A 72,089-nucleotide genomic window follows, 5' to 3' on the forward strand; every position below is an offset into this window, starting at 1 on the left:
GGTTACTACTTAATGTTGGGTTTTATGCCCTAAATAAAACTCATTTCAATATAATCAGATTTGTTTATTAATATAGATCAGAAATAACATTTAATGTTGCATGGTTCACATGATTTATTTCATGATTATATGTACATAATGTATAAATTCATCTGAAACCCTTTTCACATACTTGATCCTGTTTATTGTGCCGTCAACACATTGGAAAGTAAACATGACTATGTGAATAAAGTTTCCTAGATTTATCAGACACAAGGTTTTACTGATATGATAATCTACAACAAGAGTTTACTTGTATTTGGAGAAATACTATGTTCTTTCCAGAGCATTGGTTAAAGTAAAGCTCAGGTTGGATGCATGGAGTATGCATCGGAAGGGACCGATATTGAACTTTGACTTAGATTTATTAAACTTACCGTAATATCTATTCAAGTCAATATCGCCTAAGTTGATCCTAGATCAAATGATCTTAATCCTGATATGATTAGGCTCAATCTTGAAAGGCTATTCGTGTTCTTTGATTTGTTAGTTAAGCCTACTTTTAGGTCAGGGTGATACGTACATTTTGGGAACACGGTAGTGCAATTGAGTGGGAGCGCTAGCATAAACATGGAATCTATAGCTTCTATCTGGCAAATAGTAAGCAAAGGATGATCTCCTTCGAGCTTGACCAAACGAACATAAATGGTGGAGTACTCATTTCGCATTAGCTGAAATATCATTTATACGGGGTCAAGTGTTTTAAGGAATAAATACATTGTAGGGTGTAACGGTAATTTAATCCCTTTACAGTGTAGATCATTCATATAGAGGATCATTGATCACATTAGGATTATAACAATGGATAACTAATGATGTGTCTATATGGTGGAACATATAGAGCATTCTATATACTGAGAGTGCAATTCTAAGTTCTATGCGTGGATTCAACGAAGAATTAATAAGTTAGTGAATTTTAGTGCTAAATTCTTGATCTACTTATTGGAAGCTCGGTTATATAGACCCATGGTCCCCCCACTAGTTGAGATAATATTGCTTGTAAGACTCATGTAATTGGTTTTGATTAATCAATTATAATTCACAAGTTAGACTATGTCTATTTGTGAAATTTTCACTAAGTAAGGGCGAAATTGTAAAGAAAGAGTTTATAGGGGCATATTTGTTAATTATGATACTTTGTATGGTTCAATTAATAAATATGATAAATGACAATATTATTTAATAATTATTTATAGTTATTAAATAGTTAGAATTGGCATTTAAATGATTGAATTAGGAAATTGGCATTTTTGAGAAAATCAGATACAAAAGGTGTTAAAATTGCAAAATTGCAAAGCCCAAGGCCCAATCCATTAAGTGTATGGTCGGCCACCTTTGTAGCTTTTTTAAATGATTTTTTTTCATTATTTTAATGCCATATAATTCAAATCAAACCCTAGAGGAATGCTATAAATAGATAGTGAAGGCTTCAGGAACAACACACTTTCTGAATCAGAAAAACCTGAGCCTCCACTCTCTTCTCTAGCCGCCACTCTCTCTCTCTTTTCTTCCTCAATATTTCGAACCTCTCTTAGTGATTAGAGTAGTGCCCACACACATCAAGTGATACCTCAATCATAGTGAGGAAGATCGTGAAGAAAGATCATCAACAAAGGAGATTCAAGATCAAAGATTCAGAGAAAGAGATCCAGGTTCAGATATTGATAATGCTCTGCTACAGAAAGGAATCAAGGGCTAGATATCTGAACGGAAGGAGTCATATTATTCCGCTGCACCCAATGTAAGGTTTCCTAAACTTTATATGTGTTTATTTCATCGTTTTAGAAAGTTCATATTTAGGATGTTAATAAACATACTTGTGAGTAGATCTAAGATCCTGGTAAAATAAATTCCAACAACTGGCCTCAGAGCCATGGTAATTGATTTACTTACATGTAATTTGGACTTTAAAACGATTGTTTGTATGTTCTTTGGATGGTATCATGTTGTATTGAGTGTTATTTGATGATTGATTGATGTTTGTGAAATTTTCGTGAAAAATAATTGTGATTTCGTTTCTGGAATTATTTTTATTGGATAGTATGGAAAAAATTAAGCAAGTTAGCCTTTTACAGAACTCAATTTGGATTTTATTTGAATTAGTTATGATTTTTTGAAGATTTGACAAAATCGGGTACATTTGATAGTTTCTATGATCGCAGAACTGTCCGTACAGTTTCGAATTTTTTCAATTTTCTTCAATTTTTCATACTTTTTCATGGAATTAACTTCCAATTTTTGTATGGTTTTGTATATATACTATTACTATTCCTAATTCAATTCTAATTATCATTTTGAATTAATTTAAATTTTTTTTTAATTTAATTCAAGATATTAGTGTAATTTGAATTTGAATAGAATTAGTATTTATCTTTTTGCTTAAAAATCTATCTTATTTTTAAATTTGATTATATTTTTTTTAAATTTAAGGTCAGATATTTTAAGATATTTATAATATCTTTTAAGATATTTATAATATCTTTTAAGATATTTAAAAATATCTTATCTTTTAAAGATATTTATAATATCTTTTAAGATATTTTAAAAAATATCTTATCTTTTAAGATTTTTTAATTAAATCTTTTTAGATATTTTGACCATATTTAAATTTAAAATAAGATATTTATAATCATGTAATTTTAAATAGATATAAGATATTTTGCTTTTTTTTTTTAAATTTTGTTATTTTATTTATTTAAATTATATTTAAAAATTTGAAAAAGATATTTATTTATCTTTTCTAATTTTTATTTAATTTTTATTTATAAAATAACATTTAAAATTTAAAAGTAGTTAGCAAATTTTTGAAATGATATTTAGGTTGGTTGAAACCTAATTTTTCAAAAATTGTAGGTTTAATTTTAATTTTTTTTAAATTTCGAATTTTTTTTTAAATTTTTTAAAAATTTTCGAAATTTTTTTTATTTTTTTTTATTTATTTAATTAATTAATTTCGAAATTAAATATTTATTTAAAATTAAATAAATCCTACATCCAACTATCCAGCTAACCCTGTTGCAGGAGTATGTGTTTTAGCTTGTTTGTAAGTTTTTTAAAACCTATTATTACTTGATTGCAAATAGCCATGGTTACTTTTTGCCAGATCTAATGATCTGATGGCTCCCTTGGTCAAGATAATAATTTGTAACAGGTATAATTTACAATCTTCTTTCATCTGTGTATGACCTAGCAACATGATAGGACCCATCCAAAGTGTGCCTGTGTGAGCCTATGTGTTTAATTTTATTATAGATGCATATAGGTTAATGTTGCTAAAATAAATTATCATAGTTCTTGATAGAATTTATTTAGGCCCATTTAGCTTTTGGGCCTATTCAATTAATAACAGTTGTTCTTATTAAGGTTAAATTCCTCTCTTTTGGGCCTTGTGTGAGAGTTGGGAGCCATAGAAGTGGGTACGACATACTGAACCCAGCACCCCCTCACACAAACCACCCCAATTGTGAAGGCCCATTTGCCTGATTTGAATGACTGTACTAGGTTAATTAAACTAGTTTAACCTAATAAAATTGATTAGCAACATAATTAATTTCATTTATTTTGAAATTAATTTAAGAAAAATATAGTTTAAGGAATTTTATATTCTAAGCTAAACTATATGTATTTTCTTGTATTTAATTAAATATAGAATTATAACCATCTAGATTCTTTCTGGAACTTAATTTAAATTTTTCATTAAATATTCCTATTTAAGTTGATATTTAGTTATCTTCAACTAACCAACTTAAATCTGAATATCTTTTGAATTCAAAATTTCAAAATTAAGTTGAGGAATTTTAGGCATTGGTTATTAATATTCTTTAGATATTTTTTTTTTTAAGTTAATATCTTTTCAAATATTAACTTAAAATGGAATATTTTCAAATTAAGTGGTTACAACTTAATTTTTGATATTTAATTAAATTTAAATTTGAAAATATTTAAGTTCTAGATTTTTCTAGTACAACTTAAGTTAGATATTTTTTCAAATTTTGTGGAAAAGATACTTAGTCAAATAAGATATTTTCTAGATAGTTATTTCTAGACTACTTATTATTTCTAATATTAAATAGGAAAATATTATAAATTGTGAAATTAATTATTTAAATAATTAATTTTGGTACAATTTATTTTAAGTATATTTTTCCTAGTATTAAACTAGAGATTAATAATTAAGTCTTCTCTACACTTAATTATTTATTTCTTGAATTTAATACATTTAATTAATTTGAAAATTAAATATCTAAGTTGATTTTATCATCATACTTAAATATTTCTTTTTCATGACATTTAATTAAATAGAAAATTATTTTTAGTTGAAATTTAATTTTTCAACTAAATTTAAATAATTTTCAAAATATATTTTTTCTTTATTTTATTAATCAATTTTCGAAATTGCATTTCTTAAATGCTAGAATTTCGAATTTTATCTTGAAAAATAGATTAAGTTGTAAATTAATTATTTTAATTAATTCTTGGATCAACTTAAATCAATGATTTTTTCATTTATTGATTAATTTAAAATAAATTGAATTAAAGTATATTATTAGAAATTGAATTAATTAGTCGAAGGAAAATCTAGATAGATGATATTTTTGCTTGAAGTATTTTTCTAGTGTATTTAATTAAATAGAAAATTAATATTTAAGTTGATTTTCATCATCTACTTAAATATTTGAAATTTTTCTTATATATTTAATTAAATAGGAAAATTATATTTTTTTGTTGTAAATTAATTTTATTAATTAATTTTGGGCCAACATTGAATTAGAATAATTTTTCCAGGATTTATTTTTTATTTTAATATGCATTTTTCGAAAATTGTATTCTTATATACTTTAATTTTTCGAAATGCAATATATATTTATAGAAAATTAAATTTGAGTTGTAAATTAATTAATTTTGTAACAACTTAAATATTTTTTCTAAATATTTATTGGAAATTATTACTAAGATGGAAATAATTCATATTATTTTCATATCCATCTAAGTAAAATTTATAAATATTAAATTAAAATTTATATTTAGAATTTTTCATTCTAAATTGGAAATTTTAATTAAATAAATATATATTTAAAATAAATAGAATAAATAAAGAGAATAAAAGAAAATACAACTCTTTTTAAATAATGAGCTTTATTATCAAGAGACATTCGATCTCCATTGTGGGTTTTACACCGCGTTTGTTTTAGTGAGTAATCCTCCCTAATGGAGGAACGTTCATTAGCAATTTCGCACCGTTTAACCTCGCATGATAAGTAGTTTGTAAGTGTTTTGTATGGTATGGATCACCCTAATGGTGGCGACCATACTTGACTTGCAAATTATGAAACAATGGTGGAAGCTCATAAGATAGAATTGCCTTGACTCTCGCCTAAACGGGACAACGCTGAATTCCAATCTTGATCGAATAAAAGGTTGCTAGAATGTTTAACATTTTAGACGAGCTGACAACTCTATTCAATGAATGGTAGCTTTGACTCTCGCCTAAACGGGACACTCGATATCGCCTTGTTGAAAACCTTGGAAATTATTTAGGATTGTAAGTTTTAGTATTTTCACTTGTCATTCCTACTTACTATATGTTTATAATTTACGAATTGTGTATGAATTTATATTGAACCATGTTATTTTCTGTTATTAAGTTGTAGTTTAATTTCGAATCTTCATTGTTGGTCTAACTTGGCTTGTTTATCTAATGAGATAAATCCCTAGTGGATTTTCACCATTAGACATACATAATAGTGTTAGATCTCGAAAGATAAATATTGTATATGCGACATCTAGCTGTTCATCAATTGATGACACCTTAGACTAGTATTTTTACGATATAAAACAAGAAGATTATATAAATAAGATTACTTTGACTTTCGCTAATCGAAGCATCGTTGGATTCTTATTTTAAACGAAATTATCCTAATTCCTCTTAGCTTATTCATTTCGAATTAGCTTTCAAATATATCATTGGATGAATGGTCTATGAATCATTTCATGTCATTATATTTTCTCTTAAGAAATTAAATGACGCATATGATTATAACCCCGAAATTCTATTCCCAATTGATATAAATCCTCAATCTTAGAAATCTCCTACTTGTATGGGCAAATCTGACTTAGAGTTTGTATTAGTAGTGGTGGTCCAAGAAAGAATTACTCATTAAATTTGGTTGAATTTAAGTCTTTGACTTTAATTTTAGATTCCAAATAGAAATTTTCTTAAATTTCTAATTCCGTAATCACAATACGATTACACTTTCTCAAGTGTTTAATATCCATCTTTTATTAATGGATTAAAACTGTATGGAATGTGAGTTAGGTATTTTGTGACCAGGATCCACTTGAAGTATTCTAAGAACTCTTTGATGTAACTAAACCTATGTCATCATAGACACTACCACATTTTCTTAATCTATGGCATTTGTATCTTGTTCATAGTGGATTTGACAAGATCAATCTCTGCAAAGAGTTAATATGCCTATATCCACTGAAAGTAGTTCATCTCATTCGCAGATGAATGTACATTCAGGGGTGGATATGAGTTTTTCGTTGTATTCTTAAAACGATAACTCTAGATTATACCTTATGCAAAGAAATTTGAAATGTTTGAAAAATTTCATTAATTTCTAGCAATGGTTAAACACCATTAAGGTATGTGGTTAAAGATCTTGCGAACTGATAGGGGTGGAGAAATAGTTAGTAGATATGCAGTTCAAAGATCATTACATTGATTTTTGAATTATATCCAAACTTACCTCCCCAGAAATTTCGAGTTGCATGTTGATGATTAGTTACTAGTCGTTGCCTAAATCCTTCTATGGTAATACAATTTCAGAATGATGTAATGGTTGTATACTTAATGTAAATCATTACTAGATTCATGGATGACCTAATCAAAATCTTAAGAAAAGCTAGAACTGTTAACCATGGTTTCTTAGCTATTCTAAGTGATTAGGGGTGGACCATCCCATAGTCAATAGATAAGAAAGTGTTTGTTCAAACAAATACTACTTTTCTAAGATAATGACTAAGTCTGAAAACAAGTAGCAAATAAAGGAGATATTTAATTCTTGATTCCAAAAGTGTTCTATCATCTTATATAATATATGATGATCCCACTGCCTCTGTTGTCTTGTCACAACCAAAGAGGTTAATACCATTTAGTTTTCTTCGACATAATTCACGGTACCTCGTCGTAGTGGGAGAGTTTCTAGGAACTCACCTTCTTATGACTTGGGAGACACTAGTGATTAAAAATCCATTGTGAGTTTAAACAAGTAATGGATTGTCAAGATAGGAAACTAAGAAGAAAGCCAATAGAACTATGGTTTAATCCATTCACATGGAGTAACCTAAAGTTTTCTATTACAAGGACATAAAAGGAAATTTTAGTTAATAAGTCCATTCAATGGACTTAACAAAACTTCTTGTTCCTAGTATTATAGGTTTGAGTTTATCTAAACCTATGGCTTGTGGTATACCTGGTAATTACTTACTCTAATGCAAGCAACTTACTTTAGTAAGATGCTGAAGCATTTTCTTTCTAATGGCAATCTATAGAAGCTTCACAACTTCTTAGGCATAGATTTTATCTAAGGAAAAGTCTTAACTATTCCGTAAAAGATAAAGCCATGAAAGAATTTCGTATATCAACAGTGAGAGGTCTTAGATATGCTTTTGTATGCCTTAGACCGGACACTGTTGTTGAGTGGGAGTAATGAGTAGGTATCGATTAATCCCGGAGAAGAACATTGGAAGACAATCAAGTAAATCTTAAGATAAAGAAGAGGAACTATATGTTAGTCTATAAGGGTGTGTTTAAAACTCTTAGACTACACCATATCAGATTTCGAAATTTGCCTATGTGCTAGTAAATATTTCTGATAAGATGGTGATTACTCTGGGGGTGGAATAGTGATTTTGGAGAAGTGTAAAAACCTATTCGAATTCTCTAAGTCTACCAGAGAGAGACCGAATGTTAAAGTCAGCAGGAAAGTTACTTATTCGGTCTAAGGAAAGTTCGATACATCTTTGGCACCAGTCCAAATTTCCTTAAACTACTAGTGTTAATTTCCTGATTAACCAAAAGTAGTTGCCAAAGGTATAGAATCCAGTATCCCAAGAGAGTAGACATATAGAGAGGAATTTCACATTATCAATGATTTTGTGATTAATGGAAGAGTAATGGTGGAGAAAAGGTTGTGGTTAATTCAACCTTTCGGTATCCTATTACGAGGAGTTTACTACTACTACACTTGATTTGCATATCAAGGTGTTGAGATTATTTGAAACGCACTTTTTGTTTTATATTAGTGCAAGTGGGAGTTTGTTGGGTTTTATGCCCTAAATAAAACTCATTTCAATATAATCGTATTTGTTTATTAATATAGATCGTAAATAACATTTAATGTTGCATGGTTCACATGATTTATTTCATGATTATATGTACATAATGTATAAATTCATACGAAACCCTTTTCACATACTTGATCCCGTTTATTGTGCCGTCAACACATTGGAAAGTAAACATGACTATGTGAATAAAGTTTCCTAGATTTATCGACACAAGGTTTTACCGATATGATAATCTACAACAAGAGTTTACTTGTATTTGGAGAAATACTATGTTCTTTCCGCAGCATTGGTTAAAGTAAAGCTCGAGTTGGATGCATGGAGTATGCATCGGAAGGGACCGATATTGAACTTTGACTTAGATTTATTAAACTTACCGTAATATCTATTCAAGTCAATATCGCCTAAGTTGATCCTAGATCAAATGATCTTAATCCTGATATGATTAGGCTCAATCTTGAAAGGCTATTCGTGTTCTTTGATTTGTTAGTTAAGCCTACTTTTAGGTCAGGGTGATACGTACATTTTGGGAACACGGTAGTGCAATTGAGTGGGAGCGCTAGCATAAACATGGAATCTATAGCTTCTATCTGGCAAATAGTAAGCAAAGGATGATCTCCTTCGAGCTTGACCAAACGAACATAAATGGTGGAGTACTCATTTCGCATTAGCTGAAATATCATTTATACGGGGTCAAGTGTTTTAAGGAATAAATACATTGTAGGGTGTAACGGTAATTTAATCCCTTTACAGTGTAGATCATTCATATAGAGGATCATTGATCACATTAGGATTATAACAATGGATAACTAATGATGTGTCTATATGGTGGAACATATAGAGCATTCTATATACTGAGAGTGCAATTCTAAGTTCTATGCGTGGATTCAACGAAGAATTAATAAGTTAGTGAATTTTAGTGCTAAATTCTTGATCTACTTATTGGAAGCTCGGTTATATAGACCCATGGTCCCCCCACTAGTTGAGATAATATTGCTTGTAAGACTCATGTAATTGGTTTTGATTAATCAATTATAATTCACAAGTTAGACTATGTCTATTTGTGAAATTTTCACTAAGTAAGGGCGAAATTGTAAAGAAAGAGTTTATAGGGGCATATTTGTTAATTATGATACTTTGTATGGTTCAATTAATAAATATGATAAATGACAATATTATTTAATAATTATTTATAGTTATTAAATAGTTAGAATTGGCATTTAAATGATTGAATTAGGAAATTGGCATTTTTGAGAAAATCAGATACAAAAGGTGTTAAAATTGCAAAATTGCAAAGCCCAAGGCCCAATCCATTAAGTGTATGGTCGGCCACCTTTGTAGCTTTTTTAAATGATTTTTTTCATTATTTTAATGCCATATAATTCAAATCAAACCCTAGAGGAATGCTATAAATAGATAGTGAAGGCTTCAGGAACAACACACTTTCTGAATCAGAAAAACCTGAGCCTCCACTCTCTTCTCTAGCCGCCACTCTCTCTCTCTTTTCTTCCTCAATATTTCGAACCTCTCTTAGTGATTAGAGTAGTGCCCACACACATCAAGTGATACCTCAATCATAGTGAGGAAGATCGTGAAGAAAGATCATCAGCAAAGGAGATTCAGCATCAAAGATTCAGAGAAAGAGATCCAGGTTCAGATATTGATAATGCTCGCTACGTAAAGGAATCAAGGGCTAGATATCTGAACGGAAGGAGTCATATTATTCCGCTGCACCCAATGTAAGGTTTCCTAAACTTTATATGTGTTTATTTCATCGTTTTAGAAAGTTCATATTTAGGATGTTAATAAACATACTTGTGAGTAGATCTAAGATCCTGGTAAAATAAATTCCAACACTTAATTGGTAATATTTAATTAAGTCATTGATTGAAGAATATTTAAGTTGGATATTTAGTTTTCTAAACAACTTAAATAAGATATTTTTCAAAATTATTCCATTTTTGAAATTTAATTGAAGTTTTTTACTTTAATTTGTAATATTTCATTTTTGAGATATGGAATATAAATGATTAAACAAAATACATATTCTTAGATAATGAGCTTTAATCAAGCGAAATTCGATCTCCATTGTTGGTTTTACATAGCTATTGTTTTAGTGAGTAATCCTCCCTAATGGAGGAACGTTCATTAGCAAGTTAGCACCGTTTAATCTCGAAAGATAAGTATTCTTATAAGTTTTTTATATGGTTTACGACCACCCTAATGGTGGCGACTGTATAAGACTTACAAGAGTATGAAACAATGGTGACTCTCGCCTAAACGGGACAACGCTGAATTCCAATCTTGATCAAATAAAAGGTTGCTAGAATGTTTGACATTTTAGATGAATTGACAACTCTATTCAATGGATGATGCTTTGACTCTCGCCTAAACGGGACACTGTATCAGTTCGTTGGAAACCTTGGAAAATAAACTATGTTAGATTTAGTATTTTTATAACATATGTGATTATTTGTTATTTTCTCAACTTGTGTTTGAATTTATAGAACCAAAATCTTACTTCTGTTTATTGATATGCTGTAGTGCCAATATGAATAACCCTCATCCCGATCCACTCCTAGTTAGTATCTTTGCAAAAGAACTCAATAGTGTGAAAATGCATCCTGGTAGTTGCATTAACTCGCACCTATTGTTGATGAATCTGAAATTCCAAAAGGCAAATCTACTCGGAATTGATTTATTAAAGGAACAATGGGTACGACTCATACTTAATAGTCTTCCTCAGGAGTATGATAGTTTTTTTCTATATTACTTATTGAACAATCCTCACTCCTCCGACATGGACAAACTCGAGACTGAGTTGAGGGCCCATGAGCGGAATCTGATTGCAATGGGACTTCCTGGTATTGCAAACTTTAATCAGAGGAAGAAGATTAAGCATGAGGGCTCTAACAAAGCTGCTTCTTCAAGTAAAATCATCAGACATCATGTTCTATGTGCGAATCGTAATGGAAAGGGACATAAAGAAGAACAATGTCCCAGGCTTCTAGACAATTCAAACGAAGGTGATGCTTTTGTCTTTGAATCATTTGTTTTAGAGAATGACAAATCCACCTGGATTGTTGATTCTGGATCTACTAACCATGTATGTTCTTCATTGCAGCTGCTTTAAACTTGGGAGAATCTTCACCCAGATGAGTTAAAGCTTAAAGTTGGAAATGGCGAGTTGGTATCAGTTAAAGCTAGAGGAACAGCCAGAATCAAGTTTAATACAAAGAAGTTTTTACTTTTAGAGAATGTTTTGTATATTCCCAATTTTAGTAGAAACTTGATTAGTGTTTCATGTTTACAAACATAATTTTATATATTGAATTTTTCGAGTTCAAATTGTTCAATTTCTCGTAATGGATTTCATATATGTGTTGCAAACATGGAACAAGGGCTTTATGTTTTAAGACGTGATACTCAAATCTCACTAAATACTGAACTTTTCAATGTAGCTAAACCTAGAACCCTTAAGAGAAAAGAGATTGATAATGATGATCAAACTTATCTATGGCATTTACGTTTAGGTCATATAGGCTTTGATAGACTCAATAGGCTAACCAAAGACGGTCCATTGAAAAATATCGTCTTAGGAGAACTGCCAGTATGCGAGTCTTGCCTAGAAGGAAAAATGACCAAACGTTCTTTCTCTGCAAAGGGAGAGCATGCCAAACAACCCCTAGGGTTAGTGCATTTAGATGTTTGCGGACCTCTTAATGTAAAAGCTAGAGGAGGTTATGAGTATTTCGTCACTTTCATTGACGACTTCTCTAGATTCAGTTTTCCTTACCTAATGCAAAAGAAATCTGAAACGTTTGAAAAGCTTCAGGAATTTCATGCTTTGGCTCAAAACCAATTAGGTAAAACATTAAAGATCTTGCGAACTGATAGGGGTGGAGAATATATGGATATGCAGTTCAAAGATCATTTAACTGAACTTGGAATTGAATCCCAATATACTGCCCCAAGCACTCCACAGCAAAATGGAGTTGCAGAAAAAAGAAATCGCACTCTCTTAGAAATGGTTAGGTCTATGCTGAGTTATTCAACTCTGTCTACGTCCTTCTGGGGATATGCTATTCAAATGGCAAACGACATTTTAAATGTTGTACCATCTAAAGCAGTCCCTAAGACACCCGTCGAACTATGGAATGGGCGTACACCTAGTTTACGCCATTATAGGATTTGGGGGTGCCCTGCTCACGTCTTGAGAAAGAAAGAAGGCAAACTGGAATCGCGAACTAAAGTTTGCATGTTTGTCGGAAATTCTAAAGAGACTAGGGGTGGACTATTTTATAGTCACAAGGATTACAAAGTATTTGTTTCTTCAAATGCTAATTTCCTTGAAGATAACTATATGAAAGACAACAAACCGAAAAGTGAAATTGTATTAGAGGAAATGCTTACAGATACTGTTCCTTCAAATGTTCCATCCTCTTCTACTCAAGAAGAGGAACATCCCACTCCCTCAGTTGTAGCAACTGAGAAAACTACTACCAAAGCTCCTGTTCAGAAGGTCACCGCTCCTCGTCGTAGTGGGAGGGTTTCTACAAAACCATCTCGTTATGGCTTCGATGGTGAAATCAATATGGTCGTTGGTGACGGTATTGATGACGACCCATTAACCTATAAACAGGCAATGGCAAGTCCGCAACGGAAGCGATGGTCAGCCGGCATGGATTCAGAAATGGATTCCATGAAAAAGAACAAAGTCTGGGAATATGTAGATCCACCTGAGGATTATCGTCCAATTGGATGTAAATGGGTCTACAAGAAGAAAAGAGGCACTGGAGGCGAAGTCGAAACTTTCAAAGCTAGACTGGTCGCAAAGGGTTATACCCAAAGAGAAGGTGTGGACTATGAGGAAACTTTTAGTCTGGTTGCCATGCTCAAATCCATCCGAATTCTTCTCTCCATTGCTGCCGCTTTCGATTATGAAATTTGGCAAATGGATGTCAAGACAGCTTTTCTTAATGGGCTTGTTGAAGAAACCATCTATATGGAGCAACCAGAAGGTTATGTTCTTCCTGGGCACGAGAATAAAGTTTGCAAATTAAATAGGTCCATTTATGGACTTAAGCAAGCTTCTCGCTCATGGAATAAAAGGTTTGATGAGATCATTAAAACCTACGGCTTTCATCAGAATGAAGATGAACCTTGTGTTTACCAACTCAAGGAAGACCAAGTAGTAGTATTCCTGGTCCTTTATGCTGATGACATTTTGATCATTGGGAACAATGTCAAGAAAATGACTCATATTAAGGAATGGCTTGACACTCAATTCGACATGAAAGACTTGGGTGAGGCAGCCTATGTTCTCAGTATTCAAATTATCAAAAACCGGAAGAACAGATCCCTTGCTCTCTCTCAAACAACTTATATTGACAAAGTTCTAGAGAGATTCTCCATGACTAATACCAATGGGGCAAATATGCCTTCTAGATATGGTATCTGTCTATCTAAGGAACAGTGTCCTACTGATCCTCAAGAGATAGAAGACATGGCAAAAGTTCCTTATGCTTCTGCAGTTGGAAGTCTAAGGTATGCTATGCTATGCACTAGACCTGACATCTGCTATGCAGTTGGAATCGTGAGCAGGTATCAGTCAAATCCAGGACAAGAACATTGGAATGCTGTTAAGTATATTCTAAAATACTTAAAGAGTACAAGAGATTATGTATTAGTCTACAAGGGTGGTGCTCTAAATCCTATAGGCTATACAGACTCAGATTTCCAGGCATGTCTTGAAGACAGGAAATCTACATCTGGGATGGTGTTTACTCTTGGGGGTGGAGCAGTGGTTTGGAGAAGTGCAAAACAAACTGCGATTTCGGATTCTACCATGGAGGCAGAATACATAGTTGCGGCTGAAGCAGCTAAAGAGGTTGTCTGGCTTAGGAAGTTCTTCACCAGTCTTGATGTAGTTCCTGGAATGGAAAAGCCTCTAGTCCTGCTTTGTGATAACAATGGAGCTATAACCGACAGTAAGGAACTTCGGAGCCACAAAAGAAGTAAGCATATATAAAGAAAATATCATATTATCAGAGAATATGTGGCAAGAGGGGATGTACTGGTGGAGAAAGTGGACACGCAGGACAACTTAGCTGATCCATTCACCAAAGTCTTGGCAGTGACTGCATTAGAAAAGCACCGTCAAAATTTAGGGTTAATTGAAATATACTGATTTGTTTTATATTAGTGCAAGTGGGAGTTTGTTGGGTTTTATGCCCTAAATAAAACTCTATTTCAATGTAATCCAAATTATTCAATATCAATAAAGTGACAGAAGTATTTTTCATTCATTTGTGTATGTTTTGGTTCACTTAATCAATCGTTTGTCTGTTTGATTTATAAATTCATCCAAACCCCTTTCACGTACTTGATCATGTTTGTTGTGTTGTCAACACAGTGGAAAGTAAACATGACTATGTGAATAAAGGATTCCTAGATTTATCAGAACACTGGGTTTTACTGATATGACAATCTACAACAGAGTTTACTTCTATTTGGACAAATGCTATGTTCTTTCCAGAACATTGGTTAAAGTAAATCTCAGGTTGGATGCATGGAGTATGCATTGGAATGGACCGATATTGAACTTTGAAATAGATTTATAAAATTTACCGTAATATCTATTCAATTCAATATCACTTAGTTGATCCTAGATCACATGATCGAAATCCTGATATGGTTAGGCTCAATCTCAAGAGTGTTATTCGTGTTCTTTGATTTGTTAGTTAAGTCTACTTTTGGGTCAGGGTGATACGTACATTTTGGGAACACGGTAGTGCGATTGAGTGGGAGCGCTAACATAAATATGGAATCTATAGCTTCTATCTGGCGAATAGTAAGCAAAGGGTGATTTCCATCGAGCTTAACCAAACGAGATAAATGATGGAGTACTCATTTCACTTAGTTGAAATATCATTTATACTGGGTTAAGTGTTTTAAGAATAAAATACATTGTAGGGTGTTACGGTAATTAAGTCCCTTTACAGTGTAAATCATCCATATAGAGGATCATTGATCACATTAGGATTATAACAATGGATAACTAATGATGTGTCTATATGGTGGAACATATAGAGCATTCTATATACTGAGAGTGCAATTCTAAGTTCTATGCGTGGATTCAACGAAGAATTAATAAGTCAATGAATTTAAGTAGTAAATTCTAGATCTGCTTATTGGAAGCTCGGATATATAGACCCATGGTCCCCCCACTAGTTGAGATAATATTACTTGTAAGACTCATTTAATTGATTTTAATTAATCAATTATAATTCTCAAGTTAGACTGTGTCTATTTGAGAATTTATCACTTATTAAGGGCAAAACAGTAAATAGAGATTTTGAAGGGCATATTTATTAATTAGGAAACTTTAATTAGTTTTATTATTAATAAATAAATGACAATATATTATTTGATAATTAATTTTAATTATTAAATAATTAGATTTGACATTTATGTGGTTGAACAAAGGAATTGGCAGTTTTTGACAAAACAGGAAACTATCAATGTAGGAAAAGGAAAGTTGGAAAAGTGGCAAGCTTTTTTTCCACAATGCCTAAGGCCGGCCACTAAGCTTCCCTTTTCTCATTGATTTTTTAATTTTTAAATGTCAATTAATACAACCATAGCCCTAGGTTGTCTTCTATAAATAGAAGACAAAGGCTTCAGTTTTTGAACACACATTATTGTGACAGAATTTTCTCACTCAAAAACTCTCTAAGCCGCCACCCTCTCTCTCTCTCTATTCCTTCACTGTTTTGAAATCTATAAGTGGTAGAGTAGTGCCCACACACATCAAGTAATACCTCAATCATAGTGAGGAAGACTGTGTAGAATTCAGGAACAACAAAGAAGGACTATCGGGCTCAGATCTTGATTATACTTTGCGACAGAAAGGAATCAAGGGTTAGAGATCTGAGTGGGAGGAGACATATATTTCGCTGCTTTCAATGTAAGATTTCTGATACTTTTATGTGTTTAATTTTCCATCATTTTAGAAGTTCATATTTAGGTTGTTAAATCAACATACTTGTGAGTAGATCTAAGTTCCTGGTAAAATAACTTCCAACAGAAGGCTGTTATGTCTGAGATAAAGTCGATGTCAGGTGATGATGGACTTCTGACTTTCTGGGCGGGCAGTCACTTTGCGCTTTACTTCTTTTTCAGCTTCTTGATTTTCATGCTTTGTATTTTCTGCTGGTTTTTGCTAACCACGCTGTTTTTGTTCTGTGCAGACATGTCTCGGCAGATGCTTGACGCTCTGAGGAAGAGGATGGGCGGAAGCTCTAGCGCCTCCCCTCCGGCCAAGAAGCTTAAGGGCGGAGAGGGTTCTTCGGAGAAGAGACCTTATGGAGAGGCTATTGACCTTTCTGAGGAGCTGTCTGCTGTGAATCCTTCTACTCCCAAATCTGCCAAGTCTAAAGAGTCTGGACCACCAACGACTAGGTCCGAACTGGTCAGGAGGATCCTTGAGCGGGTGCAGGCCCAAACTCCTCCCGTATGTCAACCTTCTATGGGATGGTGGCTCGAGTTCGACGGGCAGCATAGCTTCATAACCGTACGCCATTCAAAATGGTATCTGGCCGGTTGCTGTTTTTTCCGTTGTACGGTATGACCATAGAACTTCGGGGAGTTCTTCCGACCAATTTCATTTGGCATCTTCAAGTTTCTTCTTTAGTGTATCCTTCAAGGTCTTCTTGACTGCTTCAACTTGATCGTTTGCTTGGGGATGTGCCACTGCGGAGAAACTTTTCATGATACTATGGTTCGCACAGAAATCAGTGAAAGATTTACTGTCGAACTGTTTGTCGTTGTCCGAAACTATTTTTTATGGTAGTCCGAACCGACAAATGATGTTCTTCACTATAAAGTCTTGAACCTTCTTTGATGTGATAGTTGCGAGTGGTTCGGCTTCAGTCCACTTAGTAAAGTAGTCGACTGCTACCACTGCGTACTGCACTCTGCCTTTAGCTTTAGGTAACTGTCCGATTAGGTCAATTCCCCAAATGGCAAAGGGCTACAGACTTTGCATTTGTGTCAGCTCGTTGGGCAGAGCTCTTGGTATCTTTGAAAATCTCTGACATTTATCGCACTTCTTGACATAAGCTTTCGAATCTTCAATCATCGTCGGTCAGAAGTAGCCTTGCCTTAGAATTTTCTTTGATAAGCTCTATCCGGCTGCATGATTTCCACAGAATCTGTCGTGAACTTCATATAGAAGGCGTGCAGCTTCATTTGGTGTGACACATCTGAGTAATGGCATTGAGAATCCTCTTCTGTACATGATCCCGTCTACGATGATGTACCGTGCTGCCTTTCTTCTCATTTTCCAAGCTTTATTTCGGTTATCTGGGAGTTCCCCAGAGTTGAGATAGGCTGCTATTGGCGTCATCCAGTTCGGAGATGTGTCGATCATTTCGATTTCTTCCGTGCCGGTGACGCTAGGCTCTTCAAGAAACTGGATTGGGACCAGGTTCGCCTTGTCACTTATATTGCTGCTCGCCAATCGGGCTAACGCATCTGCTGTTGTATTTTCTTCTCTTGGAATTTGTCTGAGGCTGTAGCTTTTGAATTGTGCGAGCAGATCATGTATTTTGCTCAGATATGCTATCATTTTTTCTCCCCGAGCCTCGTATTCGCCAGATACATGATTTACCACTAGCTGTGAGTCACTGCAGATCTCGATGTGCTCGGCCTTCATCTCCTTTGCTTGTTTGAGTCCAGCGATTAGGGCTTCGTATTCGGCCTCGTTGTTGGAGGCTTTGAATCCAAATTTGACCGCTGCATGCAGGTGTTGTCCCCCAGGTGTGACAAGGGCAATTCCTCCGCCGGATAGCTGATCTGTGGCCGACCCATCCACATGCAGCTTCCAGGTCGGTTTGTTTTCAGTGTTGCTCGGCTATCGTGTTGAGTCGAGATCGCCTTCTGGGATGCTTTCAGTTTTTCCTGTGCATTCCACCACAAAGTCAGCCAAGGCTTAGCCTTTGATAGCTGGTCGGGGTTGGAAGTTGATTTCGTACTGCCCTAGCTCCACCGCCCACTTGAGTAACCGTCCAGAGGCATCTGGCTTTTGCAGTATTTGTCGTAGTGGTTGGTCGGTGTACACCCGAACAAGATGAGCTTGAAAGTAAGGTCTTAGCTTTCTGGTTGCTAGGATGAGGCAGTAGGTGAGCTTTTCTATCAACGGATATCGGCCTTCGGCCTCGATGAGTCTTTTACTGATGTAATAGACTGGATGCTGCACGCCGTCTTCTTCTCTGATTATTACGGCGCTTACGGCATGCTCCGTTACTGCTAGGTATATCCCCAATTCCTCATCGTCCAGAGGTTTAGAAAGGACGGGAGGTTTTGCGAGCTGTGCCTTTAGGTCTTGAAAAGCTCTTTCACATTCTTCTGACCATTCGAACTTTTTGTTTCCTCGCAGGATGTTGAAGAATGGGACACATTTATCCGTTAATTTTGACACGAATCTGCTAAGTGCGGCGATTCGACCAGTTAGGCTTTGTACCTCTTTGGTTTTTGTTGGCGAGTTCATATCCAGGAGGGCTTGGATTTTTTTTGGATTGGCTTCAATTCCTCGAGCATTGACGATGAAGCCCAGAAACTTTCCCGAGCTGACACCAAAGGAGCATTTTAGGGGATTTAGTTTCATGTTGTATTCTCTGAGGACTTTGAAACATTCATCCAGGTCGTCTATGTGCCCCCCAGCCTTTCTGGATTTGACGAGCATATCCTCCACGTACACCTCCATATTTTTGTCGATATGATCTTTAAACATCTTGTTTACCAATCTTTGGTATGTAGCTCCGGCGTTTTTAAGACCAAACGGCATGACTTTGTAGCAGTAGAGACCCATATCTATCCGGAAACTTGTATGTTCTTAGTCTGGTGGATGCATCTTGATTTGATTGTAGCCCGAATAAGCATCCATGAACCTTAATATTTCGTGCTCGACTGTTGCATCGACGAACTGGTCGATTCTTGGAAGTGGTAAACAGTCTTTAGGGCATGCTTTGTTGAGGTCTGTGAAGTCAATACAGACTCGCCATTTCATGTTCGGCTTAGGCACGAGTACGGGGTTCGTGACCCAAGCCGGGTAAAAGGCTTCAATGATAAAGTTGTTGTTGCCCAGCTTTTCAACTTCATCTTTAAGGGCCACTGCTCGTTCTTTGTCCAACAATCTTCGTTTTTGCCAAACTGGCCGGATGTTAGGATCGATATTCAAGACATGCGAAATAATAGAAGGATCGATTCCGACCATATCCGCATGTGACCAGGCAAAAATATCTAGGTTTGCTCTCAGAAATTTTATCAATTCTGATTTTACTTCGAGCAACAAACCCTTTCTAATTTTTAGCTTTCTGGCCGGGATAGCTAGATCGATCTCGATCTCTTCTAATTCTTCCACAGGTCCAACATTGCTGCTTGGGTCCCCAAGTCGAGGATCCACATCTTTATCCTCGCCTTGGGAAGTTTCCTACTCGGGAATATTTATTCCCTTGTCTGGGCTCTGGCTGGAGGATACTTCCTTCTTAGCCTTAGCCACTGCAAGGTTGTAACATTCCCGAGCAGATTGCTGATTCCCTCTAAGACACCCTACCCCGTTTTCGGTTGGAAACTTCAGGCACAAGTGGAATATTGATGTGACAGCTTTTAAGTCATACAGGGCTGGTCGGCCTAGCATTACGTTAAAGGCTGAAGGAACATCCAATATCAGGAATTGTGCCATGATAGTTATGCTCATTGGAGCTTGTCCAACCGTGAGGGGTAGCCGGATTTGTCCTAGAGGTGCAACTCCTTGGCCAGAGAAACCATAGACGGGCTGAAGATATGGAGTTAAATCCTTGAGCTGGAGCCCCATCTTCTCGTAAGCAGTCTTAAACAAAATGTTTGAAAAAGCCCCATTATCGATCATGGTTCTGGCCACCATTTTGTTTGCTATCATGACTTCCACGACTAGCGGGTCGTTGTGCGGAAATCTTATCTCGACAACATCTTCGTCGTTGAATGTTATGGCTGGCTCTCCTACGCGTGGAACTTTGGGTTTCCTCTCTTCCACGGCCAGGCTGACTTCTTCTTGCTCGCATTGAGTTGTTCGAGCATATCTTTCTCGAGCTTTGCCCGTGTCTCCAGCGATGTGCGGGCCTCCAATGATGACTTGTAAGTGTCCATCTATTGGCGGAGGCATCAGATCCTGGTTATTCTGACCTTGGTTGGCCTTGACGTACTTCTTTAAGTGCGGGTTGTTTTTCTTGATCAGAAGTTCTATTTCTCGCTTCAAGTTGTAGCATTCGTTGGTGTCGTGGCCGTAGTCTCCATGGAACCGACAAAATTTTGTCATGTCCCTTTTGCTGGTATCTTTTTTCATGGGCCCGGGCTTCTTGTACGAAATTAACGACTGAGTTGCTATGTACACACTTTCTATATCTTTAGTTAAGATAGTGAATGTAGTGTGTTTGGCGTGATCACGGGGAGTCTGTCCAAGCTTTTCGGTCAACTTTCCCTTCTTCCCGTTTCCTTGCTTGTGGTTGTTGCCTGAACGCTTGCCACTTGAATTGCTGGAATAATGGAGAAGTTGGGCGGACGTTCCAGTAGAAGGAACCTTCGTTTTGCTCGACTTTTCTCACCTTCTGCTCGTTGAATGGCTTCTTCGAGCTTGATGAAACCTTCGGCCCAGTCAAAGAAATCACTCATTAAGTCAACCGGTCCGTTTTTCCTTATATCCTTCCACAATTCGCAAAGGACTTCAATGCCCCCTAGTATCGCGGATAACTTTCCATCCTCGGTTACCCGTGATACCTTGGTCGCTTCCGTCATGAATCTGCCAATGTATGCCGGGAGTGGCTCGCCTGGTCGCTGTTTTACTTCGACCAAATCTCCCAAATGCAATGGGAGTTGGCGTGAGGAAGAGAATTGTGCATGGACTTCTGAAGAGAAGGTTTTCCATGAACTAAACTTTCCAAGAGCCAACTTGAAATACCATTGCTGTGCGGCTTCCGACAGAGTGGCAGGGAACATTCTGCAACATACGTCTCCTCGCACCCCTCGTAAATCCATTTGCATCTCAAAATACTTGAGATGGGAGAGAGGATCTTCTCTCCCAGTGTACATCTTCCACGTTGGCATCTTGAACTTGTGGGGTAGTGGCAGGAGATTGATCTCTGGTGAGAAGGGAGTTCCACGTGCACGGTCTAACTCAAGATCATTATTACGCTACCCGGCCATGCCATGAAACATATTCTTCAGTTCATCGAGCTGGGCCTGTACGGCTGGGCTGACTTGATTGGCATTCTGGTCGGGTTGGATTACGTCAGCGTCTTTCTGAGCGGGGATTTGAGTATGGGCTCCGGACTGCACGTTCGTTGTAGTATTCTACTCGTCTGTTCCCCTTCTTCTGTTTAGATCGTCCCTTAGGTCATGAGTTGTTCCCAACCTATCGAACACAGAAGAACCTGGCTGCCTTAGCGATTGGTTCGCTTGGTTGGCAGGTGGAATGGCTCCATTATTTTGCGTGGATCCGTCAAGCATGACCCCTCCTGATGAATTCCCGGACAAGGTCTGTCCGCCTACCTCTTGGCCCACGAGTGGAACTCGTGACTGGGGATTGGACGGCAGATTGTTGGTTGTCTGGGAAGCATTCACCGTCGGGTCATCCTCAGTTTCTCTCAAGGGAATGACGCTCGGCGTTTGCTGGCCTACAGTCTGATAGGCTCTTCGTATCAACACAGTGGCTTGCCGACTACGATCTTCGATTTCTGCATGGTGAGCCCTTAATGCCTCCATCTCTTTGTCCCTCCACTTGAAGAACATACGCCTCTATTCGTCAAACGCAAGGTTTACTGCAGCACGTAATTCCTCCTGATCGTGACGCAGGGTATTGCTGTGACCCTGCATGAGTCCGAGCACAGCGTGGAGGTTTTGCAATTCGGTTGCGTCTCCGATGGTCGTTTAGGTGTTGATGCCTGGTGAAATAGTCGTGTTATGAACACCTGTGCGAAACCGTTGTTTCCGGTCTCTCGCACACCAGGCGCAGTTTCAGTAACATGAGTTGTCCCACCATTCACCATGCTTCCCGTCTGTCCAGGATTGACAGCGGGTGGAACCCTTGAACTCCCTGGGTCCTGCAATGTCGGATCCAGCGTCTGTGAGTTTGCTGGGTCGGACAGGCCTCTACAAGTTTGTACCATCGTGTCGAAAGAGCGATCTGTGATTCTTCTCTCAATGAAAGCACCAAAATGTTGACTTCTCTTTTAGCCAACGACAATGAGTCTTTTTGATAAGCGATAAACGATATGTCGTAGTTAGAATATGTAATAAAGCAATAATAAGACACAGAAATTTTATAGAGGTTCAGCCCCGAGCAGTTCGGTAATAGCCTAATCCTCGTTAGTTGTATTGACTTAAGAATAATGAAGAAGTTTCCTTTTCTTATAGCTCTTACAATAATATCTCTAAATATATAATTCTTAGATAGCCTTAGCTTACAGCATTTTGGCTTACAATTTTTTGGTCCCTTGCCCAATGAACATTCCTCACTATTTATAGGGATGGAAACTTGAGGAGGAAGAGTTTCCTCTCTCGTTACAATGCGCATAAATAGAAAGATCGTGTGATCAATGCTGAATGCAAGGATCGTGGGTTTGAGGCAGAATAGACTGATAGTGGGATCGTGTGTATGCCACATCCACGTAAATTGATCCCTGAGTTGTAGGGATTGAGCTGGTGACTCATGATGCGTTAAGCTGAATTCGCTAAGTGTGGATCATTTTGCACAGCTCGTTAACTATTCCATTCTGAATATGCCCGTGAGGCATCCTGCTCGGCATATTGATCCGAACAGATGCTCTAAGTAGAGCCCACTTGTCACCATTCTCATGATGCCACGTCAGAGTGCCGAATTTGAGATAACAGTGTTCACGAAAGAGAATCTTCAAGTGACAAGACTTAACGCCTAGAACCCAAAGTCGAGGCGTTGATAAAATTACAGAGAAGATCTCTAGAAAGCAAAACGACAGTGTATCAGATTCTAAAGAAGAAGATACAGAGCCTTGCGCGAAAAGAATCATAGAGGCACCATTGCCCCAATGCTTTAGAATGCCACATATGAACTGTATGAAGGAAGGACGGACCCCAGGGACCACATATCCAAATACAATCGCATTATGCAAGTCGCCAAAGCCAGTAATGATGCAAAGTGCCTTTGCTTTTCACTAACATTAAGCAAGTTTGCAGAAGATTGGTGGAAGAGATTGTCTCCGGATCGATCCAAAATTGGAGAGATCTATAAGCCATGTTTTGAAAGCAGTTTGTAGCAGCAAAGGCCTTTGACTTAGAAGCCAGTTCCTTAACTAGCGTCAAACAACAACCAGGGGAAAGCGTGAAGAAATACATCCAATGCATGATGGATGTTGCTACTAAAACCAAGGTTGCCAATGACATGAAATTGGTGGCCTTAACATCAGGACTTGCAACTGGATCTTTACTATGGGGAGGCCTTCAACGCAAAAGTGTAGACACTCTAACTAATTTCTTGAGAAGAGCTCAGGGATTCATAAATTTAGTAAAAGCTTATACTCGAGCATATGGACTACTTTTAGCACCTTCTGCCGATATACCAAATGCCCAAACTTCACAGGTGATAATGTCGGGTTTTATGCCCTAAATAAAACTCATTTCATATAATCAGATTTACTTATCAATAAAGATCAGAAATAACATTTTATGTTGCATGGTTCACATGATTTATTTCATGATTATATGTGTATATAATGTATGAATTCTTTTTAAGTCCAGAACATATGAGTTGGTTAAAGATTATAGTGTTGTCAGCACAGTGGAATATAATCTTAATCATATGTTCAAAAGTTTATTCCCTGATTTGTCAGAACACTGGATTTAGACTAACATGGTATAATCAGCGATAGGTATTCTTACACCTTGGAAAAGTGTTATGTCCTTTCCAGGACATTGGTAAAGTTTACCAGTATCGGATGTATGGAGTATACATCGGAAGGGACCGATATTGAACTTTGATTAGATATGTTAAAATTTACAGTAATATCTATTCAATTCAATATCACCTGTTGATCCTAGATCAAATGATCTCAATCCTGATATGGTTAGGTTCAATCTCAAGAGTGTTATTCGTGTTCTTTGATTTGTTAAGTTAAGCCTACTTTTGGGTTAGGTGATACTTACATTTTGGGAACACGGTAGTGCAATTGAGTGGGAGCGCTAACATAAATATGGAATCTATAGCTTCTATTTGGCAAATAGAAGTAAAGGATGATTTCCTTCGAGCTTAACCAAACGAAGATAAATGGTGGAGATCTCATTTCACTTAGGTGAAATATCATTTATACAGGGTTAAGTGTTTTAAGGATAAAATACATTGTAGGGTGTTACGGTAATTTAATCCCTTTACAGTGTAAATCATCTATATAGAGGATCATTGATCACATTAGGGTTATAAGAATGGATAACTAATGACGTGTCTATATCGTGGAACATATAGAGCGTTCTATATGACTGAGAGTGCAATTCCAAGTTCTAAGTGTGGATTCAATGAGGAATTAATAAGTTAGGGAATTTACTTGGTAAATTCGGTTCGACTTATTGGAAGCTCGGTTATATAGACCCATGGTCCCCATACTAGTTGAGACCATACTGCTTGTAAGACTCAGTTAATTGATTTTAATTAATCAATTATAATTCTAAAAGTTAGACTATGTCTACTTTATGAATTCTCACAGTTTAAGGATGAAATCGTAAAGAAAAGGGTTTCTAGGTTTAATTATTAATTGATAGACTTTGCAAGTCTAATTAATAATTATTTTAAATGACAATATTATTTAATAATCTATTTTAGTTATTAAATAATTAGTTTTGGCATTTAAATGATTAGAATTGGAAAAATGGCATTTTTGGAGAAATAGAAATAAAATTGAGGAAATTGCAAAATTCCATGTGAGGCCCATATACCCTATGGTCGGCCACCTCTTTGTGATTTTCCCAATTATTAATTTTATTTTTAATTGCCATGTAATTTCTAATCAAAGCCTAGCAAAAAATAGGAAAGTGGTTGATCACACTAAATAAGGCAGTTAATCAATTACACAGTAAAAGAGGAAACTGTTTATTTGGAAAATTGTGCTCTCCCTTTTCCCTATATAAAGCAACCCTTGTTCTCTTCACTTGTATGCCTATAAGCCACGAAATTCAAGAGAGAAAAAGAGAGAAAATTTTGAAATCCTTGTGAGATGAGTAGTGCCCACACACATCAAGTGGTACCTCAATCATAGTATGGAAGACTATGGAAATTCTACATCAAAGAAGGAGAAAAGAAGATCCAGGTTCAGATCTTGGTGATGCTCTGCTACAGAAAGGAATCAAGGGCTAGAGATCTGAACGGAAGGAGTCATATTATTCCGCTGCACCCACTGTAAGGTTTTCTAACTTTATATGTGTTTATTTTCATTGTTTTAGAATTCATATTAGGTTGTTAATCCAACATACTTGTTAGTAAATCTAGATCCTGGTAAAATAATTTCCAACAGATAACTCTATCTATTTACTCTCCAGTAGCTACCTTCACAACTCTTATGGTTTACGAGCCAAGTACTTCTGTGCAGTGCTAGTTTTTCCAAGTTTAGAGCTACACAAACCAGATACAGTGCCACTCCCAAATAAATAAACCAAAAAATGGAAGCTCTAGATTCTAACATAACCTAATCACGGAGTAAAAGTAGTTCAAAGGGTCCAAATTGGAGTGATTCTACAAAGAAGGGAAAGACCCAAGAGTTAAGATACACTAAGTACACAAGTCTTGTAGATCCTCAGGAGAACATGTATAAGGCGACTTGTAACATGGTTCATTATAAGAAGCCTCTGTCAATGTACAAGGGTAGAAGACAAAAAAGAGATCCAAATAAGAAGTGTGAATATCATGACGATATTGGACACACAAAAAATGAATGTGACTATCTAAAGGATGAAATTGAAAGACTGATACGAAATGGACATCTATCCAATTGGGTGAGGATTCCAGTCATTTATCCTAGACAGGGGGTTACACATGGACAACTTTTCATTCCGGGAAAACATGGAGCCATAAATCCTCCTCAAGGAGTAGGCCATCCGCAAGCTCCTGAAATCCAAGCTCCTAATGCACAAAACCTTCAGGGGGTGCAAAATGCATCAGCAGCAGCATTAGCTGTAACCTTCAGTCCAAGATATCCATACCCTCAAGGAGCTACTCTGCCAGCTTTGGATGGGCATGTACCAACCTTTTCTGGTGGACCACACATTGCCAGAAGCACCCAAAATGCACAGACAAAGTACTTGAATGAATTGAACCAAAACGAAGTTTGCAACCTGGTACAATTGCCTGCCTAGCATCCAAGGATGATGAATTTGCCAATGAATTTCATAGAAGACGATACCAGGCATGTACATTTCCTCACAACGACCCTTTGGTGATAGAGGTTCATATAGCAAACAAAAGAGTTTCCACAATTCTTATAGATAATAGAAGCTCTCTCGATATCATTTTCAAAGGTGCATTGAAAGCCATCGATCTTGTGGAAGCAAACATGCTGCCTTGTCTAATTCAACTACAAGGCTTCAATGGAGATACCCTGATTCCAATGGAAAAAATACAACTTCCAATGAAAATAAATGGAGAATTCTCTAGAAGCAATGAATTATCCTCTTTCAAGTATAGTACCTTTATCGTAGTTGATTATCCAATGAATTATAACGCCATTTTGGGACAACCATTTTTGATGGATTTTGAAGTTGGAACATCCCTTCTCCACTTATCCCTTAAGTTACCAGGTGACACCAGAAGCATTGGGACAATCAGAGGTGATCAAAGAAGCGCACGAAGTTGCTATAGTGTTTAAACAAGGACTATTCTCATGGTCCAGGAAGGAAATGTAGTAGAACTAAGAACATCTTTCCAACCAGCACTGAGGGTGGTCCAAGAAGATGAGTTAGATCCACAAAGGCGTAGAAGAAGTATGCATCGATAACGGAGACCCTACCAAAGTCATCAAAGTGGGGAAGAACCTACTTTCGGCAATGAAAGAAAAGATTGTCTCCGCAGTCAAAGCAAATAGTGATGTATTAGCTTGGAGACACTCTGATACATGATTGGAATTAGTCCTCGTGTGATTTGTCATGCACTCAACATAGATCCCAAGGTAGATCTAGTCCGACAAAAGCACAGAATTCTAGATCCAGTGAGATCAGAAGCAGTACAAATAGAAGTAGACAAGCTGGAAAACATTTACTTCTTCAAGGAAGCTCTATATCCCATATGGCTAGCTAATCCGATCTTGGTCCCAAAGCCTAATGGGACATGGAGAATATGTATAGATTTCCCAAATCTTATAAAAGCTTGCCCAAAAGACTGTTTTCCACTTTCACGAATTGATCAGATGGTCAACACAACTTCACGGTATGAGCTTTTGACTTTCATGGATGCATATTCTAGCTACAACCAAATCAAAATGCACGTGGCTAACCAGGAGCGTACAAGCTTTCAAACTGACAAACGAATCTATTGCTACAAGGTTATGCCCTTTGGTTTGAAGAATGTTAGAGCCACCTACTAGCAAATGGTTAATAAAATGTTTAAGAATGTATTGGGGAAGAATATGGAGGTTGATGTCGATGACATTCTGGTAAAATCAAAGACTTCCATGAGTAATCACGAAGATTTAGAAGAAGCCTTTACCATCATCCGGGAGTACGGAATGAAATTGAACCCTAAGAAATGCACAATTAGAGTTTCTTCAAGGAAATTCCTGGGTTTCATAGTTAGTTTGCAAGGCATCGAGGAAAACCCAAAAAAGATCAAAGCTCTTCTAGACATGCCTTCACCCAGAATACACAAGGATGTTTAAAAGTTAACTGGAAGAATTACAGCACTTACCAGATTCATTTCCAAATCCACAGATAACTGCATACCTTTCTTCAATGTACTTCGAGGAAATAATAAGTTTGAATGGACGATTGAGTATGAAGAAGCCTTCCAGCAACTTAATGAAGATCTAACACAAGCTCCAATATTGTCCAAACTAGTTGATGGAGAGTCGTTGTTCCTATATCTGGCAGTGTCAGATCATGCTATAAGTTCCGCATTAGTGCGATAAGAAGGAAAGGTACAACTTCTTGTGTAACGCCCTAATGTTAAGGCACACTACAGTGCTTAAATCAATTAAAGTGCTATCTTTGCTAACCAAAGAATTTTTTCGAAAAATGTGTCAAATTAAAACTTTTATAATAAATATTAAACTTTATAATTTACATAGTCATCTACGAATTCCGGGATCCCGTTTCTAAACTTTTATACAAAACATGCCAAAATACAATATCCAGGTCGCACAACGACTACAAAATATAACCCCAAATGTCTCGAGACTGAACACTCCAGGTCACGCTGTCACGACATGTACAATCCCATCTCAGTCAGGCTCACTCCTGTTCAGCTTTCACCTTTCCTTTACCTACACATGGAAGCAGAACTGTGAGTTGATAGACTCAGTAAGAAAAGCATATAACATATCATATAATGCCGACTTGTATCTAGGCACCCATACACCTATTTACAAGGCTTAACAGATGAGTAAGAACTTTCTAACTAGGATACGACCATGTACCATGTACCACATGCACTTAGTATACCTTCGTATTAGTGTAGGTAGGGTATGGATCGCACCTTGAGTACTGTTAAGTGTTGTACCACAGACACCTTGTACCTTCCCGTACAAGTGCTGGTAACACCACGACGTACTTTCAGACATCATACCCTTTGCCAATGCACTCTGTTCCGCAACCGTACAAGTGTTGGTAGTGTATGAATCACAACATATAAGCATGCATATACACTTAACACATATATACACTCAGATATTCATATTACACATTATACACAGTTCTGACCTTCTTTCCAGATTCAAGTGTGCTGGCCGACCTGAACGGAAAGTCTCGTGCTAGATGGATGCCCTAATCACATAATGAAACTCGGTAAAATCACATGATCAAAACCCTAATCCGGGAAACTCGAACCCACAACCCTAGGTTCTGTTATATTCTCTAGGGATTACACTAACTCAAGAAATAGGGAAACACCCAACTACGACGCTGAAATGGATGAGAATTGAGAAAATGGAGCATTCGGGGACCCTGCCAAAACTGGCTAGCCGGTTTTACAGGTACTAGTAAAACCGGCTAGCCGATTTACACCAGTTCACCCCAAAATTTCCATTTCTTGCTCAAAACTCAACCAAATGCAACCAAACCTTCCAGAGTACCTAATTAGGGTATAAGCAACATACTCCAACCAGTAATTCACATTAAAAACACATTAAATCAATTTATGCCATTAAAGACCGAAGCTTTTAGTTCCAAGCTCAAACTTGAGAAAAACTAATTTTATACACTAAACCAGCTGCTAGAAGCTGAAACCAACTCAAATGAACCCTAGAATTCGAACTAACAAACAACCTAAACCTAACAGCCATTAATTTACAAAATCACTACTTGAAACTAATTAAAATCTTGAGAAAACATATCTAGAAAGTATCTAGGGTTTACCTTGGCTTGGTTCCCTCTGAATCCTTGCTGAAAACACCAAAAATCAGTAGCAACTTCCTTTGTTCTAGGCTGGTTCGAAGAGAAAGGAAGGGAAGAGAGAGCTTTTCCCAATTTTTGGTATTTTCTTTAATTTCCTCCAAAATGAAAATAAGTTTTTTCTAACTAAACTCTTGCTGAAATTACAAATGCTAGGTGTCACTAACCTAGGGATCCACCTAACCCATCATTGAACAAATTACTAAAATACCATTTAGGTTATAACTTAGGCATTTTCAAACTTAAGGGTAAAATAGTCAAATTTCATAACCCCGCCTAACCTCGGTATTTTATATTCTCCAATATATATCCCACTAAGAAATAAGGTTCTAAACTTACCCATGTGATCAAACTAGCCATCCATCGCATTTTTTCGTTGTCGCTGAGCAAAAATTACAAAAATTGCATAATTCACATATAAGCCAAATAATACCCCTAGAGTTTAATAAAATCTCCCCATTTCTAACAATGGGACCCACAGATAATTAAATTCATAACTAATTATAAAAATATCAGAAATTAGTGCTAATTGCCTTTACTAATACAAATTACTAAAGCGATCATTACATCTCTTCTATTAGTAAGTAAGAGATTGCTGGGCGCGGAGTCCAAATATCCTATGATTGAAAAAGCTTTCATTTTGCTTAATAATTGCTTCGTGGAAGTTAAGACCATACTTTTAAGCTCATGCCACCAGGTTATCTGACCAACCACCCTCTCCGTCAATTGCTACAGAAGCTGGAGTCATTAGGAAGACTCCTAAAATGGGCAATGGAGCTAAGCCAATTTAATATACAGTATTAGCCAAGGATTTCAATCAAAGGTCAAGCTTTAGGTAACTTCATTGTCGAATGCACAGGGATACATGACGATCCTAAAATGCCAATCTTGGAGGAAGAAGTCTAGTATATGAAGACGGAGCATCAAATGAAAAGGGTTCTTGAGCCAGAATAATTTTGATCTCTCTTCAACAAATTCAACTCCAATGTGTGCTTTGCTTTGAATTCGAAGCCTCCAATAATGAAGCAAAACATGAGGCTATGATTTCTGGCTTACAATTGGCAAAATAGGTTGGCACCAAGAATATTGAGTTGTACAGTGATTCGCAGCTGGTTGTCAACCAAGTGTTTGGAAAGTACCAGACTACATGAGAAAAGATGGCTAGCATAGCAAAAACCAGGGAGCTATTGCAACATTTAAGCACTAATCTGTGAAGCAAATCCTCAGGGATAAAAATTCCTTCACAGATATGTTAGCTTAATTGGCAACAAATCCGAAAGTGGAAAAATACGGACTAGTCCCCATTGCATATCTACTCACTCCAAGCACAAAGACACTGGGGGTATCAGCCATTGATCACTCAACTTCCTAGATGGCCCCAATGCTCAAATATCTTGAAACAAGCACACTCTCGGAAGACAGAATTGCTTCACAAAAGATCCAATATCAAGCCCCTTGATACGTGATGATGGATGGGAAGTTGTACAAAAGAGGATTATCAATGTCGTACTTAAGGTCCATAGCTAGAATTGAGATAAGCAATGTCATGCATGAGATACATGAAGGATTTTCTGGAGATCACACATCCGGACCCAGTCTTTCCAAGAAAATTATTCGTCAAAGATATTTTTGTCCAACCATGAAAAAGGATTGCACTAAATATGTCCACAAATATGAACAATGCCACCATTATTCCAAAGTTCCAAGAGCCCCACCAATGGAGATAACCTTCATGATCAATCCTTGGCCTTTTGCCGTTTGGGGAATAGACTTAGTGGGATCATATCCAACTGGAAAAGGAGGAGTCAAATTCACCATTGTGGATGTTGATTACTTCACTAAGTGGGTAGAAGCTAAACCTATGAACATAGCGACCTACAAAAAGGACCTGGACTTTGTGATCAAGAACATCATGTGTAGATATGGACTTTCACACAAGATAGTGTTTGATAACAAAATGCAGTTTGACAATGATAAATTCACTGACTTTTGTGTCAAGCACGAAATTGTCAAAAGCTTTTCAGCTATGGCCAGACCTCAAGAAAATGGAAAAGTGGAAGCTATTAACAATATTTTGAAGACAACCTTGAAAAAGAAGCTTCAAGCTTGCAAAGCACACTGGCTGGAAGAACTTCCAAGAGTTCTTTGGGCCTACAGAACAACTAAAAGAACTTCAACCGGCCATACTCCATACTCTATGACATATGGATCCAAAGCAGTAATCCTAGTTGAATCCATAGTGCCTTCACATAGGAGAGAATCCTATGACCCTACTCGAAACCACGCTCTACTTCAAGAATCTTTAGATTTGCATCGGTCGCTCGTCCTCAATCCAACAGACAAGTCAAAGCTATGAATAAAACTTTGAAAGACACCCTAAAAAGGAGACTCAAAGTGGCAAAAGGGAACTGGCCCGAAGAGCTCCCTCAAGTGCTTTGGTCATACCACACCTCACATTGGACCTCGACTAGGCACACCCTTTTCTCGCTTACTTTTGGAAGTGAAGCCATGAATCCTGTGGAGATCAATATTGCTTCTCATCGCACACAATATTACGAACAACACTGTAATCATTTGTTGCTAGAAGAGTCTCTTGACTTACTTGATGAGAGAAGGGAAGAATCACAAATAAGGAACACGACCTACTAACAAAGGGTCAAAACATATTTCAATACCCAAGTACGCAGCAGAGAGATCAAAATAGTAAATATGGTACTTAGAAGAGTTTTTTTCTCGCAACACGGGACCCATCTGTAGGAGTACTTGAACTAAATTGGGAAGGACCTTACCAAATATCCTCCATAATTCATCGAGGGGTGTACAAGATTGCCAGATTAAATAGGGACTTGGTGCCAAGAATATGGAACAAATAACATTTGCGGAAATTCTATCAGTAATGACAGTTGTCAAGTTATTTTTATGGTTTTTGAGCTTCAAAGGAACGTCATTTAAATTTCCTTTTTAGACAATTGGATATTTATCTTTTAATATATGTTTGCACCTTTTGCAAAAATATCTCTTTTGTAATGTTACGTCCTCACCCAAATATTTTACAAGTAACCCAATACTTTTACAACTTGGGGGGCATGTAGGGTATAGGCCATAAGTATACTCCAATACTCTACAAAATAAATCTCAAAGTCATTACCGACACGTCACTTTAACACAAGGAGGGCTAATTACTAGAATTGATTATATCAATAGACGTTGCAGTAAAACTCAGTAAATATAATTCTATAATTACTAAGAGTTCGATTCTATATTTCTAATAGAATAATCATAGAATTAATAAACAAGATTATTTGATTGATGAGATTCAATAAATAATCTAGTTTCTTGGAGCTTAGAATTATAGGTCCATGGTCCCTGAATTGCCACCTTGAAACACTATCAAGGGTAGAGATAAAAGTTGTATGTGGAAGTTCAAAAAAATCTATTTTAATTTGTCAAAATAGTAATTATTTATTTTGTATATTAAAGTTTTGAAATTTTTGATCAACGGTTTCTAGTACAGTTCACTAATGGTCGTTATTCAGTGCAAACAATCTTAATTCGAATTGCTGATGTAGTATGTCATCTAAGTGAAGGTGCGGTATATGATAGAGATGATATATGACAAGGAACTATATGTAATTAAGCTATGTTTACCAAACATGTCAATTACTATAAAGACTTGATTCTTATAATAAAGATGATCAATGGTAAATTAGCATGAATCATGAGTAATCATAAACTCATGTTCATGTTATTAGTTTCTTTGATTCATTCATTAAAGTTTCTCTCAAAGAAGATGATTCTTACAACTTCTGTTTTGAGAATCTAATAATATGGATGGATGGGGATAGGATCTACAATTATGGAATCCTGACTTTCATAATGTATCGAATGTTTGTTCCCTTTAAGTGTTAATTTTGGAAATAAAAAGTTGTGCACAAATTTAGATTGGATCTAATTAAATTACAGTGAATTAACAGTACTAAAGGATAAAGAAGTAATTATAACGGTAAAATAGTAATTTGACCAAAACTAATTACGAACCAAGACAAGGAAGGGTAATCACTAGAATTGATTATATCGATGGACACTGCAGTAAAATTTTAGTAAATATAATTATATAATTACTAAGAGTTTGATTCATATTTATAGTGGAGTAATCAGAGAATCAATAAATAGGATTATTTGATTGATGAGATTTAATAAATAATCTAGTTTATTGGAGCTTAGAATTATAGGTCCATGGTACCCGAATTACCACCTTAAAACACTGTCAAGGGTAGGGATAAAAGTTGTATATGGAAGTTCAAAAAAATCTATTTTGATTTGTCAAAATAGTAATTATTTATTTTGTAATAAATAATTTACTTATTTTCAAATTTATTAGTTAAATAAATTGCGGAAAAAGACAAAAACTTTCTGGACAAAAGACACTCTAATGTCTCGTTAAGACATTGGTGGCGCCACTATCGCTCTGTCCTAATACAGCGATAGGTGCCTATAAGATAGGGTTGTCTCACTGGATTTATTTTTGGGCTAATTAAATAATTAATTCAAAAGATAAATATTTATTTAAATTTGAATTTAAAAATTAGTTATAAATAATTCTGATGGCTGAGATATTCTCTCAAGGTAGTTGAGAGATTTCCTCAAGTGGTTGAGAGATTCCTTTAATCGGTTATAGGAAATAAATATCTATAACAAAACTCGGTTATATTATTTATTCAAATGATTAAATATAGTTTAATAAATGATTTGAATTTAAATAATTAATAAAATAAATCTTTATTGATTTTTATTAAATAAACTGTATAAACTAAAAATGGATACGTATTATTTTTTGGTAAGCCTAAAAAAAGATTAATTATCTGATTAATCTTTTCTCTGCATCACTAGAGAATAGTTCTTGCTCATGTGTTGAGAATTCGACAAGAACTTTGTATAGACTTTATCCTACTAGCCCACACAAGTCCTTGTGTGTGGTGGAAGATTCAGAAGACTACGGTGTGAGTATTTCAAGATCAACTAAGGATACAACATAAAAAAAGACTTGAGAATACCGTTGTTGGATATTTATTTTACCAGGACCTTAGATCTGCTCACAAGTATGTTGTTTAAACACCCTAAATATGAACTTTCTAAAACGATAAAATAAACACATATAAAGTTAAGAAAACCTTACATTGATGCAGCGGAATTAATGTCTCCTTCCACTCAGATTTCTAACCCTTGTATCCTTTCTGTAGCAGAGTATAATCAAGATCTGAGTCCGAATGTCCTTCTTCTTCAAGTTTGATCCTTCACAGTCTTCCAATCTATGATTGAGTTACTGCTTGCTGTGTGTGGGCACTTACTCTCTCACTAGGGTTCGAAATTGATGAAGGGAAAAGAGAATAGGGATTTCGGCCAGGTATAGAAAGTGGGGAAGGCTCAGTTTTTCTGAAGAGAGAAATTTCTGTCAGATTACTAATGAAAGCATATTATAAAAACTTCTTATTTGACTGAGTCATCACTTTTTATTTATAGGCAACTACTAGGTTTAGGTTAGGAATTATTTGGCATTAAAATAATGAAAATATTAATTTGAAAAACCCTTGATAAGTGGCCGGCCATGGTGTTATAGTGGGCCCCACTTGATTTTGCAGTTTTATCAAATTTTATCTCTATTTTCTCAAAAACGCCAATTTTCCAATTCTAACCTTTTAAAATGCCAAAACTAATTATTTAATAACTAAAATAGATTATTAAATAATATTGTCATTTAATTTAATTATTAATTAGACATATAAACTCCATTAATAAATAAATAAACCTAAAAACTCTTTTCTTTACAATTTCACCACTGCTTAGTGAAAATTCATAAATTAGACATAGTCTAACTTTAGAATTATAATTGATCAATCACGAATCAATTAATGAGTCTTACATGCAGAATGTTCTCAACTAGAATGGGGACCATGGATCTATATGCTGAGCTTCCAATAAGTGAACCAAATTTACCAAGTAAATTCCTACTTATTAATTCTTCGTTGAATCCACTCTTAGAACTTAGAATTGCACTCTCAGACTTATATAAAGCATATTGTATGTTCCACGATATCAATATGCTATCTCATTTAACCATTGTTATAATCTTATTGTGATTTAAAGATCCTCTATATAGATGATCTACATCGAGATGGGATTTCTTTACCGTTCTCACCCCTCAATGTATTTTGCCCCTTAAAACACTTAGCTACCTGTAAATGGTGTTTAGTGATCTAATGATTAGTCAGTTAAACAAGAGCTCATCCATTTACTTCTATTTGCTAAGCTCGAAGGGAATCATCACTTGACTTCTATACACCAGTAGAAGCTATAGATTCCATATTTATGTTCAGCACTCCCACTCAATCATACTATCATGTTCCCAAAATATACGTATCACCCTGACCTAAAAGTAGGCTTAACTAATAAATCAAAGAACATGAATAGCACTCCTGAGTTGAGCCTAAGCATATCAGGATTTAGATTCTTTTAATCTTAAGATCAACTACTGATATTGACTTGGAAAGATATGTATAACGGTAAGTTTGTAATATCTTAACTTAGTTGCAATATCGGTCCAGTCCAATGTATACTCCATACATTCGAAACTAGTATACTTTACTAATGTCCTGGAAAGAACATAACACTTACTCCAAGTGTAAGTACACATCATCGCTGATTATCACATTAGTGTAAATCCAATAACACTGATGAAACAGGGACCAAGTCTTTTGATTCATATGATCACAATCACATTCCACTGTGTTGACGATACTGTAATTGTGAATAAACATATGATCTGGATTTAACTGATTTTGTGTGTGTAATTGTAATAAACATATTAAACCATTAGCATGTAAAATTCATGCAAACATCAATCACTTCAAATTTCTTATATTGATAACTAATCAGATTGTAAAGAGTTTTATTTAGGGCATAAAACCCAACAACCCTGATAGGCTTCGAGAGATAAATTATCTTTTTATCTATTTTATTTCAAATATAATATATTTGCATGTGGTGATCCTGAGAATATGGTACGATAATAATCATAAACTTTTATTCTGCTGTGTACCCTATTTAGTACTATAAAACTAACATAACTCTAATAAGGGGTGATTTCCAGCGGCGACAAGAAGATCGACAGTGGCAGGGATGAATTTAAGCTTGGTATTCTTAATAAATGGAGGAAAAAAATTTCCCGAAAATGGAGATCACAAACCATTTTTCAGAAAAAATAAAAAAAATAATTATTAAATGAGTAGTTATGAGAAAATAAAGAGAAACAAAGAGAGATTCAGTGAAAGAGGTTGAGAGATTATATGTGAAGGAAAAAAATAAAAATGAGACATCTTTTTTGAGTTTTTCACAGTACGAAAAGAAGGAAGAAAAGATAAGGTCTTTGGTAGTGTTTTTCTTCATTAACACATCGTTGGTAGAAGTTTTAACTTAAAACTATAAGTGAAACACATCATTTCTCATAGATTTGTTAACTTTTGTGAGCAGAGTTAAGTGTGGCGACAAAAGTTTTCCCACCAACATTTTTTCTCCTATTGTCCACGTTTTTGTTATAGGGAAATTTTCCCATCAAAGCTTTTGTGGGTGCTTATAAAAGTCTCATTTTTTCCACCAAAAATATTGTACGAAGGAGGAAAACTATCTCAACTTTTACAGGCGAATGACTATTAAGACTTTGGTGTAGCAACCTTATACATGCTCGTGTACTTTAACACGATAAAGCACTGTTTCCTAGCGTGCTACATCACTGGAGAGGTAGCATAAAAACTATGCATAATATGCCAATAAAATTATCCTTTGATGTTGCAACAATATTAAAGAGTTGCCAAAACTTCTATTTTTATAGTGATATTAGTGAATATTGTCGCCCCTACAATGCTCTTCGTTGTAGTAGACTATTAACTTTTTCAATTTGTTTTGTCTCTCTTTGATTATTATTATTATTATTATTTGAATAATTAGCAATTTTTTTTCTTGAACTTTCAATAATACTAGTTTTATCCCCTAAAATATACGACTTGTTAAGAATCCTCCCTGAACTTTTACATTTATAAAATTTAGTCCTTCCATTAGGTTTCATCTAGGGGTGTGCAGAAAGTCATCCAATCCAATTACAATCGATCTATCCAATCCTAACCGATCCAATAGAATCGTATATACAATCATAATTGGATCGGATGAGATGTAAATTTTGAAAATCCAATCCAATCAGATCAGATTGGTTGTTGGATGAGACACCGATCCAATGGATAACTGACCAAACCGATCCAATTATCATCCAATGGTCATCCAATCATATTTATATATTTTTAAAATATATTTATAGTTTTATATATTAAATATATTATATTTAAAAATTTATATTAATTAATTTAATATACATTTAACACATAAGTTAATAAAAAAAAATTAAATCTAAAATATTAATTCTCATCTTCCTAAATGTTAATAAAATTGTCAATGCGTATTGAATAAATTTTATTTTTAGTAGTTTTATTATGAGATCATGAGAATTAGGTTGGACTAAACTAATGTTTATTATGTATGTTGGATTATTAAGTTTTAAATTATGTTTTTTTTTTTTATATATATATTTTTTAATGAAATCAACTAAATGGTAGCTAAAATGGATTGGATGGATCCAATCCAATCCAATAGAAAACCAGTCAATGCATCCAATGATTGGAATGGATTTAATCTGATACATCTATTGGATCAGATTAGATCGGATGACTCAATTCGATTGGATTGAATCGGATGATAAAATTCAATATCCGATAAATAATTAGATTGGATCGATTGGGTCAAAATCCATTGGATACGATCCAATGAACACTCCTAGTTCCGTCCCATTATTCTGTTTAAATGCTGACGTGTCTTTATAAATTAGCAACTTTACCCCTAAAGTTTGACAACTAACAAATCATACCCCTCAAAATAAAAATGAGAAAGATTCAATATTTTTTTTTAGTAAATCTTAAAAAATTAATTTAGATCTTAAAAAAAAAATCATTTTGAATGATTAAGAAATTTAAAAAAGAAATTAAAATTTTAAAATTAATTAAGCAATTTAAAAAATTATTTATTTATTATTAAAAAAATATTTAGATATTAAAATTTTAATTTTTGTAAAAACTACATTTTACGGGAATAAACTTGGATCTATTTTGTTTTTCTCAAAAAATGTATTTGTTTAAGTAAACGTAATATTTTTTTCAAAATAATTTTATATTTTTATTGAATTTTTAACAATTTTTTGTTGTTAATTATAATGTTTATAGATCAACTATAATGTATGCATATTGTTTCGTAACAATGATTATTTATATTTATATATTGTATGATTATTAGCTAATATATGATTAAAAATTAAAAATATCACTCACAAAATTTCTCACTTAGTAAAAGTATAATAGTTATCAAAATAATTTAATTTATATTAAATTATAAAAGATTTTAATGGAAAAACTATTAGTAAAAAAAATAAAAAAGTGTATTTGTATGCATAATATTTTATATAAAAAGTGGAGCTCTCGATTTTTTTTCTATTAAATGATGTGAGGATTTAATAGTAATTAACAAAAAAAAAAAAATTGTAATTTATTGTAGGAATCCCAAGGCTGGATAAGTATATATTTAATATTTAATATAATTTTTTTGATACTGTGAAGGATTCGAATTCGAGACTTCTATCTAATGTATGTAATGGTCAGACAATCCACGGGCCACATATTTAATATAACTTAGAACCAATAAAATATAATGACATATATCACAAATTTAAAGAGAAAATGGATGTAGGAGCAAGCCATTATAATTTGTAATTACTCTCAAGTTACATTTATGGGGAAGAAGAATTGAGAAACAGCTAAATAAAAGATGAAAAAGGAAGGAACAAGTTCCATTTATATTCAGATTACGATCTCCTCTAGGAGATGTACGTACGTAATCTTTTGCTCTATAACTAAGATATGTATATAACTACGTACGTAGCTAGCCCCAAATGTTAAATATAATATCATGTATATATTTATGAACTCTGCTGAGAAGACGTAGAAATCTTGGACATCTCTAGTGGTCCTCCTCCAATATTGTTAGAAGTAACACTAACAACACTAATTGGTCTAATGGTGTCTGTGATTGGCAATTGATCAATATTTTTGGATGGTGCCGATGGTTCTATTGGATCTTTGCTTTTGCCCCAAACCACAGTGTAGAGTCCCATCACTATGAATATGGCTCCAATTATACTGATTTTTCCCAATTCAGAAGGAAAAAAGACTAACACGTTAGAAAAAAAAAGGCAAAAAGTAGGTTATTATAGATTGTAGTTTGTAACTAATACATATATATATCTATGTATACATATTATTATATGATAATATTAAGAAGAAGAAGAAGTAGGTACCTTCCAAGGTGGACTTGTTCAGCCAATACAATGGCACCAAGAGCGAAGGTTATGATCATGCACAGAGGACTGAATGATGTCACAAAAACGGGGCCTCTTTCTCTTATCACCATTCCTTGCACATAATATGCAATTCCAGAGCACACAACACCCTATATTTTCCAACACTTAATTAATTATAATATTTACAATATTTATATATATGCATATATAAAAAATTTGTACGTATCAAAACTTTTTATCTTCATTTTGTTTTCTTTTCTATTTAAAATCTCTAACTTCTTAAAACGTTAGCATCAATATTGGCTGTTTACACTATTTCATCTAAAACTGGACTAAGGATATGTTAACTTTTCAAAGCTACGTTGAGATTTAAAAACAGAAACATTTGAGAACAAATAAGCAATAAAATTATAGTGAGAAAGGGTATGAAGGTACTGACAGAGTAGACAGCAGCAAGAAGTCTGGAATCCCAGCCAAGAACCCAAACATGCATGTCATGTTCGAACACAAAAGTGACAATGCCACCTTCCAACACACCCATCAAGCATATCCAGGCTGTGAGAGACAGCTCCGCCGGATATAGCTTCAACGTAAATGATTGTAAAATGAAGAAGGTGGCCCATCCACCGCAGCTCCCAACAAGCATGAGGGTTCCGAGGACCCAGTGGTGGTCCCCGGACTCGGCGCTGGAGCTCTGTTGTCCGCTCGAGGAATGGCTGTGTATGATGTCTAGGATGGGACCTTTGTACAGTGTCATCACCATTGCTCCTGAAACTGTAATTGCTGTCCCTATCACCTTTGCAAGGCTATGCCACTTTTTCACATTCACTGTCTCTAACTGTATAAATGTATATAATTAATTACAAAAATTACTATTAATATTGTACCTTTAATACACATAGAATAGATAATAAATAAAGGTAAAATGGAAAAAACTAAGGAGGATTACTATTAGCCACAAGCTGTGTATAGCATTAGGTGGCCCCTAGCATTAGTATAAAATGGTGCCTTGTAAATAGCTTGCAATATTCCTTAGTAGTGCTAGATACTATATATATAGTTCGTTTAAGAATTTCAAAAGAAAATACCTGAAGGCGAAAGCCAATATGAAGGTAATAGCAGGTAAAATGTTCACAATAGCGGATGCAAATGTTGCAGAGGTGTACTTCATTCCCAAATTGTACAAGTTTTGATCAAACACGGGCCTGCAGTTGTAGTCGTATAATTAATTAGTTATTGTTATTAATTAAATAATTTTGTTATATTACACTGTAAATCTACATGAAAATTATTGCTAAGCATATCTGGGGTTGATAAAGTAATGTGTAAATATACTTAATGAAACAAATTATCATTACATGTATAAGATATTAAGTAGCTTCTTAGTGTGGGTTGTTTTGCTGTGTGCTTATAGAAATATGAGGGTTTAGCTAACTTAATTATTTTATATGAATATAAATAAATTAATACTGTTTGAATATTATTTTGGCACTATAAATTAATTAAAAAAATAGAAAATTGATGTTTACAATGTACGACACCAGTATTTATAAATTTTAGAATTTCCTAGTCCTTATATGAACAAAATTTGTCATACATACACATAGTCGTATTATTATATGTCAATAAAAAATGAATATATTAAATGGAGAGAATATATATAGATATATATATATATATATATATATATATAAGAAGAGTATCGACATCACATTTCCATTAGCAAATAGCAACGAAGACAGGATATATCTGGATATAAATTTGTTTCCCAATAATAAAGCAACATACAGTATTATCATGAAATTAGAATCTTCTATCATCAACTTTAGAGCAATATATAAAAGTAAAACAACGACAAAGGAAAAAGTGGTAAATTTATATATTTATTTTTTTGTTGAAGTTGTTTAATTGTAGATGCATGCCAGCATATGTTTGTGCATGAAAAGTTCACATAATTTAAGATGCAAGGAATATACCTAGGCCCACCATTGGCAGTGACTCATGTTTCATTCCAACAAAAGTATATGCTATTATATTTAGGAAGTTCAATTATATATGCATCATTTCAATACATATATTTATATGCATCATATAATAATATATTAATGCCTTATATAAAATACAAACAAAGTATTGCTCAAATTAAATATTATTGTGTCATATAGTGCATGATCATGATGAATCAATATGTTCTTCAATCATTCGTAAGTTCGTAACCATGCATGATCAGTTATAATTAATTAATATAAACACACAACGTGTGATAGGCCATTACTCTAAGAAACCAAGCAGCGCTATGCGTAGGAAGATCGGAAGAGTCATCTTTGGCCTTACTTTCCTGTAAAAAAAAAAAGTGTGGTAAAGTACATATACGATCAAAACAAGTTGTTTGAGCCATTTCATCTATATATATATATATAAATAATTTATTATATATATTATACATATATTTGTATATGTTGGCATAGTATAATTTAATATGTTTCTTGAGACGTACGTAAGAAATATTCATATATAACGTAGGTAGGTTGTAGAAGTAGTACCTTTCAAGCACAAAGGCAAAGGGAGCTATGATTAGAAAAGCAACAACGTGACGGTATACAGACAAGACGAAGTGACTCATGCCATGCTTGAAGGAGACCATGCTTATAATATACATCCCTGCGTAGCCAAACTGCAGAGAAATCATAGCCAAATATGGCTTCATCTTCGTAACACTCTCACTAATCTTTCCCCCATGTGACCCAATAATACTATTATTATTATCTCTCATAGTTGATGATACCTTAAACTAATTAATCTAGCTATAGTAAGTACTATATTCTATCTTCTAAACCTCTCTCTATAGGTGATATATTGATACTTCTTTTGCTGCGAATGTATACCAAAATGAGGAATGCGTCTTCTTATAGGCACAAAATTAGGAAGACTGTATATCAGTGAATAACAGAGTAATATTATTCTATAAAAAATATATATGAATGGCCCACTTTTTGTACGTTGACACGTCAAACGCAATACAAATTCCCTTATCCATTAAGAGAATATACAAATACAAAATCCGTGGGTTTTTCTAAGTAATAAAGAACCCTTGTGCTATCATAATCAAATAAGGCAAAAAGGGAGAGAGATAGTATAACTAATTGAATCTCTTTAAAAGACAATAATGTTAGTACCTTTTCTTAATTTTTTTGGGGGGGATTTGTTTGTTTTCTTTATTTATACATATTTTTCTTTTCGTGAGTGGGGATTTATAATTCATTGATGACCATCAAATGGGAATTAGGTTTAGTGCTCTCCAATGTCATATAGGCAGCTTATGTGGGGTTTTTGTAAAGGTTGGGTGCTATGAAGAGTGGATACCACTTGGAGAAAAAAAATGCCAATTACTGTGTTGAACTCATCTCTCATCGCTGATTAATCAGCTAGCGAGCTGTAAAAAACGTACATTTATATATGTTTATGATGAATTATTTATTATCTGCGTATATAAATCTTTAGCTAGCTAGTGCGGATGACATGGCTTGCTGTAGTTAAAAAATACAACCTACTTCTCTAATTGATTCTTCATATTACTCCATTCATTAATGTCTATACACCATATTTCACAATTAAATAAACATTGCAAACCATTTGAGAAAGAGGACACCACAGTTATCAACAAAAATTATGTATACAACAGTATGTATACTTAATTCTGAATTAGTCATCATTAAAAGTTCGAAGACAGATCTCAGTGAAATAAATGGGGGCCACCTCCTCTAAATTAACAGCTCCTGACCCAAACCATATTGTCACTGCAAGAAAAAAAAAAGTTATAGACACCACCAAATTAGGGCATACAAACTCAACTTTTAGTGCCAATGAATATGTAAGCACAACTTGTCGTGCTTAAAGGTTCGTGCCTAAAAACCTCAATGGGTACCACAAATAATATTATGCCAATTCACTAATTTAACGGCACAATACACGTGATGCCCAATTGAAATCATAAACTCTATTAGCCATACGTTTAGGCATGACTTTATCGTGCCCAATGAGTTTTATTTTTTTAAAAAAAAAAAATTAAATTGTATTTTATGATTATTTTACATCTATATTTAAATTAATAATTATCAAAAACTAATAAAAATTAATTTGTAAGAGTGTCTTTTACCATCTAAATGAACAATCTAAACTACAATAAAATATTCAAATAACTAAATACAACAACTAAATTAAGTGTTCAAATAAACAATACTTATATCATCACATTCATACAATTACAATACAATACTATAATCCCAATTTTGTGAACTCCTCCTCCTCCTCATCATCATCATCACCATTCTCTCCAGACTATTGTTGTAGAATTTGCGGCATTTGTGGATAGTAATTAAGCTTGCTGTGATACTTCTAGAGTTTGCGGGTAGTACAGTTACTGTATGTGTGGCATTTATTGCATTGGCGTCATCGGTGACAGAAGCTGCAGTGTCTGCTGCACTGAAGGCATCTGCTGTAAATTTGACATCTGATGCATATGTGCCATCTACTGCAATGAATGCACCTGGTGCATCTGTGGTGTCTGCTGCTGCATTTCTGGTGGCTGTTGTTGCATCTGTGGTGTGTGTTGCATGGAAGGTTGCTGCTGCATTTGTGGTGTGTACTGCATGGAAGGCTACAACTGAATTTCTGGTGTCTACTACATCGATGGCATCTAGTGCATCGAAGGTTGTTGCTGCACCTCCGGTGGTTGTTGTTGCATCTACTTTGTCTATTGTGTTTACTGCATATTCATCACCTGCATCTACGACATCGACAATGACAACCAAGAAAAAGGGGACATTTGCTGAGGTGATGATGAAGGATACATAACACTACAACATTTATTGTTAATAGCGGCGAATGAGTTTGCCGCTAATAAAGGAAAATTCTACAGCTATTGGCCATTAGCGAGGGCAATCTGCCGATGATGGACGAACAATAATAATTGGACGCTATTAATGGTTATTGGCAGCAGATTTTGAGTTTGCCGCTAATAACCACCAATAGCAGTGGGTAATAGCAACAGATGCCCACCGCTAATGATGTATGTTAGTTTCGTTAATCAAAACTGACACATATTATTAGCAGCGAGCATCCGCCGCTAGTAATTAAATATTTCAAAAAAAATTTAAAAATGAAAATCTATTAAATATAAATATAAAAATTGATAATAAATTATAAACATTATAATTATATTAGTAATAAATTATATAAAAATTTAATTTAATTTAACTAATTTTAAATATTATAATTTACCACTAAATAATAAATACAATATTCATTACTATTATAATGTCTCAAATTAAACTAAATAAATAAAATATACTTTATATTTGTAGTGTCTAAATTATTAACAAATATAAACTAATTATTCCATAAAATCATCATTAAGGTCTTGAAGAAAAAAGTCCTAATACGCATTATTATTATTATTGGGAGGTCCCGCTAGCTAGCTGTGGCGGAGAAGGAACATATGGTTGATCTGACGATAAACCAAGTGTAAGTTTCTCTAATTGAGCTTGATTGAGTATTGGGGTCAAGAAAATTATTACTCCTGCAAAGAACATGCAAATATTCTAAAACTTGGGTTTAGGGTTTAGGGTTTGAGGAGACTACAAAGCGGTTCCATATTGCGGACTAGACTATTGTTGCTGCTACGGAGAATGTCAGCGTTGATGTGTTGTGGAGGAGTGGCATAACTCTGAGAAGACAAACTACCAAGATTTTGCGATTGACTGTACATTTAAATAAAGTTATCAAACTGTGAGTAATATAAATTGGCAAATTATTTAGGTATCAGACTACTCCTTAATGTGTCAAGTATAGTTATAAACATATCTGCCACAATGATACATTTTATTAGGGGGCGGAAGAGGCGCAACTGACTGACTTTGATTGTATTATTTTTTTTCTTTACCTTTGATACTATAACCCACACCTCTTTGATAGTCAAGTCTTTCACCAAGAACTTCTCTAAGTACGTCGAATTGAAAACTACTATCAAATTCAATATCAGATGTATCACTCTGAGATTATCTTTTGAGTCGTTTCCTATCAAGCTCCCTACACAGTTCTCCCTATTTAAATAAAATATTATTATAACATATAATTAATATAATATTTAAATTAATAATATAATATTTTATTTACTTACAAAATCTTCTGCATCGACTTCGTTGACAAAACTACTAGACGGTTTTTTCGTATGAGCCACCCTCCATACATCGACCACATGCTCTTATGGTTGACCACCTTATATAATAATAAATGAATAAAAGAGTTTATAATGTATTTTAAGATATATTATATTAAAAAATAAATGATAAATATTACTACTTACAAAGTTGTGACCTATAAAAGCCAGCAATCTTGTGTTATGCATTGTTGGATATTTCATCAACTGTCTATTTGCTTTGTTTTTTTCATAGCGATTCAAAAAAAAAATCGCTAATGAACAGTTCGCAAATAGGCTTCTAATTCTCCTTATTCAAGTTGTTGGGGGGTAGGTCAAGAACTTTCTCCCAATCTTCTAGTTTAGAGTAATATTACTTAAACCACCTATGTTTGATGGTCTTTCTCTCACTATATCGCTCTGCCATCTCTGTATAAAGAGTTCCCGTTAGTTGGTCTTGATATGGATTCTCATCAATATCAAAATAAAACTACATGATAAAGCAAATAAGGATTTATATTAATGTTGGGCTTTGTGCCCTAAATAATAGGGGTGTACGTCGGTCGGTTTAGTCGGGTTATAGTATATTTTTATCAACCCAATATAAATATCGGGTTGCGAATATTTAATCGTAACCCGCCCAATCAAAAATTAGAGAAAGTTCAACACGCCCAATGATTTCATCGGTTTGGTCGGGTTAACCCGTCCAAACTGTTCTTCACTTTTTTTTATATAATTATTATTGTTAGTTTCTACTATTCAAATAATTAGATTTTTAAAAAAATAAAAATATATTATTTATATTTCAAGTTAAAAAAATACTATAGTTTAAATTAATTTTAAGAACCTTAATTTAAGATAGTTTAACTAATAAAATAACTGAATAAAATAATTAAAAAAAGTAATAAAATATGGTAGAGATTTTAAACTTTAACTTCAATATCCAAATACAATAAAAATTATTAACTATAAAGTCTAAGTGTTAAGTTAAACACTAAAATGTCTAAACTTTAAATACAAGATAGTTTAACTAATAAATGTAATTTATGTGATATAATATATACACTTCTATAAAAAAAATATATAAATCGGTTTAATTCGGTTTATTCGAGTTAATTGGGCGGTTTAGAATAATTTGTAAACCATCCAATATATTCATTGGACGGTTTGGATTTTTATTGTATTATTTTGGGTTGTATTTTTTGTCGGTTTATTCGATTTGGTTTGGGCAGTTTATTCGGGTTGGGCGGTTTGTAAATTTTTTCGAACACCCCTACTAAATAAAACCCTATTTCAATGTAACTTATTTTTATTCAATTATCAATAAAGAAACAGATTTATTTTCATTACTTATTTAATGTGTTATTTGGTTCATGTGATCATTTATTTGTTTATTTGATTTATAAACTCATCCAAATTCTTATCACGTTGATATTCTTGTTTATTGTGTTGTCAATACAGTGGAAAGTGATCAAGATTGTGTGATTAAATGTATTCTTATCATTTATTAGTACACAGGGTTTAACTGATAGGATAATCTACAATGTAATTTACTTGTACCTTGGATAAGTGTTATGTCCTTTCTAGGGTATTGGTTAAAGTAAACTTGGGTTGGATGTATGGAGTATGTATCAGAAGGGATCGATATTGAACTTGGATAAGATATAAGAAACTTACCGTAGTATTTATTCAATTTAATATCACCTAGTTGATCTTTGATCTAATGATCTCAATTCTGAGATAATTAGGTTCTAGTTCAGTTGCATTATTTGTGTTCTTAAATCTGTTCGTTAAAGTCGACTAATAATTCTTCTCGTGACATATAGATTAAGGACATGGTAGTTTAATTGAGTGGGAGCGCTAATCATAGATACAGAATCCATAGCTTCTACCTTGACATAGAAGTCAAACGATGATTTTCTTCGAGATTAGCTTAATAGAGATAAATGGTTGAGTACTCATTTCAGTGATTATATTAGTTCACTAAAATATTATTTATAGGTAGCTAAGTGTTTTAAGGATAAAATACATTGAAGGGTGTAACGGTAAATTTGTCCATACTCAGTGTAGATCATCTATAGAGGATCATTGATTACTAGGATTACAACAAATATATAATTCATAGCGTATCTATATCATGGAACATATAGAGTGTTCTATATAATTAAGAGTGCAATTCCAAATCTATAATGGTGCAAGGAGGAATTAATAAGTTAAGAAATTTACTTGGTAAATTCTAGATCTGCTTATTGGAAGCTCGATTATATAGGCCCATGGTCCTCATACTAGTTGAGACAGAACTTCTTGTAAGACTCAATTACTTGACTTTAATTAATCAATTATAATTCTAAACTAGATTGTGTCTTATTTATGAATTTTCAGTAAGTTATGGCTTGATTGTGAAGAAATAAAATTTTAGGGTTTATTTGTTAATTAAGAAACTTTGTGGAGTCGAATTAATAAATAATATAAATGAAATTTATATTTGATAATTAATTATAATTATTAAATAAATAGTTTTGACATTTATAGGATTAGAATTGAAAAATATGGTATTTATGAAATAATAGATAAATAGTTGAGAAAATAGCAAAAATATAATTAGTATAGGGCCCACATCATACTCGGCCACTAAGTCCCTATTTTGCTATTATTTTATCATTTTTATTCCATATAATTCAATCCTAACCGTAAGTGAATTAGTTTAAAAAGAAAAGAATAGTCTCATAATCCAACTAATGACTCTAAACCTAGTTTACATCTTCTCAGACAACTAGAGAGTTTGAGACTTCTTCTTCTTTTTCCTATTTTCAAAATCCTTAGAGTGTTCTTCATTAAAAATTTTGAGCCTTTAGTGATTGAGTGCATGCCCACCCATAGTAAGTTAGTCCTCAATCATAGTGTGTAAGACTGTGCAAAATCTAAATAATTGAAGGAGTGTTGGGCTCAGATTTTGATTATACTCTGCAACAGAAAGGAAGAATGGTTAGAGATCTGAGCGGAAGGAGTCATTTAATTCTGCTACAACCAATGTAAGGTTTCTCATACTTTGTATGTGTTTAAGTTTCATTATTTTATAAATTCATATTTAGGATGTTAAAAACATACTTGTTAGTAAATCTAGGTCCTAGTAAAATATATTCGAACAACTGGTCTCAGAGTCATGGTAATAATTTACTTTCAAGAAATATGGATTTAAAAAGATATATGTGTGATTTGGATGTGATTCATGCTGACCTATGTGTTTATTGATGATTGTTTGATGTTTATGAAATTTTTACGTAAAATAATTAGAATTTTATTCTGGAATTATTTTTCTTAAATATTATGGAAAAATTAAGAAATTTATTTTTTTATAGAACTTAATTTCGATTTTATTTGAATTAGTTATGAGTTTTTTAAAATTGAAAAAAAAAAATCGGGAAAGGGGACATCCCCTGCATGCGCGCATACGGGGTGACACTCTGTGTCACGTGTGCTCGGACATGCATTGTCCAAGAAAACACGCTCTAGAAGCTTGTCTAAAGCCCCCTCCACGGCGAACACCATGTTGGCAGCCTCCATGTGCGACACAACTCGGTCTGCTCCCCTTAAGCATGCCCGCGGATGGTATACCATCCGCAACCAATGCAAAAATTTTCATTTTTTTTCAATTTTTCATGATTTTTCAAGGAATTACTCTCAAATTTTTTGTGTAATTTTGCATTTATATTTTTATTTTTCAAATCTCAAATTTAATTATTAGTTTGGAATTAATTAATTTTAGATATTAGTAGATTTTGAACTTAAAAATAGATTATTTCTATCTTTTTTGTTTAATTGATTATTTTATTTTTAAAGTTTGATTATCTTATCTTATTTTTAAATTTAAGGTGAGATATTCTATATATTTAAATAATTTTATAAAATGACCTTATTTGAAATTTAAAATAAGATATATTTTAATAAACTAATCTAAAAAAATTTAAAAATCTAACTACATATTTTGTCAACTTTTAAATTTTTGTTATTGCATTTAAATTAAATTATAAAATTAGATAAATGATATTTATCGATCATTTTATTTTATTAGACATTTAATTTTATTTTTTTAAAAAAAAATAACATACATTTTGAAAAGTTAGTTGATATTTTTGAATAGATATTTAGGTTTGTTAAAAACCTAATTTTTCAAATTTATAGGTTTAATTTTAAAATTAATTATTTCAAAAATAATATTTTACGATTTAGATTTTTCAAAATTAATTAATTTAAATTAAATAAATCATATTTCCAACTATCAAAATTGTTGCATGTAAGTGTTTTATACATTGTTTATTATCAAAACTTGTTTTATAAAACCTATTATTGTTCAATCTAAATTATTATGGTTAACTTGTTGACAGATCCAATGATTTGATTTTAACCATAGTCCAATTGCCAATAGGTCAAATAAATAATTTGTAACAAGTAAATTTTGTAATCTTTTTCATCTGTGTATAAATCTCGTAACATGATAGGATCTATCCAAATCAGTGTGTGCATGTGCCTATATGTTTGTTTTGGGCCTAGATGCATATAGGAAGCCCATTTAATCTTGATAATTAAAATGGACTAGGTTGTTAAAATAAAATTATCACTTTTGATAGAATTTATTTAGGTCCAATTAGTATTGGGCTTATTCAATGAATAACACTTCTTTAATTGAGGTTAAATTTCTCTCCTTTGGGGCTTGTGTGAGAGTTAGGGGGTCATTAGTAGTGGGCACGATATACTGAACCCAGCCCTCCCTCACATGAATAACTCCAATTGTGAAGGCCTATTTGCCTTATTTGAATAACTGTAATAGGTTAATAATAGGTTAATTGCACTAGTTTAACCTAATAAAATTGATTACCAACATAATTAATTTCGAAATACATGAAAATTATTTTTCATCAGATTATTTGGAAATTTATTTCAGAAAAATACACTTAGTTTAATGAAATATATTCAAGATAAACTATATGTGTTTTTTGTATTTAATTAAATAAGGAAGTTATAACTAATTAAATTTTTCTAGATACTTAATTATTTAAATTTTCGTAGAAAATATATTTAAGTTGAAAATCAGTTTTTTCAAATTGATTTTGGATCAACTTAAATTAGAATATTTTGAAATTAATAATCAAGTAGATTTTTCTAGATAATTGGTTATTCAGATATTCTTTAAAAATATTTTTAAGTTAAAAATTTATCAATTTTTGATCAACTTAAATAGGGATATTTTTTCAAATTAAGGTGATTAGTTCAAGATACTTAATTTATTATTTAATTAAATTTTAAAAAGTTATTTCAGTTGAAAATTTAGTTATTTTAGAACAACTTAAATTAGATATTTTTTAAGAATTTATTTTATTATATTTTACAGAATTTCAAAATTATATATATAGATTTTCAAAATTTAATTTTAAAAATTAAATTAAAGTTGAAAATTAATTTTAATTAATTTTAGACTAACTTAAATTAAGTAATTTTCATTAGTAAAATATATAGATTAAAATAAGTGATTAATTAAAAATATATTTTTTTTTAAATAATGAGCTTTAATCAAAAAGATATTCGATTTCCACTGTTTGTTCTACATAGTTCTTGTTTTAGTGAGATTCATCCCTAGTGGATGTTCATTCATTAGCAATTTAACGTCATAGAATCTTGAAAGATAAGTATTATTGTAAGTCTTTTATTCTTAGTAACTTCCACCCTACTAGTGGTTGCTAAGAGTAGGACTTATAAAGTATGAAACAATGGTAGAAGCTCATGAAATAGGAATGACCTTGACTCTCGCCTAAATGGGACAACATCGGATTCTTTTTTCGATTGAATAAAAGGTTGCTAGAATGATTTCCATTTTAGATGAGTTGACTACTCTATTCAATAAATGATATCTTTGACTCTCGCCTAAACGAAACACTGTATCAATTTGTTGGAAACCTTGGAAAATATTTGAATGTGTTTTATTTTGCTATTTTTGCAAACATGTTTCCTTACTTGTTATTTTCTGAACTTGTGTATGAATTTAATTGAGCCAAGTAATTTATTTCTGTTTATTGATATTTGAAGTATTAAAATGAACAACCCACACCCCAATCCTCATCTTTTATATGTCTTTGCAAATGAACTCTATAGTGTGAAGATGTCTCCTGGTAAAAGCATCAATTCACACTTACTCACGATGAACCTGAAGTTCCAGAAAGTAAATCTACTAGGAATTGATTTATCAAAAGAGCAATGCCTTTAATTCATTCTCAACAGCCTCCCACCTGACTATAATGGATTTGTTGCATCATACATAATCAATGATTTTAACTCACCCGACATAGACAAGCTGGACACAGAACTGCGTGCTTATGAACGGACTTTGCCACTTGCAAGGAGGGTTCCGTCACAACTAGAAAAAGGGTCTTTATCTTCAGTTTTTAGGCCAGTTTATCTTCGAATTTTATTAAAATTTGCAACCGAAGCCATTTGAGGCGATGACATATGTTTTAAAATACCGAAGACATAAGTGGGGCTACGTCTTCTATTATTATATAAAAATCGAAGATAAAAGTAACCTATGTCTTCGGTTTTTATATAATAACTGAAGAGAAAAAGACCCTATCTCTTCGATTTTTATATAAAAACTGAAGACATAGGTGGGACGTATGCTGAACTGTATTCGGTTATTATTTAAATATTTTAAATATATATTAATTTTTTATTTAATGATTAATTATATATTAATTTTTTTTAAACAATTATAAACTAATTATAAAAATAAATATTTTCTTTGAAATAAATATTATTTTAATTATATAACAAAACTAAGTACAAAAGACATTCTAATTATATTATAACAAAGTTAAAGTATACATTACAAAATATGCTAAGTCCTTACTAATAAAAACAGTACACAAAATAAGTATTGCCTAAAATTAAAAGTCTAAAGCTAACTAGTACAAGTATCGTGTCAAATTTGATAACTATTGATGTTGCAGTGGTAGCAACATCGTCTTCGCATTGTATGTGTCCTTCATTCCAAAATGTAAAATTAAAGTATAAATTAGAATATCTAAAAACATGTAATTCATTATCACATCCTCTCGGAGAGTCACCATGCCTCTACGAGCTGAGTGGTGCCTTGATATATTCTGGCAATCTCGTTCAGATTGTGCCTTTCTCAAAGCCTACAATAAGAATGTGTAAGTTATATACTAGTAAGGCTCATATATCTAAGCTAATTATATAAATGTAGTGAATTTACATGTATGTACCAGATGCTCAGGTGTTAGACGACTCGCAACAAATTTTACCCAATCTTGTTGATCAATTTCAGGATGGTTTTTAGGGGGAATAGCGAGCTCCTTCACCTTATTCTCTTTGGCCAAAAGCATTGTGACGTTGCATGTCATTTTTGTCTTAAAATCTTTCATAATTCGTCCTGCAATCTTAAGACAATTTTTCTTCCAATCTGCACGAATATTGAAACCATGCTATATGTAGAAAGCAAACAGTTAGTAAATAGTTTACAAAACACCATAACAAGTATATTTTGTATAATTAACTTACTTGCACGTCCTTCCAAATTCTGTCCTTCAATGATTGATCCACATATCTCCAATCTTTAAAATTGATACCGATTGTTTGTCGACATCTAACTCCAAGCCACGATATCATCTCTCCAAAATATTCCCCTTTGTCATTAACTTCAAGGTCTATTTTTTTCACCTTTATCCATTCTTTGGCATACACGCTTCATTCGTGTAGGACCTCGATGGTTGGGAGGTTGCAAACAATAACCTAAGTTCTCATCTCCTGAGCAATCATGTGTCGGCACATCATCTACCATATCTGCATAATAAACATATTTACTAACTATTAAGATACAATTGTTAGATAAATTAATAATAAACCGCAAGATCAATTTATATATAACATAGAACACAATAATAATATATAATAATTAGGTATGCGTACATGATTGATCCATAGCAATTACTTCAATTCTCTCTTTAGAAATTACTTCAATTTGATAGTGCAATACTATCAACTAAGTCTTCCTCCCTAGATCTCTAAATCAGAAGTAGTTTATTTATCTGATTATCAAAAGGTATACAATTGTGATGAGACAATATGTATTTATAGAGTTAGGGAGGGGACTTAGCTACAAAACCCTAGTTGGGTTGGGCCTGCTCATCAAAGGCTTCAGTCAACTAGAAGAGCCCACACTTCTGCTTCACCTAGACTTTACACACAGATGCTAAGCCCATTAATAATTGATCACCAACAACATGAGCTAACACAGCAAAGAACTATCCAATCAACCCAAGTTTTAATAAAACCAATAAAAGTTAATGTAAGCCCAAATAAAAAGTCTAACATTCTCCCAATTGGGCTACATTAATTTTAATACATATATATTATATATCAAAATAATTTTATTTGAAAACGACTCATGGGTTGAACAACAAGAAAACATTTGTGGCCACTTTAAAAATGATAGTTCTCTGATAACATCTCAACATACCTGTCCAATTTAACCTTTGATAACGAACTATGACAGTCATATCGTTTTAACTCAACAAAAGACATTCATAATCACAAATACCAAAGTATTAAATCGACATGGTCAATAAGTCTAGTAGTGTGGTAAGGAATTATGTTCAACATGTGATCAATTTAAAATAACATAATATCCTTATCAGTCCTCAGTGAATATACCGTGATGCTTAATAAATAAGCCAGTGAAATTAAACATACATCAAACTCCCTACTGCACTTGCATATGGGATATTCTTCATTTTTCTCTTTTTAAGTCGTTCTTGGGACAATGTTGCTTAGTAGATTTGTCCCTTTCAGAATAGGAATGAAACCAGCTTTACACAAATCCATGTTGAACCTTTTGAGCACACGAGTAACGTAAGCTTCTTGAGGTAAGCCAAGAACTTTTCGATTCCTGTCATGATGGATCTCAATCCCCAAAACATAGAATGCCTCTCCAAGATCTTTCATATCAAAATTGGAAGACATAATTTTTTTTTTTTTGGTCTCATTTAGTAATGACAAATCACTTCTGGCAAGTAAAATATCGTTTACATAAAGAACAAGAAAAATATGATGACTCCCACTGATCTTCATATAAATACACTAGTCAAACTTGTTCTCGATGAAACCCAACAGTGTCACAACCTTATCAAACTTCAAGTACCACTGGTGAGATGCTTGTTTGAGACAATAAATAGATCATTTCAATTTGTAAACTAAATTGTCATTTCCATTTTCCTCGAAGCCTTCAGGTTGAGACATATAGACTTGCTCACTCAATTCTCCATTCAGAACAACAGTTTTAACAATCATTTGATGCAACTATGAATCAGAGTGCACAACTAAATCCATAATAATTCTGAATGAATCTTTAGTGGAAACAGGTGAGAAAGTTTTAGTGTAATCAATATCTTCTCTTTGAGTAAAGCCTTTAGCCACTAAACGCGCTTTAAACCTTTCAATCTGTCTCCTTTTTATCCCTTTTAGTTTTTAAAATCCACTTACAACCTATTGGTTTGAAACCATCAGGTAATAGAACTAACTTCCACATATACATTATTTTTGTCCATGAACTTAATCTCATCATCCAAAGCTTCTATCCATTTTGAAGAATGTGCACAATTAGGTGCTTCACTATGAGTAAGAGATTCCACAAAATTACCAAGATCACATTCACATTCTCCAAGGTAAATAAAATTATCATCACACCTTATTGATATCTTTTGTCTTTGAGATCTCCATATAGGAGGTACTTCTGGAATAACCTCTATTTGTTGACCATCATTTTGAATGACATGTTCCATAATTGGAATTTCTTCAATAACAGGATCTTCATTAACAACATGAGCTTCTTCATTAATAGGCCCTTCATCAATAATAGGACCCTCATCATCTTCGATATCGGGAGCAATGTATTCATCAACAATGGGAGCATTACCAACTGGAGTAGGATTGAGACTACTTTTATCATCTCTTGAAAATAACATAAGAATACAAATTCCTTTAGATGACTCCCCCATTTCAAGAGATGTTGAAGAAATATTGTCAGCAACATCAAATTCCAAAAATTTAGCAGTCTGAGATTCAAAAAATCGTGTACCACGAGTAGGACACTAAAAGCGATAGCCTTTTGAGCGCATTGGATAACCAATGAAATAACAACGATTTGTTCTCGGATCTAACTTTTTTAAATTAGGATCATAAATCTTTACTTCAGCTTGACAACCCCATACACGAAGATGATGAAGACTAGGCTTCCTCTCAATCCACAACTCAAAAGGATTTTGGGAATAGATGTACTTGGAACACGATTTAAAATATAAGTTGCAGTCATGAAAGCTTCACCCCATAAAAACTCTGGAAGATTTGTTCTACTTATCATATTTCTGATCATATCCATGAGAGTGCGATTTCTCCTTTCAGCAACGCTATTTTTCTCGGTGAACCTGACATATTGTATTGAGAAACTACACAATTTTCTGAAAATTATTCAGCAAAAGGCCTCATGAGTTGTTTAGATTCTATATAACAACCAGAATATTCTCCGCCGCGATCAAAATGAACAAATTTTATGACTCTTCCCAATTATTTCTCAAGAACATTTCGAAAGATTTTGACTTTATTAAAAGCGTTGGATTGTCTTTAATCAGGTAGGTGAGGCCATCAGAAGAGAAAAAAAAAAAAAAAACATCGATAAAAGTTATAAAATACTTGTTTCTGGACAACGTGGTGGAATAAGTGTTGGGTTTTATGCTCTAAATAAAACTCTGTTTCAATGTAATCCAGATTATTCAATATCAATAAAGTAACAGAAGTAATTTTTCATTCACTTGTGTATGTTTTGGTTCACTTAATCAATTGCTTGTCTATTTGATTTATAAATTCATCCAAACCCCTTTCACATACTTGAACATGTTTATTGTGTTGTCAACACAGTGGAAAATAAACATGACTATGTGAATAAAGTATTCCTAGATTTATCAGAACACTGGGTTTTACTGATATGACAATCTACAACAGAGTTTACTTACATTTGGAGAAATGTTATGTTCTTTCCAGAACATAGGTTAAAGTAAAGCTCAGGTTGGATGCATGGAGTATGCATTGGAATGGACCGATATTGAACTTTGAATTAGATTTTGAAACTGTTGGAAATTTATTTTACCAGGATCTTAGATCTACTCACAAGTATGTTTATTAACATCCTAAATATGAACTTTCTAAAACGATGAAATAAACACATATAAAGTTTAGGAAACCTTACATTGGGTGCAGCGGAATAATATGACTCCTTCCGTTCAGATATCTAGCCCTTGATTCCTTTCTGTAGCAGAGCATTATCAATATCTGAACCTGGATCTCTTTCTCTGAATCTTTGATGCTGAATCTCCTTTGCTGATGATCTTTCTTCACGATCTTCCTCACTATGATTGAGGTATCACTTGATGTGTGTGGGCACTACTCTAATCACTAAGAGAGGTTCGAAATATTGAGGAAGAAAAGAGAGAGAGAGTGGCGGCTAGAGAAGAGAGTGGAGGCTCAGGTTTTTCGATCTCGTAAAGTGTGTTTTTCCTGAAGCCTTCACTATCTATTTATAGCATTCCTCTAGGGCTTGATTTGAATTATATGGCATTAAAATAATGAAAAAATCATTTAAAAAAGATAACACAAGTGGCCGGCCCTAGGCTAGGTGGACTGGGCCTTGATTTTTACAATTTTGCAATTTTACCACTTTTGTATCTGATTTTCTCAAAAATGCCAATTTCCTAATTCAATCATTTAAATGCCAATTCTAACTATTTAATAACTATAAATAATTATTAAATAATATTGTCATTTATCATATTTATTAATTGAACCATACAAAGTATCATAATTAACAAATATGCCCCTATAAACTCTTTCTTTACAATTTCGCCCTTACTTAGTGAAAATTTCACAAATAGACATAGTCTAATTCGTGAATTATAATTGATTAATCAAAACCAATTACATGAGTCTTACAAGCAATATTATCTCAACTAGTGGGGGGACCATGGGTCTATATAACCGAGCTTCCAATAAGTAGATCAAGAATTTAGCACTAAAATTCACTAACTTATTAATTCTTCGTTGAATCCACGCATAGAACTTAGAATTGCACTCTCAGTTATATAGAATGCTCTATATGTTCCACCATATAGACACATCATTAGTTATCCATTGTTATAATCCTAATGTGATCAATGATCCTCTATATGAATGATCTACACTGTAAAGGGATTAAATTACCGTTACACCCTACAATGTATTTATTCCTTAAAACACTTGACCCCGTATACATGATATTTCAAATTATGTGAAATGAGTACTCCACCATTTATGTTCGTTTGGTCAAGCTCGAAGGAGATCATCCTTTGCTTACTATTCGCCGGATAGAAGCTATAGATTCCATGTTTATGATAGCGCTCCCACTCAATTGCACTACCGTGTTCCCAAAATGTACGTATCACCCTGACCTAAAAGTAGGCTTAACTAACAAATCAAAGAACACGAATAGCCTTTCAAGATTGAGCCTAATCATATCAGGATTAAGATCATTTGATCTAGGATCAACTTGGCGATATTGACTTGAATAGATATTACGGTAAGTTTAATAAATCTAAGTCAAAGTTCAATATCGGTCCCTTCCGATGCATACTCCATGCATCCAACCTGAGCTTTACTTTAACCAATGTTCTGGAAAGAACATAGTATTTCTCCAAATACAAGTAAACTCTTGTTGTAGATTATCATATCAGTAAAACCCTGTGTCTGATAAATCTAGGAAACTTTATTCACATAGTCATGTTTACTTTCCAATGTGTTGACGGCACAATAAACAGGATCAAGTATGTGAAAAGGGTTTCAGATGAATTTATACATTATGTACATATAATCATGAAATAAATCATGTGAACCATGCAACATTAAATGTTATTTCTGATCTATATTAATAAACAAATCTGATTATATTGAAATGAGTTTTATTTAGGGCATAAAACCCAACAAACTCCCACTTGCACTAATATAAAACAAAAAGTGCGTTTCAAATAATCTCAACACCTTGATATACAAATCAAGTGTAGTAGTAGTAAACTCCTCGTAATAGGATCTGAAAGGTTGAATTAACCACAACCTTTTCTCCACCATTACTCTTCCTTTAATCACAAAATCATTGATAATGTGAAATTCCTCTCTATATGTCTACTCTCTTGGGATACTGGATTCTATACCTTTGGCAACTACTTTTGGTTAATCAGGAAATTAACACTAGTAGTTTAAGGCAATTTGGAATGGTGCCAAAGATGTATAGAACTTTCCTTAGACTGAATAATTAACTTTCCTGCAGCTTTAACATTCAGTCTCTCTCTGGTAGACTTAGAGAATTCAGATAGGTTTTTACACTTCTCCAAAATCACTATTCCACCCCCAGAGTAATCACCATCTTATCAGAAATATTTATTAGCACATAGGCAAATTTCGAAATCTGATATGGTGTAGTCTAAGAGTTTTAAACACACCCTTATAGACTAACATATAGTTCCTCTTCTTTATCTTAAGATTTACTTGATTGTCTTCCAATGTTCTTCTCCTGGATTAATCTGATACCTACTCATTACTCCCACTCAACAGCAGGTGTCTGGTCTAAGGCATACAAAAGCATATCTAAGACCTCTCACTGTTGATATAAGAAATTCTTTCATGGCTTTATCTTTTCTGGAATAGTTAAGACTTTTCCTTAGATAAATAAAATCTATACCTAAGAAGTTGTGAAGCTTCTATAGATTGCCATTAGAAAGAAAATGCTTCAGCATCTTACTAAAGTAAGTTGCTTGCATTAGAGTAAGTAATTACCAGGTATACCACAAGCCATAGGTTTAGATAAACTCAAACCTATAATACTAGGAACAGGAAGTTTTGTTAAGTCCATAGAATAGACTTATTAACGAAAATTTCCTTTTATGTCCTTGTAATAGAAAACTTTAGGTCATTCCATGTGAATGGATTAAACCATAGTTCTATTGGCTTTCTTCTTAGTTTCTTATCTTGACAATCCATTACTTGTTTAAACTCACAATGGATTTTAATCACTAGTGTCTCCCAAGTCATAAGAAGGTGAGTTCCTAGAAAACCTCTCACTACGACAAGGTACCGCGAATTATGTCGAAGAAAACTAAATGGTATTAACCTCTTTAGTTGTGACAAGACAACAGAGGCAGTGGGATCATCATATGTCATATAAAATGATAGAACACTTTTGGAATCAAGAATTAAATATCTCCTTTATTTGCTACTTGTTTTCAGACTTAGTCATTTTCTTAGAAAAGTAGTATTTGTTTGAACAAACACTTTCTTATCTATTGACAATGGGATGGTCCACCCCTAATCACTTAGAAAAGCTAACAAACCATGGTTAACAGTTCTAGACTTTCTTAAGATTTTGATTAGGTCATCCATGAATCTAGTAATGATTTACATTAAGTATACAACCATTACATCATTCTGAAATTGTATTACCATAGAAGGACTTAGGCAACGACTAGTAACTAATCATCAATATGCAAATCGAAATTTCTGGGGAGGTAAGTTTGGATATAATTCAAAAATCAATGTAATGATCTTTGAACTGCATATCTACTAACTATTTCTCCACCCCTATCAGTTCGCAAGATCTTTAACCACATACCTTAATGGTGTTTAACCATTGCTAGAAATTGATGAAATTTTTCAAACATTTCAAATTTCTTTGCATAAGGTATAATCTAGAGTTATCGTTTTAAGAATACAACGAAAAACTCATATCCACCCCTGAATGTACATCCATCTGCGAATGAGATGAACTACTTTCAGTGGATATAGGCATATTAACTCTTTGCAGAGATTGATCTTGTCAAAACCACTATGAACAAGATACAAATGCCATAGATTAAGAGAATGTGGTAGTGTCTATGATGACATAGGTTTAGTTACATCAAAGAGTTCTTAGAATACTTCAAGTGGATCCTGGTCACAGAATACCTAACTCATATTCCATACAGTTTTAATCCATTAATAGAAGATGGATATTAAACACTTGAGAAAGTGTAACTGTATTGTATTCTGGAATTAGAAATATAAGAAAATTTCTATTTGGAATCTAAAATTAAAGTCAAAGACTTAAATTTATACCAAATATTATGAGTAATTCTATCTTGGACCACCACTACTGATACAAACTCTAAGTCAGATTTGCCCGTACAAGTAGGAGATTTCTAAGATTGAGGATTTTTATCAATTGGGAATAGAATTTCGGGATTATAATCATATGCGTCATTTAATTTCTTAAGAGAAAATATAATGACATGAAATGATTTATAGACCATTCATCCAATGATATATTATGGAGCTAATTCGAAATGAATAAGCTAAGAGGAATTAGGATAATTTCGTTTATAAATAAGAATCCAACGATGCTTCGATTAGCGAAAGACAAAGTAATCTTATTCATGTAATCTTCTTGTTTCATATTGTAAAAATACTAGTCTAAGGTGTCATCAATTGATGAACAGCTAGATGTCGCATATACAATATTTATCTTTCGAGATCTAACACTATTATGAATGTCTAATGGTGAAAATCCACTAGGGATTTATCTCATTAGATAAACAAGCCAAGTTAGACCAACAATGAAGATTCGAAATTAAACTACAACTTAATAACAGAAAATAACATGGTTCAATATAAATTCATACACAATTCAGAAATTATAAGCATATAGCAAGTAGGAATGACAAGTGAAAATACTAAAACTTACAATCCTAAATAATTTCCAAGGTTTTCAACAAACTGATATCAGTGTCCCGTTTAGGCGAGAGTCAAAGCTACCATTCATTGAATAGAGTTGTCAGCTCGTCTAAAATGTTAAACATTCTAGCAACCTTTTATTCGATCAAGATTGGAATTCAGCGTTGTCCCGTTTAGGCGAGAGTCAAGGCAATTCTATCTTATGAGCTTCCACCATTGTTTCATAATTTGCAAGTCAAGTATGGTCGCCACCATTAGGGTGATCCATACCATACAAAACACTTACAAACTACTTATCATGCGAGGTTAAACGGTGCGAAATTGCTAATGAACGTTCCTCCATTAGGGAGGATTACTCACTAAAACAAACGCGGTGTAAAACCCACAATGGAGATCGAATGTCTCTATAATAAAGCTCATTATTTGAAAAGAGTTGTATTTTCTATTATTCTCTTTATTTATTCTATTTATTTTAAATATATATTTATTTAATTAAAATTTCCAATTTAGAATGAAAAATTCTAAATATAAATTTTAATTTGATATTTATAAATTTTACTTAGATGGATATGAAAATAACATGAATTATTTCCATCTTAGTAATAATTTCCAATAAATATTTAAAAAAAATATTTAAGTTGTTACAAAATTAATTTAAATTAATTTACAACTCAAATTTAATTTTCTATAAATATATATTGCATTTCGAAAAATTAAAGTATATAAGAATACAATTTTCGAAAAATGCATATTAAAATAAAAAATAAATCCTGGAAAAATTATTCTAATTTAATGTTGGCCCAAAATTAATTAATAAAATTAATTTACAACAAAAAATATAATTTTCCTATTTAATTAAATATATAAGAAAAATTTCAAATATTTAAGTAGATGATGAAAATCAACTTAAATATTAATTTTCTATTTAATTAAATACACTAGAAAAATACTTCAAGCAAAAATATCACCTATCTAGATTTTCCTTTGACTAATTAATTCTATTTCTAATAATATACTTTAATTCAATTTATTTTAAATTAATCAATAAATGAAAAAATCATTGATTTAAGTTGATCCAAGAATTAATTAAAATAATTAATTTACAACTTAATCTATTTTTCAAGATAAAATTCGAAATTCTAGCATTTAAGAAATACAATTTCGAAAATTGATTAATAAAATAAAGAAAAAATATATTTTGAAAATTATTTAAATTTAGTTGAAAAATTAAATTTCAACTAAAAATAATTTTCTATTTAATTAAATGTCATGAAAAAGAAATATTTAAGTATGATGATAAAATCAACTTAGATATTTAATTTTCAAATTAATTAAATGTATTAAATTCAAGAAATAAATAATTAAGTGTAGAGAAGGCTTAATTATTAATCTCTAGTTTAATACTAGGAAAAATATACTTAAAATAAATTGTACCAAAATTAATTATTTAAATAATTAATTTCACAATTTATGATATTTTCCTATTTAATATTAGAAATAATAAGTAGTCTAGAAATAACTATCTAGAAAATATCTTATTTGACTAAGTATCTTTTCCACAAAATTTGAAAAAATATCTAATTTAAGTTGTACTAGAAAAATCTAGAACTTAAATATTTTCAAATTTAAATTTAATTAAATATCAAAAATTAAGTTGTAACCACTTAATTTGAAAATATTCCATTTTAAGTTAATATTTGAAAAGATATTAACTTAAAAAAATATCTAAAGAATCTTAATAACCAATGTCTAAAATTCCTCAACTTAATTTTGAAATTTTGAATTCAAAAGATATTCAGATTTAAGTTGGTTAGTTGAAGATAACTAAATATCAACTTAAATAGGAATATTTAATGAAAAATTTAAATTAAGTTCCAGAAAGAATCTAGATGGTTATAATTCTATATTTAATTAAATACAAGAAAATACATATAGTTTAGCTTAGAATATAAAATTCCTTAAACTATATTTTCTTAAATTAATTTCAAAATAAATGAAATTAATTATGTTGCTAATCAATTTTATTAGGTTAAACTAGTTTAATTAACCTAGTACAGTCATTCAAATCAGGCAAATGGGCCTTCACAATTGGGGTGGTTTGTGTGAGGGGGTGCTGGGTTCAGTATGTCGTACCCACTTCTATGGCTCCCAACTCTCACACAAGGCCCAAAAGAGAGGAATTTAACCTTAATAAGAACAACTGTTATTAATTGAATAAGCCCAAAACTAAATGGGCCTAAATAAAATCTATCAATGACTATGACATTTTATTTAGCAACATTAACCTATATGCATCTATAATAAAATTAAACACATAGGCTCACACAGGCACACTTTGGATGGGTCCTATCATGTTGCTAGGTCATACACAGATGAAAGAAGATTGTAAAATTTACCTGTTACAAATTATTAACTTGACCATGGAGCCATCGTATCATTAGATTCGGCAAAAAGTAACCATGGCTATTTGCAATCAAGTAATAATAGGTTTTAAAAACTTACACATAAGCTAAAACACATACTCCTGCAACAAGGTTAGTTGGATAGTTGGATGTAGGATTTATTTAATTTTAAATTAAATATTTAATTTCGAAAATAATTAATTAAATAAAAAAAATAATTTTTCGAAAAATTTAAAAAAAATTTGAAAAATTCGAAATTTTTTTTTTTTTTTTAAAAAAATTAAAATTTAAAATTAAACCTACAATTTTTGAAAAATTAGGTTTCAACCAACCTAAATATCATTTCAAAAAAAATTTGCTAACTACTTTTAAATTTTAAATGTTATTTTATAAATAAAAATTAAATAAAAAATTAGAAAAGATAAATAAATATCTTTTTCAAATTTTAAATTTAATTTAAATAAATAAAATAACAAAATAAAAAAAATTAGCAAAATATCTTATATCATTTAAAAATTACATGATTATTAATATCTTATTTTTAAATTTAAAATAAGATAAGATATAATCAAATTTTAAAATAAGATAGATTTTTAAGCAAAAAGATAAATACTAATTCTATTCGAATTCAAATTACACTAATATCTTGAATTAAATTAAAAAAAATTTAAATTAATTCAAAATGATAATTAGAATTGAATTAGGAATAGTAATAGTATATATACAAAACCATACAAAAAATTGGAAGTTAATTCCATGAAAAAGTATGAAAAATTGAAGAAAATTGAAAAAATTCGAAACTGTACGGACAGTTCTCATGATCGCGAAACTATCAAGACAAATTTCCGATTTTGTCAAATCTTCAAAAAATCATAACTAATTCAAATAAAATCCAAATTGAGTTCTGTAAAAGGCTAACTTGCTTAATTTTTTCCATACTATCCAATAAAAATAATGTCAGAACCGAAATAACAATTATTTTTTACGAAAATTTCACAATCATCAATCAATCATCAAATAACACTCAATACAACATGATACCATCCAAAGAACATACAAACAATCGTTTTAAAGTCCAAATTACATGTAAGTAAATCAATTACCTTGGCTCTGAGGCCAGTTGTTGGAAATTTATTTTACCAGGATCTTAGATCTACTCACAAGTATGTTTATTAACATCCTAAATATGAACTTTCTAAAACGATGAAATAAACACATATAAAGTTTAGGAAACCTTACATTGGGTGCAGCGGAATAATATGACTCCTTCCGTTCAGATATCTAGCCCTTGATTCCTTTCTGTAGCAGAGCATTATCAATATCTGAACCTGGATCTCTTTCTCTGAATCTTTGATGCTGAATCTCCTTTGCTGATGATCTTTCTTCACGATCTTCCTCACTATGATTGAGGTATCACTTGATGTGTGTGGGCACTACTCTAATCACTAAGAGAGGTTCGAAATATTGAGGAAGAAAAGAGAGAGAGAGTGGCGGCTAGAGAAGAGAGTGGAGGCTCAGGTTTTCCGATCTCGTAAAGTGTGTTTTTCCTGAAGCCTTCACTATCTATTTATAGCATTCCTCTAGGGCTTGATTTGAATTATATGGCATTAAAATAATGAAAAAATCATTTAAAAAAGATAACACAAGTGGCCGGCCCTAGGCTAGGTGGACTGGGCCTTGATTTTTACAATTTTGCAATTTTACCACTTTTGTATCTGATTTTCTCAAAAATGCCAATTTCCTAATTCAATCATTTAAATGCCAATTCTAACTATTTAATAACTATAAATAATTATTAAATAATATTGTCATTTATCATATTTATTAATTGAACCATACAAAGTATCATAATTAACAAATATGCCCCTATAAACTCTTTCTTTACAATTTCGCCCTTACTTAGTGAAAATTTCACAAATAGACATAGTCTAATTCGTGAATTATAATTGATTAATCAAAACCAATTACATGAGTCTTACAAGCAATATTATCTCAACTAGTGGGGGGACCATGGGTCTATATAACCGAGCTTCCAATAAGTAGATCAAGAATTTAGCACTAAAATTCACTAACTTATTAATTCTTCGTTGAATCCACGCATAGAACTTAGAATTGCACTCTCAGTTATATAGAATGCTCTATATGTTCCACCATATAGACACATCATTAGTTATCCATTGTTATAATCCTAATGTGATCAATGATCCTCTATATGAATGATCTACACTGTAAAGGGATTAAATTACCGTTACACCCTACAATGTATTTATTCCTTAAAACACTTGACCCCGTATAAATGATATTTCAGCTTATGTGAAATGAGTACTCCACCATTTATGTTCGTTTGGTCAAGCTCGAAGGAGATCATCCTTTGCTTACTATTCGCCAGATAGAAGCTATAGATTCCATGTTTATGATAGCGCTCCCACTCAATTGCACTACCGTGTTCCCAAAATGTACGTATCACCCTGACCTAAAAGTAGGCTTAACTAACAAATCAAAGAACACGAATAGCCTTTCAAGATTGAGCCTAATCATATCAGGATTAAGATCATTTGATCTAGGATCAACTTGGCGATATTGACTTGAATAGATATTACGGTAAGTTTAATAAATCTAAGTCAAAGTTCAATATCGGTCCCTTCCGATGCATACTCCATGCATCCAACCTGAGCTTTACTTTAACCAATGTTCTGGAAAGAACATAGTATTTCTCCAAATACAAGTAAACTCTTGTTGTAGATTATCATATCAGTAAAACCCTGTGTCTGATAAATCTAGGAAACTTTATTCACATAGTCATGTTTACTTTCCAATGTGTTGACGGCACAATAAACAGGATCAAGTATGTGAAAAGGGTTTCAGATGAATTTATACATTATGTACATATAATCATGAAATAAATCATGTGAACCATGCAACATTAAATGTTATTTCTGATCTATATTAATAAACAAATCTGATTATATTGAAATGAGTTTTATTTAGGGCATAAAACCCAACAGAAACTTACCGTAAGCATCTATTCAATTCAATATCATAAGTTGATCCTAGATCACATGATCTAAATCCTGAAATGGTTAGGCTTAATTTCAAGAGTATTATTCGTGTTCTTTGATTTGTTAGTTAAGCCTAAATCTTTAGTCTGGGCAATACATACATTTTGGGAACACGGTAGTGCGATTGAGTGGGAGCGCTAACATAAATATGGAATCTATAGCTTCTATCTGGCGAATAGTAAGCAAAGGGTGATTTCCTTCGAGCTTAACCAAACGAGATAAATGATTGAGTACTCATTTCACTTAGTTGAAATATCATTTATACAGGGTTAAGTGTTTTAAGGATAAAATACATTGTAGGGTGTTACGGTAATTTAAGTCCCTTTATAGTGTAAATCATCCATATAGAGGATCATTGATCACATTAGGATTATAACAATGGATAACTAATAATGTGTCTATATGGTGGAACATATAGAGCATTCTATATACTGAGAGTGCAATTCTGAGTTCTATGTGTGGATTCAACGAAGAATTAATAAGTCAGTGAATTTAAGTGGTAAATTCTAGATCTGCTTATTGGAAGCTCGGATATATAGACCCATGGTCCCCTCACTAGTTGAGATGATATTACTTGTAAGACTCATTTAATTGATTTTAATTGATCAATTAAAAATTCTCAAGATGGACTTGTCTATTTGAGAATTTAGCACTTATTAAGGGCAAAACAGTAAATAGAGATTTTGAAGGGCATACTTATTAATTAGGAAACTTTAATTAGTTTCATTATTAATTAAATAAATGATAATATATTATTTGATAATTATTTTTAATTATTAAATAATTAGATTTGTCATTAATATGGTTGAACAATGGAATTGGCAGTTTTTCACAAAACAGGAAACTATCAGTGTAGGAAAAGGAAAGTTGGAAAAGTGGCAAGCCTTGTTTCCACATTGCCTAGGCCGACCACTTAGCTTCCTTTTCCCTTTGATTTTTTCAATTCCAAATGTCAATCATAGCCCTTGGTGGTCTTCTATAAATAGAAGGCAAAGGCTTCAGAGTTGCACACAACTGAAAAAGCTTTTCACAGCATTATTCTGAAAGAATTTTCTCTCAGAAAATTCTCTCTGAGCCGCCACCCTCTCTCTCTCTATTCCTTCACTGTTTCGAAATGTATGAGTGCTAGAGTAGTGCCCACACACATCAAGTAATACCTCAATCATAGTGAGGAAGGCTGTGTAGATTTCAAAGACAACAAAGAAGGACTATCGGGCTCAGATCTTGATTATACTCTGCTACAGAAAGGAATCAAGGGTTAGAGATCTGAGTGGGAGGAGACATATATTCCGCTGCAATCACTGTAAGATTTTTGATACTCTTATGTGTTTAATTTCATATCGTTTTAGAAGTTCATATTTAGGTTGTTAAATCAACATACTTGTGAGTAGATCTAAGTTCCTGGTAAAATAACTTCCAACAACTGGCACCAGAGCCATGGTAATTGATTTGCTTGCAAGAAATTTGGACTTAAAACGATTTGCTTGTTTTTTGGATGGTATCATGTTGCTTTGAGTGTCATATTGATGTTTGATTGTTGTTTGTGAATTCTGGGAAAAATGGTTACTGTTCTTATTCTGTAATTATTTTTGTTGGATAGTTTGGAAAATTCTAAGCAATTTACCTTTTTACAGAACTCGATTTCGATTTAATTTGAATTAGTTATGAATTTTTGAAAATTGGAAAAATCGGGGTGACGAGCAACTCATCACGCGCGCGGAATGGCTGCTTGCAGCCTTCCTGCGCCGTGATCTCTCGGTCAAGCACCCTGGATCCGCGCGCGGATGGCCATGCACTGCATGCCATCCGTACAGTTCATCCAATTTTTCATTTTTTTCGATTTTTCATGCTATTTCATGGAATTAAATTCCGATTTTTTGTGTAGTTTTGTATGTTGATTTTTGTTTTTCAAATTTCAAATCTAATTATCAGAAATAAATTAATTTTATTTTTTTAAAATTAATTTTAGATATTAGTGTAATTTGATTTTGAAAATAGAAAAAAATCAAGTTTTGCTTACCTTTTTCTTATTTCCTTTAAAATTTGATTATTTTATTTTTTTTTAAGGTCAGATATTAATTTTTTTGGTAACTTGACCTTAATTAAAATAAGATCATAATAATCATGATAATTTTAAAAGAGGAAATAAGGTATTTTTGTTAACTTTTAAATTTTGTTATTTTTTAATTAAATTAAATTGTAAAACAAGAAAAGGGTATGTATTTACCATTTTCTATTTTATTATTTAATTTATTAAATAACATGAAATTTAAAAGGAAAGTTAGCAATTTATTTTGAAATGATATTTAGGTTACCCAAAACCTAATTTTTCAAAATGGTAGGTTTAATTTTATTTTTATTTTCGAAATAAATGTTTAAAATTAAATAAATCCTACATCCAATTATCCAAATCTAACCTTGTTGCAGGAGTATGTGTTTTAGATTGTTTGTAAGTTTTCTAAAACCTATTATTACTTGATCTAAATTGCCTTGGTTAACTTGATGATAGATCCGATGATCTAGTTTTAACCAAAGGTTCAATTGACGATAGATCAAGTAAATAATTTGTAACAGGTAATTTTTACAAACTTCTTTCATCTGTGTATGACCTAGCAACATGATAGGATCCATCCAAGTGTGTATGCCTGTGTGAGCCTATATGTTTAATTTCTATTATAGATACATATAGGTGGTTGTTGCTAAATAAAATATCATAACTGATAGATTTTATTTAGGCTCATTTAGTTGTGAGCCTATTCAATTAATAACAGTTATTCATTTTAAGGTTAAATTCCTCTCTTTTGGGCCTTGTGTGAGAGTTGGGAGCCTTAGAAGTGGGTGCGACATACTGGACCCAGCCCCCCTTCACATGAACAACCCCAATTGTGAAGGCCCATTTGCCTGATTTGGATAACTGTGCTAGGTTAATTATATTAGTTTGACCTAATAAAAAATTGATTAGCAACATAATTAATTTCATTCTTCCTTGAAATTAATTTAAGAAAAACATAGTTTGAATAGTTATATTCTGGAAAGCTATATGTATTTTTCTTGTTTTTAATTAAATATGAAATTGTAACCATATAAATTCTTTCTGAATCTTAATTTTATAATTTCATTAAATATTCCTATTTAAGTTGAGATTTAGTTAAATCTATCAAATCAACTTAGATTTGAATATTTTTGAGTTTCCTATTATAAATTAAGTTGAGGAATTTTGGAAATTGGTTATTAAGATTCTTTAGATATTTTTTAAGTTGATATTTTCTAAATATGGGAACTTAAAATGGAATATCTTCTAAATTAAGTGGTTACTACTTAATTGGTAATATTTAATTAAGTCATTGGTTGAGGAATATTTTTAAGTTGGGTATTTAGATTTTTCTAAAACAACTTAAATAAGATATTTTTCAAAATTATTCCATTTTGAAATTTAATTAAAGTTTTTACTTTAATTTGTAATATTTCATTATTGAGATATGGAATATAAATGATTAAACAAAATACATGTTTAAATAATGAGCTTTAATCAAGAGAAATTTGATCTCCATTGTTGGTTTTACATAGCTATTGTTTTAGTGAGTAATCCTCCCTAATGGAGGAACGTTCATTAGCAAGTTAGCGCCGTTTAATCTCGAAAGATAAGTATTCTTATAGGTTTATTTATATGGTTCATGACCACCCTAATGGTGGCGACTATGTAAGACTTATAAGAATGCGAAACAATGGTAGAAGCTCATAAGATAGAATTGCCTTGACTCTCGCCTAAACGGGACAACGCTGAATTCCAATCTTGATCGAATAAAAGGTTGCTAGAATGTTGGACATTTTAGATGAATTGACAACTCTATTCAATGGATGATGCTTTGACTCTCGCCTAAACGGGACACTGTATCAGTTTGTTGGAAACCTTGGAAAATAAACTATGTTAGATTTAGTATTTTTATAACATAAGTGATTATTTGTTTTCTGAACCTGTGTATGAATTTATAGAACCAAAACCTTACTTCTGTTTATTGATATGTTGTAGTGCCAATATGAATAACCCTCATCCCGATCCACTCCTAGTTAGTATCTTTGCAAAAGAACTC

At 32.9% G+C, this 72,089-nt stretch overlaps 1 protein-coding gene across 1 annotated transcript; it reads right to left on the reverse strand.

The window, feature by feature from the left end:
- Nucleotides 1-39,813: 39,813 nt before the first annotated feature.
- LOC115724608 (WAT1-related protein At4g08300) lies at nucleotides 39,814-43,378 on the reverse strand. Its single transcript, XM_061117165.1, has 6 exons — nucleotides 43,036-43,378; nucleotides 42,768-42,830; nucleotides 41,579-41,697; nucleotides 40,932-41,329; nucleotides 40,490-40,641; nucleotides 39,814-40,331 (listed from the first exon to the last, which is right to left on the reverse strand). Exons 1-6 carry the CDS (start codon nucleotides 43,263-43,265, stop codon nucleotides 40,112-40,114), a joined length of 1,182 nt encoding a protein of 393 aa, XP_060973148.1. The 5' UTR covers nucleotides 43,266-43,378; the 3' UTR covers nucleotides 39,814-40,111.
- Between the last annotated feature and the right edge of the window lie 28,711 nt (nucleotides 43,379-72,089).

This window comes from Cannabis sativa, chromosome 6 (genome assembly GCF_029168945.1).
Source record: "Cannabis sativa cultivar Pink pepper isolate KNU-18-1 chromosome 6, ASM2916894v1, whole genome shotgun sequence".
NCBI lineage: Eukaryota > Viridiplantae > Streptophyta > Magnoliopsida > Rosales > Cannabaceae > Cannabis > Cannabis sativa.

Excerpts from the sequence above, each read along its gene's own strand:
- LOC115724608 (XM_061117165.1), bottom strand. The coding sequence starts at position 43,265 with ATGAGAGATAATAATAATAGTATTATTGGGTCACATGGGGGAAAGATT. Across the intron at positions 42,831-43,035 it reads TTTGCCTTTGTGCTTGAAAG|GAAAGTAAGGCCAAAGATGA; the intron begins GTACTACTTCTA and ends TTTTTTTTACAG. Across the intron at positions 40,332-40,489 it reads GAACAAGTCCACCTTGGAAG|TATAATTGGAGCCATATTCA; the intron begins GTACCTACTTCT and ends GGGAAAAATCAG.